General features: G+C 50.5%; 1 protein-coding gene across 1 annotated transcript; it reads right to left on the reverse strand.

Moving 5' to 3' along the window:
* Positions 1-38311: 38311 nt before the first annotated feature.
* On the reverse strand, positions 38312-50601 carry LOC146764623 (serine/threonine-protein kinase pim-1-like). The gene is given in 8 exon segments (XM_085564067.1): positions 38312-38319; positions 39841-39990; positions 40254-40433; positions 41108-41474; positions 41679-41729; positions 41955-42384; positions 43355-43454; positions 50334-50601. Coding segments are annotated over 8 exon segments (1554 nt in total).
* Positions 50602-71361: the final 20760 nt, after the last annotated feature.

The following is a 71361-nucleotide window of genomic DNA, read 5'->3' on the forward strand; positions in this document are numbered from 1 at the left end:
GCAGGGTGGCAAAGCCAGGTGCTGCTAACAGGCTGCATTAACAGGCCAGACAAGGCATCATGAGGAACCAGGTTTGAGTACCATCCAAGGAGTCCTGTCAAGAGCAAATAGTTTGAATATTCTCTCTAGGACAAAAAAAGAGCAAACCAAACCAGCTGATATGTGAGGAAAGTGAATTCAAGTTCATCTAAAGCGCTGCTCAATTCAGGGCTGGGTTTCTTTTGAGTGAACTGATGCTAATAAATATTTTCTTTCCTATGGTGGGGTTTCTCTGCAAACAGGCTTTGATGAGAAATTTCTGGCCCCATTTGGTTTTGCTCTTTTAAGATAAATCGAAAACCTGAGTAGCTTCGTTGAGGAATAAAGAATTGTTTGTAGCTCAGTTTTTTCTCAGGAAGAGCCTTACATTTTAGCACAGGAGGAAGGTAAGGCAAAGGTTTAAAAGCTTTCCCCTCCTGGAGTGCCACATTCTCAGAGGAGTCTGTGAGGAGAAGTTCCCTCAACCAAGGCTAGGGCTCTTTGCCTCCTCTGCAGGCTCATTATTCTGGGAGTTCCACAAGCCTCAGCTGCCACTCTATTTTCCTCTGAATATTTCTTGTTGTGCAGTACACAGGGAGAATATTTTGTGCTAGGTTCCCCTCGGCTTTGAGAGAAGTCTCAGTAATTGTGGTGATTTTTATGTCCAGATTAACTTTTTATGAATAGTAAGGAAAAAGGAAGAAGTATTATGGAAAATTAATTGCTCAAAATGTGAGTGGCCCAACCACACTAAAAACAAAATCTAAACTGAATAATATTTTTTTATTTTTTTCGCCTGATAGGTGGGGTAAAACATGCAATGCTAATAAAGCCTTTAAGAGATGCAGCCAGCAGCCAACTGTATGAAAATCTAAGTGGTAAAGGATGAAACAGAACAGGGAAGAATCTTCAGCCCTTCCTGTTGAAGGTAGAACAGTATGAAAAGTGACTGTGGCTGTTGTGCATAGGTAAGGGTGTTATTTGTAAAGGAGAGCAGGTGCCCAAAGCTGTTGGTGGCCCATGCCCTGCCGTGGCTGGCCCACATCCAGTCCTAGATGGACCAGGGCGGGGGGCTCGGGAGGGGAGGAGGTGGGGGGATCTCGGGAAGCTTCTGCATCACAACCGGTCTGGGGGGCCGTGGGGGAGGCACGGAGCGCTGGGGCTCTGCTTTCTTGGGCAGCTGCTGCTGCTGAGGCGATGTCTGAGAGCTGCCAGACCCGAGGCTCTCTGGGCTCCCTGGGGGCGAGGGGGAGTCACGCCTTCTCGGCCGGAATGCTGGAGCTGCGGCAGCGCAGCTGTGGAGAGAGCAGTGGCTGAGGCCCCAGCTGCCAGTGGCACACAGGGACCCTCCTGCACAGCAGGGCCCAGAGCTGGCAAGGCTCCCCAGCACGGCTGGAGCGGCTGGCACACCTTGGCCCAGCTGGACAGCTGCCCCTCGAGGCCCCAGCGAGCAGGGGACGGCTCTGGGCAGGCTCCCTGGCCAGGAGCGGGCCCCAGAGCGCCTCTGCCTTTCAGGGGCCATCTCGTCCCCGCTCTTTCTCCTCCCCACCTTGCTGTGCCTCTGCCCTGTGCCCCTGGGGCTGCTCCTGGCCAGGCAGCCTCAGGGGGAGCCAGCACTGGCTGCAGCCCCAGCGGCCCCCCAGGACAAGGCCCAGCAATGAAGAGGCCAAGGAAAGCACTGGGCAGCAGCAGAACCCTCAGAAGAGTTCTTTGGACAGCCATGGACTGCCACAACTCCACTGCAGCCTCACTGGGAATCTTCCCTGACTATCAGCAGCCTTTGAAGATGCTGGAGGGTAGAAATCCGCAACAACTTACTGTTTTTGTTCCTTCCACCACCGGAACCCGAAACAGAACAGGACCACAGAAAGTGGCACAGTGAACAGTGTCACCACCGTGCCTATCATGCAGGATCTGCGCACATGCTGGGGGCAGAAAACTCTTGGGGTGCTCGGTGGATTCAGGGCATCTGTACTGGACTTGCCAAGCATTTCTGTGGGAGCAATGGGGAGCGTGAGCCCGCGCTGTGCTGCACTGCTGAGCTGGCAGCACGGTGGATACGGCCAGGACGTTCTCTGTTTGCCCAGAGCTGGGGCCTGCAGGCACCTTGCCGCCCCTTGGCACAGGCTGTGCCACCCAACAAAGCCCAGCAGGCCGGCAGGAGAGCCCGGGGCCAGCGCAGCTGCTTGGGCCGTCGCTGCTTGGAGGGACAGGGGCCAAACCCATCCCTGAGCAGCCCCTGCCAGCCCTGGCCCTCCCTGCCCTGTGACAGCTCCCCCAGCCCCAGGGGACAGAGTCAGGCCCTGTCAGGACACACTGGAGCAATTACCTCCTGTGCCAGTGCCTGGAACTTCCTGCCCTCCTGCAGTAAAGGCTGGCACTAGGCCACTGCTTCTTTCTGGAACAGCCACCTTCTGTACAGACTTTTGGTTCATGGCTTGAGAAAGAAAAGGCACAGCTGGATGAGATGGGACTCTTCCCTATCGGGGAGGTGCCATCTTCATGACCCAATACTGGTCAAAGTCATGGAGAATGATCAGGAAATCAGATGAACTTTTGGAAGTAGAAAGAACCTTCCCTTCTCCAAAACACCACCTCTCCTGATCTGCCTGGAGACCAGGAAATTGCAGGGGATGTCAGGGTGTGCATGGGCCATGGTGCAGTATGGGCTCCCTGTCAGCTGGTGGCAAATGTCTTCCTGCAGAGGCTGGGGAGAAGCTGCAGCCAGCCCAGGCTGGGAAACAGCCCTGAAGGCCATGAGAGCAGCAGCAGGGCAGCAAGGCTGCCATGGATCCCTTCCCACTGTGCCAGGCACAGCCTGTCCAGATGTGCAGGGAACACCCCTGGCTGCTGAGTCCCAGGGGAAGGGGGAGGGAAATGCACCCACCACGCTGTCTCTCCAGATCACTCAGCATTTGGTCCAGATGTTTGGCAGCCTCCAGGGATTTCCTGTCTCCTCTGCCTTGGTTCTTCTCTCTAGGAGGACCTTAACAGAAAGGTGTGGCACGTCTCCCTCAGGTTGGAGTGGCAGTGAGTGCCCCTGGGAGATTGGTGCCCTCCAAGGCATTCCCTCAGCTCTGCCTTCCACTCAGGAGCAGGGGCAGGGGGACCACGAGCCTGCGGTGGGCCCACACTGGGAAGGAAGGAGCTCCTTGCGGGGCAGTCAGGGGAGAAAGGACTCCCTGGAGCTGCCAGCAGCTCTAAACCCAGCCCCAGTGGAGGCCAGGGCTTGGCAGCAGCAGCAGGAGCAGCTCAGGCTCCCTGGGGCCGGCAAAGGAGCTGTGAAAGGCTCAGCCCAGGGGCACAGCCCAGGGCCTGGCCCCTTCCCTCTCTGCTCTTCTCTGGGGCTGCACAGAGCACACAGAAGGATACACTGACATTGCACATGAGTGGAAGATGGGCAGCTAAATGCTCCTTCCTCCCACTGACAGTGATCCTGTGGAATCACTGTTGGGCTCTAGAAGGGAGCAGGGCAAGTTTTACAGAATCTTTCAGCCCTGAGATAATGTTAAGGTAAATGGATCATGAGTGAGCTCTTGTCAGAATGACATTGATTATTCTTTTAGGAAAGGCACACGGAGTACTTGCCTCCACCACGATCTAGATTCTCCAAACCATCATTCACCAGATTTTCCATATAAGCCATTTTATGATACCAATCTAGAAGGGAGCAAAGACCAGAACCAGTTCCTCATGTGCTGGGATCCCTCTCTGCCTGTGGGAACTGGGCACTGCAAGGGGTTCAGGTAAGGCCATTGGATCCAGATGTGAAAAGACACAGCCAAAGCTGCACAGGGGTCTGGGGAACTCAGGGCTGGCTCCTGGCCACTCTCCATTCTCTTTTCAGGCCCTGTGCAACATCCCTGGGAGGGGTGGCATGAGTACCCCAAGGGCCATGGGGCCCTCTCCCTCCCACAGAGGGAAACAACCCTAAAGTCCTGGGGATAAGTGCAGCATGTAGTGCCAGAACCATTCCTTCCCTCCTGCACTCCCTCTCTCCCTCCCTCTGTTGGAACTGCTCCCCCAGCCCAAGGGCTCATACCCAGGCCCTGTCGGGACACACTGGAGCCTTCATCTCCCCCTCTGCCCTTTCCCCACCATGGGCACCCCGAGCAGTCACTCCCGGGTTTTGGGATGTGTCTCCCATGGAGGGACCCCAGCAGGACTGCTCAGTACCCTGAGTGCCCTGAGCATAACAATTCCTCTGGGCTGTGCCAGCCTTGTCCAGGTTGTGCCGGCTCTGCCAAGTAGCAGAGAGGGCAGCTCAAGGCTCAGCAGGGCTCAGGCCCAGAGGCACAGCAATTACCTCCTGTGACTGTGCCTGGCAGCGCCTCCCTTCCTGCAGCAGAGGCTGCCAGTGAGCCACTGCTTCCTCTGGCAAACTCAGCCTTCAGCACAGCCTCTCCTTCTATTTCTAGAGGAAGGAAAAGGGACAGCTGGATCAGGTGGGGCTGTTCCCCAGTAGGAAGGTGGCATCTTCAGGAGGCAGTGAATGTCAAAGTAATGGTTAAGAATTAGGAAATCTCTAAAAACTATTTGGGTGGCCACAGCTCTCTGCTCTCCAAACAGGTGCCCTTTCTGATCAACCCAGAGAATGGGAAATTGCAGGGCATGTCAGACCCGTGCTGCAGTTTGGGGTCCCTGTCAGCTGGTGCCAAATGCCTTCCTGCAGAGGCTGGGGAGAAGCTGCAGCCAGCCCAGGCTGGGAAACAGCCCTGCAGGCCATGAGAGCAGCAGCAGGGCAGCGAGGCTGCCATGAATCTTTTCCAGCTGTGTCGGGCACAGCCTGTCCAGATGTGCAGGGAATGCCCCTGGCTGCTGAGTCCCAGGGGAAGCCTGAGAGAAATCACCCACCTTGTCCTGCCTGTTCCATTTCCTTCAGCATTTGCCTCATGTTTTCAGATGGCTCATGGTGCTTCTTGTATCCTGGAGCTTTTATGTTCCCTGTTGGAGGACCTTAGAGCAAAACATTTCCATTTCTCAGTGGATTTTACAAAACCAGTGCTCAGCCTGTGGAGTCAGCAGAGACACACTACTCACCCCTGCGATAGGAGCTGGGCTTGCGGGCAGTATCCATAAAAGGAGCTGGAGAAGTCCTCCCTGCAGCCACACCTGTAACTCAACAGCCACAGGAGCTTCTGTCATTGCTGCAGATCTGCACAGGCAGCACTGAGCCCCAGGAGCAGTGAGGGGATGGCCCAGGGTCAGGGCACACACGTGCATGGTTCTGCCCTGGCGCCTGCAGCGATGCCCCCCTGGCTGAGCTTTGGGCTCTGAGCTGGCAGCTCTCGCAGGGGGAAAGGCCTTGACCTACCCTCACCATCTCCCAGAGGCTCAGTGATGGGGATGGGTTGGGAAGCTGCACCACCTTCACCAACAGGTTCAGCTGCAAAGAAAGGCAGGACAGAACAGCTCCCGTGGTGCTGCAGGAAATCCTCAGGCTGCACCCAAGGCTCAGCCCCGGGGCACAGCCCTGGGCCCAGCCCCTTCCCTCTCTGCTCTTCTCTGGGGCTGCACAGAGCACACAGAAGGACACTCTGGCATTGCGCACAGGAGGAAGATGGACAGCTAAATGCTCCCTCCTACTGACAGCAATCCTGTGGGATAACTCAGGGCTTGAGAAAGGAGCAGGGCAAATTTTCCTGAATCCATCAACCTTCAGAGGAACTTAGGACAGAAGGGAGCTCTTGCCAGATTGACACTGATTATTCTGTCAGGAAAGGTACATTGAGAACTTGCCTTCAGCATCTGGAAAGGTCTTGAAGTCGTCATTTACCAGCATTTCCAAATCACCCAAGTCATGATACCAATCTAGAAGGGAGAACAGATCAGACCCATTTCCATGGTGTGCTGGGATCCCCTTCTGCCTCAGGGAACTGGGAACTGACAGGGGGTCAGTAAGGCTGTGGGAGCCAGGTGGCAATGGACACAGCCAAAGCTGGAAAGAGCCTTGGGAACTCTGGGCTGGCACCTGGTCACTGCCCACCCTCTTTGCAGACGCTGTGCAACATCCCTGGAGGGGTGGCTGGCACAGCCCAGGGCCCAGGGGGGCTCTCTCCCTCTATCAGAGGAAACCCTCCCTAAAGCCCAGGGGAAAACCATCCCCAGCGCTTCCCGGGGAGCAGGGAGCGCTGTCCTGGGAAAGGGCAGCCAGGCTGCCGGCTCACCTGCTCCCTGCGCTTGCAGCGGAGCAGCCTGGGCAGCCCTGGCAGGCAGGGCCACGGCCAGGAGGAGCAGGAGGAGGAGGCGCAGAGCAAGGGCCATGGTGCCTTGCCCTGTGCCAGTCCCGCCGCTCTCGCTGCCACCACTGTCCTGAGGCCGCTGTCCCAATGTCAGCACCACTGCTGCCACCGCCGCTGCTGCCGCAGCAGTTGTGCTCCAGGACTGCCTGCTGGGGCCTTGTGGTGCTCTGCAACCACGGGGCTCTGGGACCTCTGTGACCTCAGAGCCTGCTGTGAGCTCAGCCTGCTGTGACCCCAGAGCCTGCTGTGACCTCATGGCCAGGCTGGAGTTGCCTGGGGAGTGGGTTCTGCCTTCTCTGGGAGTGAGCTCATCCTGCCCAGCAGCTCTGCCCAAGGGCTGTGACACAGTCCCAGCCCAGCTGATCTCACAGCTTGGGGCATGAAGGGATGGAGAGCAACCCGGCCAAGAAGGACTTGGGGCTGCTGCTAGATGAGAGGCTGGACATGGGCCAGCCATGTGTATCCAAAGGAAAATGCCCAGCAGGTTGAAGGAGGTGATTGCACTGCTCTGCTCTGGTGAGACTCCACCTGGAGTACTGTAGAAGATGTTTTATATTGCTGGCCGGGGTCTATGCACAAATCAGGAACGGAACAGGGCTGCTGAGGAACACATCTCGAGCTGTTTCTTTTCTAGCATCAGTCTCATTACATGGTTGTGACAACGGGCAGATGCCAGCAGCTCACATCCCCGGCAGCAGACAAAGAACTTAATGTTACAACATACTTTAAAAGATTTTGACCAGTCATACAAAGCAAAAGCATACTGACAATAGATTTATCCAACCACTATAAGCACATGTACCTTTGTTTAAAAAAATCTTTGCTTCTTTCCAATACAATACAATACCTACTTTTATTTTAAGCCTTAAACCCAATGCCCAGAGCTCCATTAGTAAGCTTAGAACTGCCTAATATCTTGCTAGATATACTATTCTGTAGCTTCGGGAGTTCTTCTAGCCACGTGTTAATACACAGACCATTGTTCCATTTGTCCTAGCTTTTCTACTTCTTACATAATTTTTTTGCTGACAAATCTTAGTGCTTAGATTTAGTCGCAGTTTTGCTGTCTCTGAGGCCTGCCTTTTGCAGCTTTCCCAAAACCCTCTAATTTAAAAGATTCACGCAATTTACAGCAACTTTGGTGAGCCAGAGAGAAGTTTGATAAGAGGATCCATTTTTACCCCAAAAGAATTTTCTACCAAGGGCATTGACATACAAACGAAGAAAGAAGGATGAATAAGAGAAACCTGCAACTGCCTATTCCAATAAGTACTTTGCTTGTCTCTTGTGACCAATGAGTAAAGTGTAAACATACACACTTTGTAAGAATGTAGGAAAAGCATGCATGCTAGAATAAAAACAGGCTTTGAAGCCTTCTGGAAATGGAGAGTGTTGCTTTGCATTGTCTCCATCTCTACTATGACAAGAGTACTGCATCCAGCTCTGGTCCCCAATACATTAAGGACATGGTTCTGTTGGGTCTAGTCCAGAGAAGGGACAAAATGCTGTGAGGGCTGGAGCCCTTCTGCTTTGGAGATAGGCTGGGAGAGCTGGGGCTATTCTGACTGGAAGAGAGAAGACTCCAGGGAGACCTGGGGCTGTTCCGCCTGGAAGAGAGAAGACTCCAGGGAGACCTGATTGCTGCCTTTTAGTACCTTCAGGGTAAACCTGATGGGACAGAATTTTTACTAGGGCCCTTTTGTGACCAGAGCAAGGGGGATTAGTTTTAATCTAAAAGACGGTCGATTCAGACTAGACAAAAGAAACCCATTCTTTAAAATTGGAGGTTTTGAAACCCTAGCACAGGTTGCCCAGAGAGGTGGACATCAACCCTGCAGACATTCGGGCTCATGCTCTGAACAGCCTGACCTAGTTAAAGGTGTCCTTGCTCACTGCAGGGCATGGGACGACATGGCCTTTAAATGTCCTTTCCAACCCAAGCCATTCTGTGCTCCTGTGCAGCATCAAAGCAGTGCTGGATTAGTGCTGGGCTGATTATGCTGGCACCTGTATTTTGGTAGTTGTGCCATTTAGCAAATGGCCAAGAGAGGATTGATGGGCTGGGCAGTGAAGTCTGCAAATAACACACAGTGTGCTCAAGGAGAAACTGGAGAGGAACACGGCTTCCAGTTCAGACCAATGCCAGCATTTTGCTGCCCATTGCATGTTAAGAAATAAAGGAATGTACTGAAAATCCCTTTCTTGTGTGGGTGTATATTTGGATGTATTAGTACTTGTGTTCTGTAAAACAGGTAAGTTGCTACAGCTTCTTGCCCCATTTTATCACTGGATAAAACCCAAATACTGCATTGCTCCCTGTCACCTTTCTTCCAAGTCAAGGCAGATTTTGCTTATTATTGAGTGGGACATAATCATCTGTTCACAAGCAAATTCTTGTCGCCATTGACACCATGTTGATTTGCTCTAATCAGACTGCACCTAAGGCCTACCTCTCACTAGAATTAATGTTGATGCATTGTGAGGCAAAGTGTTGAGTAATTTGTCCTGGTGTCTGGCACTGTAGAGGGGTTTTCTGTAATTGAATGACATTTGGAGACAGGTGTAGTCTAGCATACTTCTTGCATCCTAAGATTGAAGAAACAGCCTTTGAAACAAGATTTTATCCTTCCTACCTCCTCCCAGGAATTTTGATCTCTGAGGTCTAAGCTCTTCAGCTACCTCACAAACATTGTTTTAATTCAGACAGGCATCCATGCAGTGAGCCACAAATCAGGACTGTGGTTGTGAATCTTGAAGCAGTACAGGTTTATATCACTAAAAATAATAATCCGTTACCCAGGTTAAGCCAAGCGCTTCCCAAATAACTCCACCTAACCTCAGGGAGGTTTCCACATGGATCACCATAAAAGTTGGCAGTGGAAGTTTCAGAAAGGATCACCCCCTTGTCAAAGCTTGGAGTGGGGAGTGAGAGTGTCTTCAAAATTAAATCTGCAGCTTTCGGAGATCTTTATATTCCTAGAAAAAGAGAATCAGAATTGTTCATATTTGGAACATTAACTAAGACGTGAATGACAGATTGTCAAAATAACTGCTTGGGAAACAAAAAAAAAAAACATAAATAAAAATAAGTTTACATGTAGATAATAAGTAAACCGTAATGCTAAGAGAAAAACCAGACCTGGCAAAACCAAAACCAAAAAGTCTGTTTCATGTGTCTCAATACAAAAAAACATGACTGAATAGAATCAGAGATCCTCAAGGCCATTACTAGATACAGGAACTTCCAGGTATTGAGAAAAAAATGAAGGAAACGGTAGTGTGCAATTCACAGAGGTAACCTGGAATTTATTGGTGGACTTGTTGGAAAAATTTCTGAGAGCACACTGGAAAACCATAGGGACTGATCAGACAATGTGTGGGCATTTCCAGCAGTGTGAGGGATGTTTCTGGGACCAACTGCAGGGAAGAAAAGCAGCACACAGTTACAGGGACGATTTCTTTTCTGGCTGTAGAATTGATGACGGTCTGTCCCCATTGGGCTGGGGGAGCTGTCACAGGGCAGGGAGGGCCAGGGCTGGCAGGGGCTGCTCAGGGATGGGTTTGGCCCCTGTCCCTCCAAGCAGCGACGGCCCAAGCAGCTGCGCTGGCCCCGGGCTCTCCTGCCGGCCTGCTGGGCTTTGTTGGGTGGCACAGCCTGTGCCAAGGGGCGGCAAGGTGCCTGCAGGCCCCAGCTCTGGGCAAACAGAGAACGTCCTGGCCGTATCCACCGTGCTGCCAGCTCAGCAGTGCAGCACAGCGCGGGCTCTCGCTGCCCATTGCTCCCACAGAAATGCTTGGCAAGTCCAGTACAAATGCCCTGAATCCACCGAGCACCCCAGGAATTGTCTGCCCACAGCATGTGCACAAGTCTTGCATGATAGGCACGGTGGTGACACTGTTCACTGTGCCACTTGTGCTGATGGGCTGCTATCTTGGCATTCGGAAGCTGTACGAGAGCAGATGGTCAGTAGCTGATTTTTCTCTCCACTTTTCTTGTAGCTCTGCTCATAGCACTGGTAGTCTGACTCGTAGTCATGCTGCAGTGGAGCTGTGGCCAGTCCATGGCTGTGCAAAGAACTCTGCTGGGGGTTCTGCTGCTGCCCAGTGCTTTCCTTGGCCTCTTCATTGCTGGGCCTTGTCCTGGGGGGCCGCTGGGGCTGCAGCCAGTGCTGGCTCCCCCTGAGGCTGCCTGGCCAGGAGCAGCCCCAGGGGCACAGGGCAGAGGCACAGCAAGTTCTCAACAGTATTTGGGCAACACACATCAGGACAGGACACTGCTTATTTAGTAGCTCATGTAAAGTTTCATGGTAACAGTGATGTTACCGCACCAGCAAATTTGTTCCAGTTCCGTGTTTAAAGAAATCCAACCTGATGAAGGTTTGGCTTTGGCCTTGAGGCTTTGCTCTTTGTGTGAGCCCTGTTCTGGATTGATTCCCACTCAGTCTTGGAGCCAATTTGGGGTGAAGGCTCATCCCAGCCCTGACCCTTGGCACTTCTGGGCTCAAAGGGACCGCCAAGGCTGCAGTGCACATGACGGGGGTTCAGGGCTCCATTATCCAAGGACTTTGAGAAGTTTAAATAACTCTATTTTTACCACATCGTTTTCTTCATGGAATTCCTTCCCTTTTTTAAAATGTAGTTTTAACAATCTTAGTTTTAAATAAACCTCCTTTTCCAGAGCTTATTCCTGTTATTTGATATAGTGAATGATGACCTAATTACTCCAATGAACTAGAAAACAGTAAGTACAGTACAATAGTGGAGCTGTTTTTGGATAAGAAAATAATCCTAGTGACTAGAAAGCTATTACAGCTTCAAAACAGCCTTGGGACTAGAAACACATGAAGGCCCCCACCCCGAGAGACATTACCACTTCAAGTAACATGGTTACTGACAGCTTTGCACCACTACAGAGTAAGCACAACCAAAATCCAATCATTACAGGTTTTTTCTTCTTTCTTGGGCCTCACATGGGGTGCCAAAAATGGCTGGTTTAGGGTAAACTTGGGAGACAACTTTTGCAGTGGTTTTTTTAGAAAGCAGATTTAATTGGCCCATCCCCCAACTGGTTTGGGAAAAAAAACTTCTTTGGAGAGAAGTGGCAATAAGAGAAGAAGTTAACATGAATGCAACTTCTTTATTGCTAAAGTTCAATACTAAATTCTGTAATCTTAGGCTAAGTAATCCTATGCTTTTAAGAAATAATCATCTACTCAATCCTAACTTGAAGAATCCTAAAACCTTAACCTTGTTTTAAAATAAAACAGCCCGGATTCATAGATGTTTCCTTGCTGAAGCAGACAACTGGTGCCAGGACTCCACTTGCTGCTTGCCAAATTCAGATACTCATTGCTGAATGTGGGACAGCTTTTTGTGGAGGTACTGGCATCTGCTCTTCATCTCAGAGTAGCTGGGGCTACCCTAGGAAGGAGAAATCAAAAGAAAATTAGGGCATGTCAACATTTCTGCAGAGTTTAGAATTTCATTACCTTTTCATTAAAATAGCCTTGAGGCAGACTCAGAGGCTACCAAGCCAGGCCAGTCTGTTTTTATTCATGTAAAAAATAAAATTACTCTCAGTTTGACTTTGGACGTATTTTTCTTTGTGAGCCACCATCCTTCTGGGAAATTTGCAAACTGAGGCTGTTGTGTATTACAGACCTAAAAACAAACTCTAGACAAGTCTGAAACCACAACAACAACAACAACCACCCAAAGCACAGCAGATCCTAAAGAGAGCAAAACTCATTAATGCTTAAAGCCACTGAAGGGAGTCAAAACTTCTTCAATCCCTTCTCCCTCAAATCAACAGGTGTGAGGTTTATCAAGCTCATGATACAAACCCAAGATGAGGTGGCAATGAGAATAATAGATGCCACATCCCAACACTGTCACACCAAAGCTTCTGCTCCTCTGGGCCTGAAGATCTGGTTCTCTTGGCAATGACAAAAACTCATTCCACATGGGAATAAACACTTCAAACCATCCTGAGATAAATATTTATAAGGAATAAATCTTTAACAAATTAAAATTCAGTACAAGGACAGACAACAACATATGCCAGGGATGCATCCCAGGCCACATGCACCTGACTGGTGTGCAGGATAAGTTTGAAAATAAAACTCCAGATGCCTTTCAACAATTTGAGAGGTTCCCAAGAAGCAGTAGCTTCGTCCACTGGCCTCTGCCCAGTGACATTTGCTAGCAAGAGCCCGAGCATAGGCCTCACTGCACTGCTGCCCTGCAGGGCCAGGCTTGCCCTCAGCCTTCCCCAGAGCATCCCTGGCTGTACCCAGCGGGGCCCAGGGCCCTGCCTGCTCCAAAGGCCACAGCTGCCCCAGAGCCCCAGAGCTGCAGGAGCCTGCCTGCCCTTGCCAACATCACTGCTCTGAGACAAGCTGGGAGCAATTCCCAGTGTTTTATACCACACACACCCACACACATTTCTCCCTCCCCTCCTGCACTGCAAATACGATGAGGGGATGCAGCAGCACTGCTGCAGCTGAGCCTGTGCAGCTGCACTGCAGGAAGGGAGGGCCCATCCGGGCCTAACCCACCTCAATGTTCATCTCAGCACTTCTCCCCACCTGGCCCATCTCCTCCTTTAGCTTTCTAACTCCTTAGCTGACATTTACTATTAATAATGTCTGTACTATTGACTCTGGAATATGGTCTTTCTTGCACCTTGATTCATGCAGAGGCTTCTCTAAATCATCAAATCTTTACTCCATCATTATCCACACTGGAGTTAGGAAAAGCTGCACATTGGTACCTTCATTGAGATCCAAGGGACACTACTGCTTCAGCCTCCTGAATTCTCTTCACATCCTTTTTGACATGGTAGTCTTCAACACACGAGTGCTGTCATTGTGGAACTCAGAAATTTGTGTCTTTCTTGAGCCTAAAGGTTGCAGGGGAAATGGAGCCGGCATTTGGAGACAGGTAGGAAGTAGAATGGGATGTCACAGCCAGCACCCAGGAAGAAGAGTGGCCACCAGGTGCTGGCTGGAGGTAACTGAGCTACTGCTCAATCCTCCGCTTATTGTTCATTGCAGGACTGGTCAAGCCAGGAGCCCAAGGCCGTCTCTACAACAATAACAAAACAGTTCATTCATCTCTGACCCGGATCAGGTTTCGCTCCCATTCTACAAAAGCAGGATTTGTGAACTGGCAAAGGTTGAAAACACATGTTTTTTAAATAAAAATAGCTGTCAAACATGGAGGACCTCCAGGTAAATATCTGCTCTATTGCATTCCGGGCTTCTCATCTTAGGACTTAGCAAGTCCTTCTCCAAGTCTACTGCTAAAAGGCTTTGGGAAGTAGACACTCCCTTCAGCAGCTCCAGCAAAGCCTCCCCAAAGGGGAGGTCCAGTAAGTTTTATCTAGGTCCCAATTTCTGCTTGCACACACCAGGAAAAGACTCAGCTTTTGCTGTCAAACATCCACATGATTTACTGAAGAGGCACCTGGCTAGAGTTTTATGTGTTAAAAATGAGATTAGTGCTTCACTCTTAGAATCCAGGAGTACAGGGGGTGATGGTTGGTTGTGAATTCTCATCAGGATGAACAAAGACAGCAGCCACATGTCAAGAAACTCTTGTGCTTTTAGGAGCAGCTGTCTTCAATCCAGCAGGCTACCTGCTGTGCAGCCTCAAAAGCTCTTGGCTAACAAGCCCTTGATTTTGTAGGAGAGTGTCACAAGTGGTTACCAACAAGCCCTCACTGTTGCTCAGTGCCCTTCAATCACCTCTCAGCTCCTCCCAAGGACCTTCTCACAGCTGCTGACTCACAAGCCACAACACAGAGCCACAAGCTCCCCACACCCACAGCAAACTTCCAAACTGAGGATGGAGCACAAGAGGACAGCTGTGTGTGCCCAGGCAGAGTGAGGGAGGAGAGAAATAGAGGCAGAGGAGGGACTGAGGAAATATCACCATTCTGTAGCTCCTGTGTTGGTGCAGCCACGTGGATAGTGCAGAGCTGGAGTCAGCAATGAGAGTGACAGACAGACAGAGGGACAAGAGAGTGAGAGGGCCCCATCTGCCCCACCCTGGTGCAGCCTCTTATGTACAGGAGATTTTTCCTGCAGAGCCAGCCCTTTGAGGCCTCCTCCAGGGAATGAGTTGAGGGTGGGGACTGAGCTCAAGTCTTCAGGCAGAGCAGAAATTTGGCTCAGGACAGTGCTGCTCTACCCCTGCAGGATCCTCTCTTCTCATCACAGCCTTCCTGTCACAGCACTTGGAATGTCTGAGGCAAACCATGCTTAGGCCTGGCCCTGCACATTCACATCACCAGCATTTTATACCACCAGCAAGTCTGCTGGAACTTAATACAGAGTACAGAATGTTAAAAATGCACAAAATACCCGAGCAGGTCTTGCGGAAGCATCTCTCTCAGAAGGCCCTGGAGATGTTGCTTGGCTGCTGCTGGTGGGGTTCTGAGATGGAGCTGTTTTTCTGTAAGGATGGTCCAATATTTGAAGTTACAAGGCCTAAATATCAACTGTCATAGTCCTTTGCTTGCAGACCTTCAGTGCCAGGACTCAAGGAAACAGCATGAAGCTGAGTTGAGGGAGCTTTAGGCAGGATATCAGGAAAACATTTGTGCCCCAGAGGGTGCTTGAGCACTGCAACAGGCTCTCCAGGCCAGTGGTCCCTGCAGCAAGGCTTCAGGAAGTGTTTGGACAGCACTCTTGGGCACCTGGTGTGATCATTGTGGTGTCCTGTGCAGGGCCAGGATCCTGGCAGGTCCCTGCTGCCTCAGCATATTCTAAGAACCTAGGCTTCATTTCCCAGGGCTTTCTTTTGAAGAGGCTCTTTTCACTCCCTAAAAGACTGAACTTACCTAGAAAGTATTAACTTCAATTTCACTCTCTCGGTTTTGCTGTAGCCAGGCCAATCAGTCTGAAGGGTTTGAAACAGATGTTCCTTCAGACTGAAGGAATTATCCTTTGCATTCAGGTCTGCAACCTACAGGCAGACATTTTGGAAAACAAATGTTCATTACACCTGTATATGCAAACTACAGAAACCTAAATGGGCTACTTCAGTTGGGATGGCAAAACGTGGCTCTCATTATATTGTGAATGTCTTCAGGGTGAAAAATCCCTGCCACTGCCCTGGGCAAACACAGCCACAGACCTCACAGGTTCAGGGAATCAGTTCCTTAAAGTCACTGTAGGATCAATTGAAAGTGTATCCATGTTGAATTTGAGTCCTTTGACTAGGTTCCAAAATGCTTTTTCCTAGCTAAAGAGGAAATGTTCCTATTTGATCTATTAATGCTTGCATTATTCAGCAAAAGCCTATGTAGATGGGGAATATTTAAAAAGGAAGGAAGGATCTACTGCATCTTTCAATGGGTGTGCATTTTAAGAAAGCTGATGAGAAAGACATCCCAGTAGAACTTGACTCGAAGGAGTATTGGAAAAGTCTCTAATTTAAACATGTGAGGAATTAGTAAAATTATGAGCAGCAGAATAGCATGGTGGAAGAAGTGCTGGCACAAGCTCCACGATCTCACCTCCTGAAGGATTTTTCCAAGGGAATCCTTGTCCTTTTGCCTGACTCCATCTCTCTGCAGCCGAGCAAGTAACTCTTGCTCCTTGTAATCCCTCAGAGCAAGTAAATGAATCACCCTGTCCCTGTAGGGTCGGCCGTAAACAGCAGCACAACCACTCCAGTCAATGTCTGCAAGTCTCACAGACATCATCCTCTTCTTCTCAGGCACAGGACCTGAACTGCTTTGTTGGGCTCCTCTGACCTCTGCTTTTTCTCCTAAAGAGAGGGAAAACCAGAAACAAATAGTTCAGACTGGAGGTTTGGAGAAGGCAAGGAAGTTGATTCAAAAGGATGTACCAAGACTTTTGAGCCTCTATTTGCCCATCATTTACAGATCTCCAATAATCCAAACAGTAAAGCATCATAAAGTAACAGTAATTAAAAGCTGGTAAAGGAGTGATACTGGATGGGAAGTTTTTATGGAAAACTATGTTTATGCATTTTGCTTTTATATGATTTCCCCAGTTGGTAAGCTCAAGCATTCAGCTATGTCTAGAATGACATTAAGTGCACCCTCAGCAAGTGCATCCTCTAGAATGGATTAGGTGCACCCTCAGCAAGTTTGCACAAACCAGAGGCATGGGATGCCGTCTGGAAGGACCAAGAAGTGGGGTCTTTGGAACCTCATCAGATTCAACAAGGCCAAGTGCAAAGGGCTGCATCTTTGGGTTTGGGACATTCCCTGACACCAAGACAGGCTTGGAGATGAAGGTGGGGAGGACTTGGAGGTGCCGATGGATGGGAGGCTCAATATGATTAAAAAAACCATACAGATATCCAGTAAAAAATGAAATGGAAGCATATCTAAAAGTGGTCCATCAGTTTAATACCCTTTGCACTTGGACTGTGTGACTCCTTTTCTGCTTGTGTCCTGCACTCTCTGCTCATCTCTTTGGCGTTGCTCATGGCAAGCATTTTATCGAAATCCAAAGGATGGGATTTTTTCCCCCTGTCTAACTCTGTTTTCTCACCTTTGGAACTGGGAGTCTTCCCCTGCACCCTGACAGGAGCAGGGATTCCAGATGGAATCCGAATTTTATCTTTCTCTTGTAGCTGACGGGTGGAGGTGGAAATGGAGCTGACACTTGGAGACAGGTTCAGAGTTGAGCAGGATGTGGAAGGCAGGTCCAAGGAAGAAGGAGAGCGGCCACCAGTTGCTGGCTGGATACCACTGGGCTCTTGGTCAGTCCTCTGCTTCTTGGTCATCACAGGATTGATAAAGGCAGAAGCCAGAGGCCGTTTCTGCAAAGATGATGCCAATTAGTTTTGCACTGAAAAAGCAGCATTTCTGGCCTGGCAATGGTTGAACACACACCTTTCTTACCTAAAACGGCCTGTCATACAATGAGGTGCTGCAGCTCAATATGTTCTCTATTTCATTCCTACTTTCTCACCTGAGTATTCAGCAAGTTCTCCTCCAACTCTGTAGCTAAATGGCTTTGGGAGAAAGACGTTCCCTTCAGCGCCTCTATCAAAGGCTCACCCAAAATGAGGAGCTCAGGCTGGTTTTATCTTGCTCCCTATTTCTGCTTAGACACACCAGGAACACACTCAACTCTTGCTGTCACACAGCCACAAGATTCACTAAAGCGGCCCCAAGAAGCCGCCGGTGCGGTGCTGATCGCAGCGTGTCCAGTGCAGAGATGATAACAACAGAGAGAAGCCCCAGCCTGGCTGCAGGTCTCATTCCTGCTGTTCTCCATAGGAAAGCCTGGATCACAGCCTCTTCCCTACCAAGCACACACTGCTCCCACCATCAGCAGCTCAGAGCAGGACTGCCAGACACAGCTCTGTGCCAGCCTGCTGACACAAGTGCTGTAGGCATGGAGGTAGGACATAAGAGGATGCTGGGCCCTGCAGCACTTCCTGCTCTGGCTGGGAAAAGAGCTAGGGAAAACCAGGGCTGTTTAAAAAAAATTCTTTAAGGTACAGAAAATATACCTTGCATGCAGTGTTTTCCAAGATTCTTTCAAAACTTTTTCCTTGCCCTCTTTTCTTGGCCATCTCTTGGTGTTTAGCCTGACAAGTCCAAGGTATTCCCTAATGATTCCGAGTCCCCTCCTCACACATGGGATAGCCTGAATCAAAATGGGAGCCTAAGCTGCTTAGGACAGAAAAACAAGTTCCCTACAAATGCCTCAGTACTGGAATTTGTCCTTATGCTAGACTTCCCTAAGATTTCTCTTCAAACAGTAGCACTGGCATTACCATGCATGATTTAGGTACTAGAGCTGCCATATCATCAAGAACACTGCACAGACATAGCTAGGTACCAAAACCATGTCCACATCTTGTCCTTAGCAGAGTTTCCTATGCACCATGAGAAACAAATCATGGGTGCAAGCTTGTTGCAGGCTTTGACATTGTAACCGTCTTGAAAACCATACAGGAATCCCGTTAGAAGTTACACACTTCAGGTTTATATGATGTACAGACGGCACTACTGCTTCATATCACAGCTTGGACACCAAGAGCAAGTGGGATAAAACATCATATATGGTAGAGAATGTTTAAAAATTCACAAAATACCTGAGCAGTTCTCAGTGGAGTATTTCTTTCAGAAGGTCCCAGAGACAGTGACTGGCTGCTGCTGGTGGCATGTGGAGATGAGGCTGTTTTTCTGTAAGGATGGTCCAGCATTTCAGGTTACAAGGCAAAAATATCAACAGTAATTGTTCTTTCCTCAGTGCAAAAACAGACCTTCATTTCCCAGAAGGTTTTTTGAAATGGTTGTTGTCCTGGCTGAACTTACTGAAAAAGGGTCACCTCCAATGTCTTTCTATCTCTTTCACTGAAGCCAGGCCAATCAACCTGAATGTCTTTGAAGAAATGTTCCTTCAGACTGAAAGAATTGTCATTTGCATCCAGGTTGGCTACCTATGGGCAGACATTTAAAACATCAATATTCATTACACCTAAGGGCAGACTACAGATGTAAAACTGGTAGTATAAAGCTAAAGCAAAGCTGAAAAGAAAATCATGCACCAGTTTTCCAGGCCTTTTGTTTGATGTGAAGAACAAAGCAGCTGTCATGTAAGAGGCAGCAATATGAAAGAGGTGTGGTCCATTTGGGCTGTAGAAATTTGGATGTAAGTAAATGCCAAACTGCTGCAAGCATGGAGGAAATGGACACTATGAAAACCTCTCCCTGCACCAGGGATTCAGGTTTTTGCTCCTTTAACGCAGCTTTGAGAATCAAGGTACACTATGCCAGAACTCTCAGTCTTCACCATTTGAAATACATGGAGAGACCAGGTTTTTCCTTTCTGTTTTCCTTTTCTTTTGAGGAGGACCTGAACAACATCATCTCCATGAGCAAGTCCATATTTTTCCACCCTCCGGAGGACACCTGCTGCCCTCTTGTTCACCCAGCTGCATTGCCATGGCAGAACACAGCCTGGACCTGTAACATGGCATGTTTTCATCATCCCATGAAGCACCACAGGATGTTGGCATTTGTCTCTGCAAACAGAACTGCTTTTCTTTCTCAGGTGTCTGCTCAGAGGAAACTACAGCTTCCTATGGAACACTTACACGAGATAACGTACCTAGAGCTACACTTCAACAGCTTAAAAGTAGCAAAGGTACCCAGAATCAGGAATTCACTTTTTAAAAGCAGAACTAAGGCTGTGTTGGAAGAGAAGGAAGGTTGTGAATAGAAGAGCTCAGCAAGTTCTCCCTACTGGTTTTTCATGTATAGCAAAAAACAACACCACCTCCCTATGAAGTTAAGAGAAATGTGAGTAACAGTTTTCAGGATGTAGTGCTGGTCACACAGCCCTTTCAGAATGCAAACCAGTATCACCAGGCAGTTCACACTGCAATCAAGAAAATACTCCTTCAAAATCTCCTTAAACATCAACAGGAATAAAAAGAAAGGAGACATTTTTTTCATCTCTTACCCTCTAAGGAGCTGAGCTTTGAAATCTTATCATCACCTTTTTCGTAGCTCAAAAGGAAATATTGCTACTTGATATGTTAATGCTTGCATAATTCAGCAACAGCCTACATTGATGGGGAATATTGAAAAAGGAAGCAAACAGCCACTGCATCCTTCAGTCCATGTGAATCATATGAATGGCTGTAATAAAGAAATACCAGTGGCACTAAAAGGACAACTGGAAAATTATGAGAAATAATAGGTGCCAAGGAAGTCAAAGACTCAATGCACACAACAGGAATGAAAATTTGTGTTCAAAGTTGGGCCACCATCTTTATCATGTAGGATTTGCCTGGAACATCCTTCCCTGGAAGGCAATCCCCACAGACCCCAGTAGAAGCAAATACCATTAAGAGGCCACCATGTCCCTTCAAATGAAATACTGCCCTATGCAGCTACCAAAATTCTCTCCTCTGAAACGTGTCCCAGGATATTTTAAGGACCTCAGTGAAGTGTTTCACCCAGTTGAGGGTTTCACCCTTTGAAGTTACTTCATGAAGCAGTTTACCAGTGCAAGGAAAAGAGGGAGGGTTAAAATAAGGCATGAGAAGCAACGAATTTACAAAGAATTTACATTGTAAGCTATTCTAGAAAAACAGCAACAAGGCCTCCAAAGTTTTGAAGATTTCTTTCTTTTTGTCACATGGACTTGCAGTTGGGTGGAAACTGGGTAAAGTTGATGGAAAAATGCAAACAAAGAACATTTCCTAAGCTTCACATTAGTTTCTAATTGAAACCCTGAAGTAAGACTGCTAAGAGTTAGCATTGCTGGCAGCAGCTCCAGGATCTCACCTCCTGAAGGATCTTTCCAAGGGAATCCTTGTCCTTTTCCACAACTCCCTCTCTCTCTAAGCAGGCGAGTAGCTCTGACTTCTTGTAATTCTTCAGAGCCAGTAAATGAATCACCCTGTCTCTGATAGGTCGTTGAGAAAGAGCACTGAAAAGTCTCCGGATGTATTTTGCAGGGTTCATGGGCATCGTTCTCTTCCTCTCGGGCGCAAGATCTGGAGAGCTGTGTGGGGCACTCCTGAGCTCTGGTATTTTCACTTCAGTAAAGAAAAAAACAGAAAACAAATTGTCAAATGGGGAGTGGGAGGAAGCAAGGTAGTCAATGCAAAAGGATGTACCGAGACTGTTGAAACTCTATTTGTTCAGAATTTATAGATCATTACGAATCCAGACAGTAAAGCACTAGGAAGAAACAGACATTAAAAATACCATGTGAAGGAGTGGTACTGGAGGTGAGGTATTGATGAAAAACTCTTTATATGCATGGTGGTTTTCATTTGATTTCTCCAGTTTGTAAGCTCAAGCACTAAGCTATGTCAAGAATGATATGGACAGTGGGATTAAATGCTTCTTTGGCAAGTTTGCCAACACCAGAGGCCTGGGATGCCATCCAGAGGGACATGGAGAACTTTGGCAAGTAGGGCCCTGGGTACCTCATCAGATTCAACAAGGCCAAGTGCAAAGTGCTGCATCTTTGGGGTTGGGACATGCCCTATCCCAGCTGGGCATGGGTGCTGGGATGGGATGAGGAGCCTGGGATGAAGGTGGGGAGGACTTGGGGGCGCTGGTGGATGAGAGGCTGGGCATGAGCTGGCAGCGTGTGCTGGCTGCCCAGAAAGGCAACCGTGTCCTGGGCTGCATCAGGTGAAACATGGCCAGCAGGTCAAGGGAGGGGATATGACACAGCAAGCACTGTTTTGAAACCAGGAACTCCTGCTTAGTGGCTGATGGAGACTTGATGCATATTGGTGAGAAATCTGGGAGCTCTGTCTCTTCCGTCACACACACAGAGACTGACCTTTCTTGACACGCTCCTTCAGTCTTTCAATGTAGCTCAAATTTTTAATGCCTTTCTCCACTTCCTGTTCCTTGGACCATGCCTCTCTGATATTTGTCTGCAAACCTAATTGCACAAACATCACATGCTTCAATTATTTAGAACACGGTGAACATGCCAGTTGTCGAGTGTAGACACTGCTAATGTTCTGAGAAGTTCAATCCAATGTGGATAGAGAAACTTCCCACAGCATTTAAACAAAAAACCTCCTAAAACCATACCCCTGAATGACTTCTAAAGAAAATTACCTGAAGCCATAAGCAAGCATTAAGATGGAAATTAGGTAAGAGTTCTTCGCCCAGAGGGTGATCAGGCATTGGGACAGGCTCCCCACAAGACTGCTCATGGTCCCAAGTCCACTAGAGCTCGGAAAACATTTGGACAAGTTCCACAGGCACCTGGTGGGATTCTTGGGGACAGAGCTGCACTTGCAAATCCTTGTGAATCCCTTCCAAGTCTGATTCTGATTCTCTGATTCTGTGACAAAGCCCAGTCCCTAACTGGTACAGCATGGAGCATGTTGCAAAGGCACCCTGTACCGTAGCAGCAACCAGACCTGTCTCACCTGAGTTTCTCTGTGCCAGCCTAAAGCCAAAGCGGCGCCAAGTTCCACAATTGTCTCACTACTGCCAGTCCTCACACCCCAGTTACCGAATGCTAAATATTCCCTTAGGATCTGTGCACACCACCACCAAGAATCACACAAATCATCATTCACATGTGAAACAGAATGTCCCCAATGAGAAATGTGAAGTTTAGTTTTGTCTCTGCAAAAAGCCACCATGGCGCTAGTTTAAAATGCTCTGCAGTAGGCTAAGGCAGAGGAAGAGCTGCACTTGCAGTGGCAGGGAAGTCCCTGCAGGCAGGTGACTGCAGCCACAGCCAGGTGAGAGCCTGCTTTTCTCAGGGCAGCTGGCTGTACCTGGCTCAGCTCACTGCTGCAGGCAGCACCACTGAGTGCCTGTAAGGGGAATGTGCACCTCGAGTCTGCCTGAAGCCAGGCTCCTTGGGGAAACAACATTGAGAACAGATTAATAACAAATGGCATCACCTAAGTGCATTGTGCTTTGGGGGAAATGATGGAATCCGTGGGGAAGATGACATCAATATCTTCCTTACAATTTCCTTGAAAAGAACCCAACACAGTGTTGTGGCAACACTCATGTATTAATGACCGAGAGAAAAAAATTAAATCAAGCAAAGTTTCCCACACTGACCTTATGAAATTCTCTATGCAACATTCTCAAGGTTGCATAGGTTTACCCATTTAAATTTAAAGGATAATGACAGTGCCTCGATACTCCAAAAGCAAAACCTTAGCTACCAAGGCTGTGAATTTAGGAGTAGTCTAAACCTTGACCTCAATGTTCCAAGTTGCATCCCATCAACCAATATGCCAACAAGGAAGGACTAGCAGGTTTTCACAGGGCAAAAACAAACCAGTGGCTAAGTGCAGTGACAAGAGACTGCAAGGTTGACCTGAGGGCATCCCAGCTCCAGCTGAGATCTCTGAACACAAGAGATCCCCTGTCCCAAGAATATGCTGCAAAAATGAATTACCAAGTTGAAAATCTTGCAGACATTGAGCAAAATGTGAAAGGCAATCATACCTCCAGCTGGGTTATACAAGTTGACATTCTGCGCACTTCCATTGTGCGATGCCTCCCTGGCATTTGGCTAAAAGGAAAAAGATATTTTCTGTAAAAACTTCAGCCTTCTCTCCATTACTGCTGATTAACTAGGCCCTTTGTTTTAAACAAGAGCTGTATTTGCAAAGGTTTGCTGTCACATCACTAGAAAGGGCTGCTTTGACACAGTTCTCTCTCTGCAAGCAGCCGGCTACAGAACTGCCCTGAGAGAGCAACCCTCACCTGGCCTCTAACGCAGCCAAGCGTTCAAGTAGCAAGTCACCCTCTCCCAATTGCTGGAATTTATAGGCACAGGCTTCCCTTGAAATCAAGTGCCTGAGTACAACTGAACTGACCAGTGTTCAGCTAACAATCCAGGTGAGAGTGGTTCACAAAAAGATAAGAATTTTGGACACAACCTGATGCTGGGACTTATTTGGTACTAAGGAAGCACATCTTGGAGTCAGCTCCAAGAAGAATTTCATCTACATAAGGTGAATTTTGACTCGCAATAGGCATGAAAACCCTTGCTCTTGTCCTCAGCTCTAGATGCAATTCTTTGCAGCTGTGAAATGGAAGCAGTTTATCCTAGGTTAATCAGATATAACAAAATTTGTGTTGTTTGGATGATCTCATAATTTAATACAGAATGTATCACATTCTGCGGGAGGTTAAAAATCACGAAAATGTTCATCAGCCTAAGTACATTTTTTAACGAAAACAACTACTGCCATCCAACTGCTTCATTCTGTAGGCAAAATTATCTGAGATAAAATCTAAAAAGCTATGATGAATGGACTGAAAAATGTGAATGAATTACCACCAGAAGGGAGACATCAATACCAAAGAGAAGATAGAATATTACTTAATTGAAGAAATTATGTAATTTGGAACCAATGAAGATTAATTTTTTTGTTTTCAAAAAAAGCTGAAATTTCTTTGTTTGGAATAGCTTTGTAAATGGTGTGCATGTGGCTGGAGTTCCCCACTATGCATCACAGCTGAGAATAAAGAAATGGCTAGTCCTAAGGCTAAAAAATACAGTTAGAGAGTTTCCGTTATCCTGACATGTTTGGTGAGTGCAGTGCAAACATGGAACAATGAGAAATCCATGCATTTTGACCAAGAGCCATGCCCAGAGCATGAATTTCCTGAGTGTCCCAGCATTGAGAACATCTGACTTTCACTGGCACCTCCTCAGTGTCATCCCTGAGAAACACATCCATCAGAGAACTTCCCCCTTCCGCTGGCACCTCTTCCGTGTCATCCCTGTGAGTGGCTTCCCCCGGGCAGCTGCCTCAAAGGGGCCCTTGGAGCACCAGTGGGGCCCCAGCCCTGCCCAACAGGTCCCGTGGGGTCAGCAGCACTGATGCCAACACCATGGCCAAGCCCCCACCCGCTGGCAGCCCGCAGAGCCCGACACCTGCCCCTCACCTCTTGGTCCTGGCACCTCTGGGTCACCCTGACGGGCACGGCAGTGCTGTCGGGGGCCCTGCGGGACGCAGTGCAGACCGGGGCCCTGGGGAACGCTCTGGATCGTGCCCAGGCCCACAGCTCCGCCATCCTGCTCTGCCTCGGCTGCTCCAGCTCCCACACAGCCACTGGTCCTGCTGGAGAATCTGCAAAATGCAAAATGTTTGTAAGGAAAATGTGCTCTTTGATGTTTGTCCTTTGTGGCTTTCAAGGCTCATCAACAAGAAGGGAGATTATTCCCAGGCAACAAGAAGTAGCCAAGGAGTGATAGCCAGGCGTTTGAAAGGCAGGTTACTTCTTGGCTGAATTGCCTGGTTGAGGTGTAGGGCTTGACAGGCTTCAGCTGCCTCAGAGACCGGGGAGGTTAGCAAGGCTTGGGAAGAAGGATGTACCACTGATGGTGGACACAAAGAATGCAGAATTTAGGGGCACAAGGACATTTGGCAGAGCCCCCAAGGAAAGGAACAAACTGATAAAGCCAATGCAGAAACTCTGCTGAATCACCTCCTGTGAGATAAAAGGCCATTCCAGCAGGGGCAGACCATGGCCATGTGCTCAAGAAACCATTGACATAAAAGAAGGGAGAGACTGAGCATGCAGACTAATGAACATGACAAGTGAGAGGATCATTACCCAACAGCAGACAAAATACTAATTATGAAGAGAACTTGGGAACTTGCAGTCAATGAACACTAATTCATTTCTTTGCTAAAATGTAGAAATACTAAAGACACTGTACTTCTTGTGGTGCTTGCTTTGTCAATTTGTCCCTGAGCCCCCCATTTCTGCACAGAACTGTAAATAATTACCTCCACTCAGTGTGTGGATCAGCCCCTTGACCAACGTGTGCTAGAACCAGCTAAGCTGGACCAACACTCGCTGTCGCTCTGACACCTCCGCTCTCACCGCAGCTGCCGAAGGGTCTGAGCGGTCCTGCTGTGTGCTGGTGACAATGGCCACGTGTCCTTGGAAATGGGGAGTTCCATGTTCCAGGCTGGGCGGGATGTCACTGAGGAGCGGGACGCGACACAGTCGGGGCACAGGGAGTTCAAATGTGCACACGTGGGGAATGCCCTGCCTTATCCCATCACTGACTCAGCTCATTTCCAAGTGCAGAAAGGGCTGCTCTGGCCACACCAGTTGCTGCAGTAGCTTTGCAAACCAGGGCTAATGAAGTGTTTCTGCACAAAAGTGCTGCACTTGGCTCTCTCTGAGGCAAAGGAGCAACTTAACACCCCTAACCAGGGCAGCAAGGTGCTGTCTCCCCAGCACTGGGCCATCCTGTCACGGGCCAGTCAGTCTGTGAGGCCTCCAGCACATGCACAGTCACTCAAATTTAATCTCTTTTAACAAAACCCCCCGACCTTTCCTCATCCCAGTCTCCTAAAAGGAAACAAGCCAGCAGCATGCCCAGGCCCCCATGTGCTGTGCAGGAGGAGCTGACAAGGAAAGGCCCACACTGGCCCTGAGCACAATTATAGGCTGATAATTGAGCTGAATGCAGCTGGCCATTGAAATTATAGACACATGTAGATAAACATTTTATACTCAGTTTATGATGGTTTTATTGTCATTCTCCCCCTACCCAAGATTATTCCTGATTTAAGTCAGCTGGCACCAAAAATCAGTGTTGTCCAGTCATTACAGGGAGAGAAAAGAAGAGCATGTAGTTGAGAATGTGTTGAATATTACCATCCAAAGCACATTTTCAATGACATCTTGTGTTTGTTTTCAAGACCATGTCGATATCTACCCATGTTTTATCTCCTGGCTGCCCCACTCACAAGGGAAAGAAAGTTTGGGGAAAGAAAGGGAGGAAGCAATTTGTCAAACACCAGAGCCCACATCTGTGTCCCTTTTTGGAAGTGACTGGATGGTGTTGATGATGGATCCCCAGTTATGAACTATTGGAAAAGCCTGTGTATGAATCATGAAAGAAATCCATGGAGGTGTTACACTGGACTCCAGAATGTCCAGCAGCCTTTCTATATATTTTTTAGGTTATTGATGACAACCCCTGCTCTGGAGTAACCAGGTTTGACTGACCCCTTTGCACTGTTCATATGTGAGTGCCTTTGCCTTGCACAATAACTCCATCTTTAGCTCCAAGAATGGGAGTAAGGGAAGTAACCCTGTGGTATTTTGAGCCTATTTCTCAAAAGACAATCAAACAATGTACTACAGAAATGGCCAATGCACCTCAGAGCAGGAGCCACCATGGTCCTGATTGATAGGATATACTTGAAAATAAATGGGGAAAAAAGTGACAGTTGATGTGCCACACATGGTTATGTCTCATGTAGAACAAAAAGAAGGTCACTGGTTATCCCTGAGCAGAATCTGAAAGTAACAGGTGGTACTCCTGGCACAAAAGACCTTGAGACCCAGGCCCCTCAAAAACTTTCTTTGTCCTTGCTGCACGTGTGCCTAGAGTGACATGTGGGTCACATTCCTGCCAGTTCAGAATGTGCAGAACTGCACCTAAGTGCTACTTCTGCTCAAAGTTTTCTGGAGGCAAAAAGGGAGCTGGGACAGGGGCAGAAGGGGGAATGTCCATAAGTCATGGGTTGTCCTGAAGTCCCTTTTGCCAGGCAGATGCCATGGGGGGCTCTCACCCAGAGGAAGAGCCAGGACCCGCAGGGCAGATCCTGTGTCCTGGATCTGGCCAGGACAGGGGTAATTTTTGCAGCAGCCAGGAGGAGCACGGCCAGGACCTTGGGGTAACTGGATATCACCTGCCACGTGGCAGGGGGAAATGGAAGGGGTTTGTTCTTCCTCCGCCGGTGTGCCGTAAATCGTGGGGTGTGCCCAGTTCTGTATGGTGAACTATCACTGTGACTCGTTCACCTCTTATACACTCTCCTTTTAGTGTTGTTATTACCATTGGTGGGGGTTTTTTCACTGCTGTTTCTAGTAAATTGTTCTTAGCTCAACCTGTGATCTTTACCTACTTGTGCTCTTCTCTCCTCCTGCCACAGGAAAAGTGGTGGGGAAGTCAGTGAGTGGCACATGGTCTGAGCTGTATCAGGGTGAGCACAAAACTGGGGAATACCATTCCTACACTGCAACAATGTGGAAAAATCAATTTCCTAAGTTACTTTCCTTGTCTAGTCCTACAGGAAAATTAGCCTGCTGAAAAGCGACTGCTGTAATTGAACTGAAAATCTGCTAGGTAATGCTTGTTTTAAAGTACAGATTTAATAAAGTTACACAGAAAGCAAAAATTAAATATTGATAAATAGTCTTTAAAATAGTGTTTTAAAATATTGTTTAATCTATGATGGGAGAAATTTCTGTGATCTTTTACCAGTCCCACAGTGACTAAGAATTCTATTAAGCAAATTACAACTGAATGCTTTCAGCCTCTAAAAATAAGTTAAGCAAAATAGTAGAAAGAGTTACATTTGAGTTGCATTTCCAAAGCAGATGGTTGACTTTAATGCTTAAGGCTAAAGAAGGGGAAATGAGAGAATCTGTGTGTTGAAAAAAATCCACCCATAATGGAACTGTGCAAATGCATTCTGTTCCTCCCTGAAATGGAAATTCTCATATTCAAAATATCATTGAAAGTTGAGGCCATAATTTCAAGTGATTTAATGGCAATCAGCTGTGTTAAATCATTAAAGAGAGCATTACTGATCTGGCTTCACAGGTGTCTGAATGAATGACAAACAGAAAATTGATACATTCCTAATCATGTTTTCCTGGATAAGTCAGATTTTCCAGAGGATTCAGTAAACAGGTTTGGGTTTGGTGTTTTCTCCCTCTAAAAAATGGCCAAGAGAGTTCATGCTTTCCCTTAGTTCTGAAGGGTCACTCAGCTAGTATCAAGGGCAAAGATAGCAGATTCCAAAAAAGATGTCCTTGATTTTCAGACTTTTCACATGCAAAATGCCATGAAAGAAAAAATTAAAATCAATTGAATGCAGACACCACTTTGCTCTCCATTGAACCATAAACCCACACTCCAACCTAACCCTAACCCTAATAAACCCACGCCCTATCCTAACCCTAAACCCACACTCTACCCTAACCCTAACCCTTCTCATTAATACAAACACAGAAACACTGACAGCCTTGGTTGGCAGAAAAAGGAAAACTGTAATTTCTCGACAACTCATTGAGAGCAGTCCATGTTAAAGCCCCTGCCCTGGGTTTCACTGCCACTCCCCACCTGTGCCCATCCCTGCAGGGCAGGACCAGTATCAGGAGGACCTGTGGCCAGAGGTGGTGACAGCAGCAGGTCCCTCTGCCCGGGGCAGAAGGCACAGCACCTCTGCTCCTGGCTGGAACAGGGGCCCCTTGCCCGGGGGGACATGGTATCCCAAAAACAGGAGAGGCCTCAGCAAGAGGCCAATTCCCCAGCAGCTCTAGCAGGGCTCTTGCAATTCTTTATTCAAGGAAAAGGAAATAAATTGTTATTTCCCTCACACAGTCCCTAGACGCTGGTTTCTCTCCCTTCTAATGCCCTTCACCTTCCCCCCGTGCCCCGCTGTGGGTGACACCCCTGTGCTGGAGGGCACAGCCACGGGCCCCTGGAGTCCCAGGGCTATGTCAGCAGTGGTACCTCTTGCCACAGGAAATCCTGCTGCAGCTGCCATACCCTCAGTAGAGCAGATGCCAAAGGCAGAGCAGGCAGCAGGAGCAGCTGGTCTGTCAGAGCACCAAGCCCCTAAACTTCCTATCCAAATATCTGGATACGCAGTGACTCCACAACCCGATGTAATCGAATTGGGGGCACTCCCCTCTGATGTTTCAGCCCAGAAAGTAGAACTAATTTCAGTCACTTGAGCTTTGGAATCGAGTAGAGCAAAATGAGTTACATTTGAAATTATTCAGAATACGCCTTCGGAGTGGTACATGCACATGGGATTTCTGGAAAGAAAAAGACCTTTTGACATATCAAAGCTCCGATCAAAAACAGAGAACAAATCTTGGGTTCACTTGAAAGTATCCAGAAACCAGAGGAAGTTGCCATCAGGCATTGCAGAGCACACCAAGTGGATAAGACCAAACTGGTATTGGGGAAACATTTAGCCAACGAGAGTGCAGAAGAAGACATGTTAGAAAACATACTAGAAAACATGTTAGAAAACAAAGTTTTCCTCTGCTGCAAAATGAAATATAGGTATTAAGAAACTAGTTCCCATATGGAAGTTTGTCTCAAGAAAAGGGGGGACTTAATAAGGACCATAGAACAGAGTGTTTGCATTCAGGAGCACACATAATCACAGGATATGATTGTATGCAGGTGCTTTTATTGAGAGCTCTGGGAATCAGGGGTACAGACCAAATCTGACTCCACATGGTTTTTGAGCTGAATGTATTTTATATTCTATCGTTATATAACTTACATATTAATTATTAAACTTATATTGTTCTATTGTATACATTGACTTTATTCAAGCATGAGTTTCTCGTGATCTTTCTGAGGTCCCTGACCACAGTTTCTCATTATTATTCTTATGATTAAACGGTAATTTTATTTAATTACTAAACAATCATCACATCTAACAAGTATATCATTTATCATGTACTAGCTACACAGTTGCAGTTCTAGCAAGGTATAAGGCCTACATGTACCTAGAGTATTTTTTTTCAGGGCTTACTAAGCTTAATTTTCCTTTTAACCCTAAATCCCCATGATTTTAAAACCCTTTTACTATGACAACCATCATCAGCACTTGGGGGTGGCACAATTCCAGTGGCACAAACAGTGCCTTGAGGCCACTTCACTCTGTTAGAAATGCCTAATGCAATGGTTGGCTCTCGCAATTCAGAGATTAATATTATATGTATGTTAAGGAAAGTTTATTGACTTATAGTTGTATTATTGTGATTTGTCATTCAGATGTCCTCTGTTCTCCCCATAGTCCATCTTCCCCAGCCCGTACAGTTGCCAAGAGAGGGCCTCAGTAGTCCAGGCATGAGGAAGGAGGGTGCGTACCTGTTGCTTTGCAGAAAACATCTGAGAAAAGGGCGAGCTTGTTACTAGGAAGTGCAGCATGACAACACCTCACCTCCCATCAAGTGGCAAGAAAGAAACCTCCACTGATGAACAGCAAAGAAGAGTCGACTGACAGACCTTGGCAGGGGCCAGGGCTGCCTGAGGCAACCCCCAGGGGTACAAAAATGGGAGCAGCCAATTTATAGATGAGCTCATGGCTGCCGGGGTTGCCAACTCCCAGCATTGCACCATCCTTTTTCCTTATTCATACCTTTGTTGTATTTTGTTAAAGTTTTTAGTAAACCTTTAAAATCCTTAAAAGTGAATGTCGCTTCTCACAACTCAGAGAGTAACATCCTCTGTGAAACCACCTAAATTCTTTCCTTCAGTGTGCTGAGGGCTGCATGGAGAGAAATATCCAGGGCAGGGAGGCTCCAGGGGAAATGCTCAGGACAGCCACGGACTGCACAGAGGGACATTAGAGTGGTGGGTCTGCAGGGAGAAGTCACAGCTGCCTCCCTTCTGAACCACCCTGAGGACCTGGACAGGGCTGTGCCATGCCCTGGGCACTGACCTGGAACTGAGGGATGTGGCAGAGGCCTTTGGTGTCAGGGATGTTGAGAAGGCTGGGCAGTGTCACTGTGGGATCTCTCTCAAAGCCCCTGGAAAGGCCAGAGCCATCCCAGAGGGTCCTGGGCACTTGGGAAGGGCAGACATAGAACCAGTCTGCAAACAGGGCAGGGAGGGATGGGGACAGTCACAGACTGGTCAGGCTCAGCAGGGAAGGGGATGTGGCAAATCCTCCTGCAGACATTCCACGCACTGGCAACACAAGGCAGGGACGGCAGAACCCACGTGGGAGGGAAAAGAAGGGGATGTTGTTTGCCTAGACCTTAGCAGGGTCTGTGACATGGTCTGCTGGATCTCCTCAAAGCCAGATTGGAGAGAGATGGGCTGAAGGAATGGAATGTGGGGTGAGTGGGAATTTGGCTGAACAATGAGGGTCGAATGCTGTCTATGGAACAGAGTCCTCCTGGCAGCCACACCCTGGTGACATCCCACAGTGACCAGCCCTTGACTACAATGGAATATTCATATATTCCCTGTGCCATGGGACAAAATGCACTTCCAAGTCCTTTGTGGATGATGCCAAATTGCTGGAAACCCTTGCGCAGCTGCATCTGGTTAATGCTGCCTGCTAGAGAAAAGCTGAGCAGAACAACACTGGCGGGTTAAATGTGTGCGGCCATCAGGGGCCCAGCGAGCCTCTTTCTCCCTCTCTCTCTGTGATCTCCCAAACTTAAGGCGAAGGAGACACCCAAGTTTTGTAGATGCTCGTGGCTGAAAGAAATTAAAAAGCTCAGAGAGTCCACAAAGACCTATAATTTATTAATTCATTATGCATTTGGCATAGAAACTGGGATGTCAGTCCCTGAGCTATAAAAGGGCATGTCAGTAGGTTTTTTATAAAGGCACAAGAGGAAAGGTGAAAGGGAAGAGAGACACAGACAGGAGAGACACAGAGATGTGAATCAGAGGGGCAGAGAGAAAGGAAATTAGAGAGAGAGGAGATCCCCAGTCCTGGTTCCAGCATTGATCCAGCCATTGGGATGTCCAGGGTGCTGGGGCACAAATGTGCCTGGGCTTGGTGGGAGGACCTCTTCACTGATCACTTTTCCCTGCCCTGGCAATAAGTGTCTCACTTTCTGTGCAAATGACTTATCACGTGCAGTTTGTTCTGCTGAACCTTTCTGGAAATGGCTCAGAGGCTTTGGGGGTCTTTGGTGGTGTTGATCCCCCCACAGTCCATGCCCACTTCTCATTCCTGCACTTGGGCCATGTCCTGCTTATGCCCAGGAGCCTGAGCAAGGATGTTTGTCCTGGAAAAGTTCTGCCTTTATCTGCATGGCCCCTTCTGCAGCCACAGCCTGTTCTTCCTCACAGTGTGTTATTTCCAAGACTTGGCTGTTCTTACCAATCCTTGGTTGGTCCCACAGCCATCCAGTTTTTGATGTCTGGGACAGGCAAACCAGGTCCTGATCTTATGGGCTTCTACACCCTCCTCAGCAAGGACTTCAAAAGGCAAAGGCCACAGGTGGAAGCAAAGAAACAACAAATGAAATCAATCCCCTATTGCTGATTCCCATCAGCAGACAATGTCCAGCCACCTCCTGGCAGGACAGGATCAAGAACGTGTACTTTGTGTTTTGTGTGAGAAATGTCTTGGTAGAAAACATCCACAGCTCTCCCTGCCAGCCCTATCCCCTTCCTTTCCCTCAGTTTATTGCTGACCGTGACATTGCACGGAATGGGAGATCCCTTGGGTCAGTCCAGCCCAGCTGTCCCCTCCCTGTGCCCTCAGGAACACTTGCCCACCCCCACCCATTGGCTGGGGGGACTGCAGACATGGCCTGGGCATGGCAGGGGCAGGGCAGGGCTGGATATGGCAGGGCAGGGCCTGGGGGCAGCGAGATGGGAGTGTGCAGCCTGCAGGGACACAGCAGAGCTGTGGGACAGCGCAGGACAAGCTGTGCTGGACATGGCCAAGGGCCCTGGCAAGGCTGGCAGTGGCCAGGAGAAGCCAAGCCTTGGTGCCCTGGGGCCCAGCAGCGTCTTGCCACCAAGGGCTGTGAGGAGGAGACACCTTGTCCTGAGGCACTGGGGCCTCCTGGCACAGCCCCAGCCAGGCTGGGCACTGCCATCCCTTGTCCTGCCCTCAGCACCCCTCCATGTGCCAGTGCTCCCGGCAGAGCCCTGAGCAAGCGGGCAGGGACAGGATCTGCCTTCCCTGGGCTGGGGCTCAGGCCTTGGCCTTTCTGCTGCCTCCAGCCAGCCCAGGCTCTGCTCAGCAGCTGAGCTGCCCACACAGAGCCTTTGCCTCCCTGCACTCCTGGCCTGGGCAGCCTTGGGCAGCAATGGCCCTGGGCCCTCCTTCATGCTCCCAGGGACTGCAGCTTCTTCCAAGGACTTGGGCTTTTGCCTTGGAGTCCCTGAGAGCTTTGTGCAACCATGGCCTCCAATTATCTGCTGGAATTGGTCCCTGGAGATTCTTTGACAGTAGCAACAATCAATGGGGGTCAATAATGCTTGAAGGTGCTGCAGTTCTTTTAAGGTACTTCCCATTTTCCTTCCCACACTGAGTCTCTGAGAGGTTTGTGCCATCCTGGCCTCCAATTCTCTTCTCCAACGAGTCCATGAGGGGTCTGTGTTGTGGATGGACCTCAGGGGACCCATTCATGCTTTGAGACACTTTGGGTTTTCCCTCGGACTTTGACTCCTGGTTAGGTTGGTGCAATCTCCTCTCAGGCCCTGAGCTTCCAGGGCTCAGCTCTAAATGCACCACGGGGCTCACTGGGATCAAGCAAGTCCTGACAAACCATGGCTCTGCCCAGATCTCCCTCTGCTCTAGTACAGTCCATTAGGAAGGTTTCCTACAATACTGATGGAAAACTATTTGCAAGAGCTTCCAATAAATCCACATTCCTCTTTGAAGAGTATATTTTATGATTGTTCTATTTAGAGCAGAGGTGGCTGCAGCATTCAGCAACTGATATTGGCCCAGGGACTCTCCTGAGGATGTCTGGCCTAGTCAGAGAAGCTGTGCCTTGAGGTCTGAGGCAGTGTGGACAACCTTGCTCCACATAGCCCAAGCCCGTCCTGTCTCTGCTCAGTCACCTGGGACCTGCTGTGCTTGGAGAAATGGCTGCACTCAGGCAAAGAGGGGTTTTCTTCTTTTATTTTTTGAGGCAATCTAAAACTCCTAAGCTTCCCTATTTAAAACAGACACACTCCTCAAGTGTGTGCCAAGTCCTAGGCACCTCAAGGAGGTTCCCCTTCCCCAAGGCAGAGCCCTGCAAGGAATGATGTAGACACACAGGAAGTTCTGCAATGAACACAAATCCAGAGTTGGCTCAGGGCAGAATGAGAGCAACTCCTGAAGGACAGACCAGCTTTGCACTCCTTGCAGCTCAAAGCTCCCAGTGGGTCCTTGGGAGGTGTGTGAGTGACTCAGGAGTGAGGGAAGGGAAATGCAGAGAGCCCTGGAAGTGCTTCTGTGCAGACAGGCTGTGGGGAAGGGCACCGCACACCTGCCCTGGGCCGGCTGTGAGGGTGGATCATCATCCCAACCTGCACTGGCCATTGCAAGGGACTGCTGCCATGGACACTGCACCGACCCCACTGCGCCAGCCCATTGCTCAGGGCTGCTGTCGCTGCCCAGAGCCAGAGGGGAGCCCTTGCTGTGGGTTTGTGCCGTGGCCGCCTGCCCTGTGCCGCGCGGGCCGGTCAGGCGCCGCGGAACCAGCAGCAAACACCAGGGCCAGGGCCAAGGCCGGGTCAGGCAGACAGAAAGGGGCAGTGCTGGGCACTGTTTGCATGGCAGCCCTCACTGGGACACCACACCTGGGTCACCTGGCCTGGCAGGTGCCATGGAAACCCCTGGCAGGGACTGATGGCACAGACCCTGGCACTGAGACGCTGCTGGGCCGGGTGCTGAGCACAGGGCTGGGCACACAGAGATGCTTTTGCTCTTGCTGAGCTCCCACTGAGCCAAAGCCTGGCCTGCCCCTCCTCTGGCCACGCTGGAGAGGGGCTGGGGCTGCGGGAGAGCTTGGGAGGGGACACAGCCAGGACAGGTGGCCCCCACTGACCCCGGGGATACCCCAGACCATAGGGCATCACGCTCAGGGTATAAAGTGGGGGGAACAAGGAGGAAGGGGGGACATTTGGAGTGATGGCTTTTCTCTTCCCAGGTAACACTTAGGCTGGAGGGGGCCCTGTTTCACCAGTGGGCAGGGTCAGCACCAAAGACACAGACACCAAGTGAAGGAATTGTATCATTTATATCATGCACAGCTGCAAAGAATTACAAAAGGATAAGCTCAGCAAAGCACATCATCATTAGCAAAGCATTACAAAAAAGCTCAGCAATGCATCCAGTCATTGTTACCAGAGATTGCCTGGAGTGATTAAGGAAAGATCCATCACCAGTTAGCCTCAGGCTTTACCATCATCCACAGCCACACATCAGCTGGGGAAAGCCAAGGACTGGAGAGCCACTCCCAGACACTGGGAATTCCTGCAGGTGCCTCCACCTCTGCAGCCAATGAAGCTCCAACCCCAAAGCTGGGAGAGGACCCAGCTTTTACACTGTTTAACAAACAAGCTGGCATCACTGCTAGTGTGAGAACATCTGCTTTCATTCTCCTGACTGCTTTCTCCCAAAGCCTGGCCAGGGCTGAAGGAGGAACCAAGGGAGTTGACTTTGATCCTTCACCCCCAAACAAGGCCACATGGGGCTTTGTCTGTTTCTAAATACAGAAAGATAAATCCATGTTTTATCAAGGAACACATACATTGATTATGTTGTTAATCATGCTTCGTTAATGAGTGGATACAAATACAACATTTGCTTGGAAGGTTCATCTAGAGGTGACCTTTGCCTCAGGACCTGTTCAGGCCTTGGTACTTTGACCGGTCCTGAGACCTACAATCAACTACAACCTTCGTAACAATTCTTTCAGTAACACAGCTTACATTTAAGTATTAAGCAAAAAGGCATCTCCTCTTGTTCTACAATTAAGTGCAGTTTAAGTTCATTACTCAGAGCTATTCACATTCCTTTTAAAACATGCCTAAATTGTTGCCATTCTCCCTTATTTACCAAATGCCTCTCTTTTCTTGACACTGTATCTTTTAAGGAAGATCTCAATACTCCACTTCCCAGCACAAAGCGTCCCAGCAACTCACCAAGTGCACACACTGCAATGATCACAGGCCCTGCCACGAATGCATTTCACAGCAGCCTCCAATTTGGCAGCCATGAAGCCAATCCCACCCAGAAGAATTTTCTTCTTTCTGCCACTCTTCTACTGCTCTTTCTGTCAAGGTGATTCCTGGCTGTTGGCCTTCAAACCCATCACTGCTAGCAGTGCAACATCCCTGTCCCCTGATAGCCCAGGTTCCTCCTTGGCCAGCAAGCAGATAATCCAAGGCCATGCGGTTCTCTGGAGTCCCCATTTGTGTTTGTTGGAGCTCATAGGATGTGCTATTGGACATTTTAACAGTACCATTTGCTACCTATTCTAATAATCCATTCAGCTCCTTCATGTCAACTCCACAGGACAGGGCAGCGCACATGGGGCGCAGGGTGAACCAGAATCTTTTGCTTTCTGAAACCCAAGGCACTCTTTGGGTGGAAAATGTTCTCTGGGCCCTAAGTCTTCCGTGTGCTTGTTGCTGAAGGAGCCTAAATGGTGGCCCTGCAGCTGGGAGTGGTGTGACACTGACACTGACCAGCTGCAGCACCCCAAGTTCTACTGGCATTGGCAGTGATGGTAAAGCACAGAAATCTTCTGACACTGTAGCCTCTAGAACTATAACAGGGTTTGGTTTCTCATGACGGGAAATCTGAGTGAATCCTGTCACACTGATCATTGTATTCCTGTGTCCCACAGCAGAGTTTTCTGTAACTGTCCCTTCACTGACTCCGTTACGAGGCAGAGCCCATTGACAGAGTTCTGGCCACCACACAGGGTGGGCCCTCCAAGGGAACCCCATTCCTCCCAGCTTCAGCTGAGAACATACCCAGCAATTAGTGACACTGAGTGCTTTGGCTACCTTGGTCTTTACATTTTCAAAACATTTTTGATGACTGATCCCTTGGTGAAACTCTGTAGTGTTTTGGCAAACAAAGGTTCTGGCTGACTATCAAGGTACAAATTACAGACATCTGTAGTACTTTAGTGACACAATTCTTCATTCTTTTTGCTCAATCTCATTCAAGTTAGGAACAATAATTCTGTTGTCCATGGAGCTGGCACCTTTTTAATTCCAGAATAATGCCCACAAGGTCCTTTAGTGTTCAGCTTTACCATGTTATCTGTGGGTAACAAGGCTTGGTGGGGCCCTTTCCCCTTTGGCTGGAAGAGGGCCAGGACCTCTATTTAGAGAAAAAAAAAGGAAAAAGAAAAAAAAAAAACAATTAGTTGAATTGTAAAAGATACAAATAAAATCCAAGTGTTAGTGAAACATCTTCTGTAACTTTGCATTAGGAGGTAAATGATCTTTTTAAAAAGAGAACTCAGTTATTTACATTGTAAATGTGTGATGGCATGGATCCATCTTACTGACCTCAGCAGCCTTTTTTAAAGTTTTTGGGGGTTGTTTCCAACATTGTTATTTTAAATTGTGGTCAAAGCAATAGGAAATTGATTGGGGCCCTTCCAGCTCCAGACAGGACTGGGAATCTAAACTCTGTCAAACCCCAAATCCTTTAGAAGATGACCTTCCTTCTCACTCTGGGAATGAGCTGCACATTCCCTCTGAAATTGTCAGGGGTTTCTTAGGGATGAAAAATCCCACTTACGGCCTTTTGCTCTGGTTTGGAAGTGGGAAGGGCAACTCTCCATCCATCAGCTCCAGACTGCACTGCCTCAGGAACACGGCTCACTTTCCAGCTTTGGCCACTCATGGCACTTCTAGAGGAGGAAGAAAGTGCAACTGCACAATTCCAGCCAAAAAGCAATGAAGAATGAATAGTGGAGATCCAGGCATTCCTGCAGAGATTCAGGGGCTCAGCTGGGACTGTGGAGAGTTTGGGTCCTTGCCAGTTGGATGTGTGTCCCCAGCTGCAATCTCCTGGCCTGCAGGAGAGTCTCACTCACCTGCCAAAGCAGAAAGCTCAGGCACTGTGCTCAAACGGGCTTGTCTGATGCAAAGCTGTCAGAGCAATGTGAGGGCAGAGCCAGCCCAGCTGTGCCCAGGGCAGTGCCCAGCAGAGCCCTGGCAGAGCCCAGAGCAGCCTCAGCACCCGCAGAGCCCGGCTGCAAGGAGAGAAACCAGAAACCACCCATCAGCTGAAGGCTCCTGTCCCCTTGTCCCAACTGCCCACAGAGCCCAGGCCATGCTGGCTGTGCCTAGAGCCATGCCCAGAGCTGCCCATCACTGCTGCCTTTGGGAGCAGAGCAGGAGGGCAGGACATTCCCAGCCTGCAGCCAGCCACAGCACATCCAGCCCTCAGCAGCTGCCCAGAGCAGGAGACTCCTTGTGCTTGTTGCCATCTCCCAAAAGCTCTGATCCCACCATGCCAAGCAGACGGGGACTCACCTCATGCCATCCTCTGCTGGGAGAAAAGCTGGTCCCAAATGATGTCCTCAGCCTTCTCCAAGGGCACGGCCCATCCACGCTGCAGCTGCTCCCAAGCGCTTCCCAATCCCGACTGGAACTTACATTGAACGCTTCCTCAAGAAAAACAAACAACAAACTGTTGAAAAGTGATTAGAGACATGGGGAAACAAGAAAACAACTCTTATCTCTGTCAGGGGTCTGAGGAAGGCCCAACCCCCACATGCTAGGGAAAATCCCACCCATGGGGGAGAGAAGCCCACACTTTCTCTCTTCCCTCCTGAACTACCCCCCAAAATAACAGTGATCACAAAGCAAACAAGGGCAGTGGAGCAGGCCAAGCCATTCCTTGCCTGCAAAGCAAAGCAGCCCCTGCACAGGTTCTGGAGTCCCACCTCTGCTCCCACCATGGGGGTTTGTTTGTGTTGGGCTGGCTGCCCCAGCCCCAGCCTCAGCCCAGGCCATGCTGGGTGGTGGGGGCTGTTAGCAGGGCCAGGAGCAAACTCCCATTTTGTATCCACCCCAACCCATGCCCCCAGCCCTGCCAAAAAGCAGCTGGGCAGCCGACTGAAGTTGCATCTGCCCCAGAACAAGGAGAACCTTTTGTTCCCAGCCAGTCTGAGCAATGCCCAAATCTGGGAGCATTTCCCCGGCTGTGGACTCATCTGCAAATTCGCTGTGGAGCCTGGCTTTGGAGAAGGTGCCAGAAGTCCATCATCTTCAGCTGCCAGTGTCCAAATTGAGGAAGAGGTTATCATCCTTGATGTCGTCCTCGCTGTCTCCAGCAGCCCCACCTGGTACAGCTTCTCCAGGGGCTCCTTCTCCTTCCCTGGGGGTCAGACCAGGCTGTCAGGGCTCTGCCCAGGGCCCCAGCTGTCAGGCAACTGGGACAAGCAAAACCACCTTGGATGGCAGCCACCAGTGCTGGGCAGAGCAGCTCAGCTCCAGCACAAGGGCTGCATGTTCCCACCAAACAACCCCAGTGCATTGATATAGGCAAGGAAAAAAGTCTGGGTTTCCTTGCTTCTGATTGCCAGGGCATGTGTGGAGCTGTAACTTACCAGGGCCCTGCAGCAAAGTGTGCATGAGGCTCTCTCCCTTCTTCTATGGCAGGTGAATATCCTGTATCCATGGTTCATAGAACAGGTCTTCTAAGGAAGGTCTGTCCAAGAAGTGCATGGATAAACACCACCTGATAAGTTCTTGGCACTCTGGGCAGAGAAACCAGAAACCAAAACCACCAGTCAGCTAGAGAAGGCTCCTGTCTGCTTTGCCCCACTCTTCCCATGCCCAGGCCATGCTGCTTTTGTGCTCCCAGCTGGGCCTAAACTTTCCCATCAATTCCCTGTTGTGGAGGAGAGCAGGAGAGCAGGACATGTGCCACCTCCTCAGCAGCTGCCAGAGCGAGATGCTCACGAGCCCGCTGCTGTCTCCCAGCACTGGTATTCCCCCGTGGCCAGAGATGAGGATCCACCTGGAGAGAGCCGCTGTGGCAGCGAGAGCTGATGGTCCCAGCTGATCTTCCGGCCCCTCCTGAAAGGGTGCTGCCCACAGACCATCTGGTGCAGCAGGATGCCCAGGGACCAGATTGTTGCTGCCTCGCCATGGTACCAGCCCAAGCGGGTCCATTCCGGGGGGCTGTATGACAGTGTTCCTGTGGAATACAGATGGAGTTCATCAGGGGGATGCTGCTGCTTCCAGAGCCTGGCCCCAGCATCCCTGGGCATGCAGGGGCTGCCCCAGTGACACACGGAGTGACTGCTGCACTCTCGCCAGCACCTGGGATTGTGTACAAACTCAGGGCTGGACAAGAAGCCACTGGTGTTGGAAGAGGGCAGCAGAAGCCCCAGCAAGGCCTGACCATGACATGTAAAGAAAAAACCCATTCAGGGCTGGGGGAAAAAACAGGTCCTTATCCTCCCTGCCTGCCGTGCCCCAAAAATATTATGAAGCCAATATTTTATGTTTTCATAAAATATTATGAAAACAAGGTGAGTGGAGCAGTCCAAGCCCTTCCTCTCGCCTGCACACCAAACTGGCTGGTGCACTGGTCCTGGCCCCCTCCTCTGCTACCCCCACCCACGGGTGCTTTTGTCAGGCTGCCTGCTGCTGCTCCAACCCCAGCCCCAGGCAGAGTGGTGGGCAAAGGCCGCCAGCAGGGCTGGAAGATGCCTCCCCACCCAGCCCCGCTCAAAAGCAGCTCAGGTAAAGACTCAGTACCCTGACTGGCAGCAAAAGGGAGAATCCTCGCTGCCACACCCAGCTTGGCCAGTGAGATGTTGGGCCATGAGATGGTGGGACCAGGAGCACACCCCTGCCCGGGCTCACCTGCAAAGTCAGTGTAGGCTGTGTCCTGCAGGTAGGTGCCACAGCCAAAGTCGATCAATTTTGCCTGGCCAGTGGCCAGGTCAACCAGGATGTTCTCTGGTTTTATGTCACGATGCAGGACCCCGCGGCTGGTGCAGTGCCGCACGGCCTCCAGCACCTGGCGGAACAGCTCCCGTGCCACCTCTTCACACAGGAACCTCCGTGCCCGAATGAAATGCAGGAGGTCCTGAGACCGCTCCGGCCGCTCCAGCACCATCACAATGCTGTTGGGGAGCTCAAACCACTCCAGCAGCTGGACCACACCAGGGAAGCCGGTGGACACCTTGTCCAGCAGGACGATCTCCAGGGGTGCGCTGGTGCCGTCGGGCTGCGGGAGGACCACGGTGCCACCAGTGGGACTGATGTCGTGCCAGGGCAGGGGAACCCCTCAGCCAGCCCGGGATGCTCTGCGCCCTGCGCTGGCCCCACGCCCGCTCCCCATCGAGGCGTCCTGGTGGCTTCCCCCATGCCGGGCCTCGCCTCATCCCCGCCCGGCACGGCCCGGCTGTTCCCGCTGGCCCCGCTCACTCACCAGCTCGCCCCAGCGCCGGACGCGGTTCCGTGGCACCCTTTTGATGGCCACCTGCAAGCCAAAGGCAGTAGCGGGCTGAGCTCGCCGCCCGCCCTGCCGAGCCCCATCCTCCTGCTTCCTTCTCCTCCGCCTCCTCCTTCCTCCTCCTCCTTGTCTTCCTCCTCCATCCTCCTCCTCCTTCTCTTCCTTCTCCATCCTCCTCCTCCTCTCCCTCCTTCCTCCTCCTCCTCCTCCTCCTCCTCCTCCTCCATGCCCGCCGCCGGCCCCGCCGCTCACCGGGGCGCCGTCCGAGAGCCGCGTGGCTGCGAACACTCTGCCGAAGCCGCCGCGCCCCAGCAGCGAACCCACTCGGTACCGCTCCTGCAGGGCCTCCTGCGCCTTCCCTGCGGGCGGGACGCGGCTGTCAGCGCTCGGCCCGGGGCCAGGAGCGGCCCCCGAGCGCCCCCCGAGCGCCTCGGGCCGGCCATCCCCAGGCCTTCGGTCTCGGCAACGGGACACGGGAGGCTCGGGGCCGGCGGCCGCGCTGCCGAGCGGCGGAGCTCGGGCCGGGGAAGCCGCAGCGGGGGCGGCGGGAGCGGCCGTGCCGCGTGTGTCCTCCGCGGGGCCCGGGAGGCGCCGGCGCCGGGGCCGGACCCTGCGGCGGGGCCGGGGCCGGGCTCGGGCCAGGCGGAGCCAAAGGGCGGCGATGCCGGCCCAGCCCCAGGCACTGATGCCCGCCCGGCAGCGCCACCGCCAGCACGGCCAGAGCCGGGCGGAGGCGAGACCGCGGCGGGGCGGGCGGGGCCGGGGACGGGGCAGCCCCGCCCGGGGCCGGGGGCGGGCCGGGGGCATGGCCCGGCCCGGCATGGGGAGAAGGAGGCGGGGAGAGGAGAGGGACACCGGGGAAGGACACCGAGGGGAAGGTGTCCGACAGCGGGGGAGGGAGGAGAGAACGAAAAACAAGAGAAAAACTGCTTTTGCTGCCGCTGCTGCCGCCGCTGCTGCCGCCGCCGCCGCTGCTGCCTCTGCAACTGAAGCACCGAGGCCGTTTGTCCGCGTGTCCGTTCCCCGCTCGCCCCACGAGCCCCACGGCCGAGCCCCGCGCGCCCCGGGGACAGCCCCTTCGTCTGTCCAGACACGGGAACTTTGCAGTGTGGAGCCCAGATCCAGAGTCCTGACTCCTGCACACTGGCAGAGGAATCCCCTCTGCTGTGTCGCTGCTGTGCATTGTCCTTGCTGAGGCTCAAACACCCTTGGGACACATTACTTGCTGTAGGATTCGTACGTGACCCAAGCACTGCACTTATGTCTCCAGCGTTGCTTTCCAGTAAAAACAGGGGAAGGAAAACTGCGTGTAGCTCATGGTATTTTACAGTGTTTATAACTTGCTAAGTGACCCATCTTAGAGGTGAGATCCATTTGGAATTCATGGCATGGAGAAGTCGTGCAACATGGAAAAGGGGAGCATAGAAATAAAGAGGAAAACATCTTAGATACTTTCTTTCATTTTCATTGCACTTCTGCAAAGCTGTTCCACTTCTCCAGGAATCTTCTGTCTGCTCTTGTCAGGAACCTCTCATGGAGAATAAGGTCCCAAGATTTGCCACCTGCTGCAGCTTCTCTTGGCTTTCCACACTGCACTGTGTATGCAGCACGACTTTTGCAGCAAAGCAGGCCAAATGTTTAGAGAACTTTACATGTCCTTTCTTTTCCTGGGGGGCTGGGGAGTTGTGCCACTGGTGAAGTGGCACAATTGTGACTGTTTGTCCTGGTTTAGGGCAAATTTTGTGAGGAAACCTTCAAAAGGAGTCCGTCTACAAATCAAGTTCAAGCAGCCCCTCGCCCTACTGTTTCAGGAGAAGACTTCCCTGGAGAAAAGTGGAAAAAATCAGTTTATTTAACAAGTAAAGTGTTCACAAGCATGAATAATATGAAATAAACCCCCTCAGAGTTCTGAAGAGATGGCAATTCAGAAAGTCCTTTTTGTGGGTTGTAGTTGGATCACTCGGTCTCTTCTCAGTCTCTCTGGCACTGGAATGCAGGGTCCCAGACCTCGGTGGGCCACAGGTCTGAGCTGCTGGTGTTTTTCTGGGTTTTCAGTCCAGAGCAGGTTTAAACAGTTCCAAGAAAAAGGAAAGTCTGTGATGGTGATTAAATTGTTCAAATGTTCAACTCCTGTTTGTTGGCAAGAAACCTTTCTGTGCCTCTGAGTGTCACCATCCCTGAGCCCAAAGGACACAAACCTGATGAGTTGTGGTTTCCACTGCAGGGGCACTTTGGACCTTGGCTCTGCACAGGAGAGCTCTTCATCCACTTTCTCTCTTTTCCTCCCTCTGGGCATGGAGGAAGCTCCTGACTTCAGCACGTGACTCGTGTGTGCAAAGAGCAAATTTGGGCAGAATCGGGGCAGGGAGGGTTTGGGGGGACCTTGGGATCTGTGCTGGGCACAGAAAGTGTTTTCCATTGCTCTGAGACTGGCTACTGTGCAAAGTGGATTTAATAGCCAGCAGAGGAACGACTTCTGGATTTGATGGAGCTTTGCCTTCCCTTGGCTTTGTTGGCTGACAAGAAATGAACATCCCTCTGTGTCTCAGGCAGCTCTTACTCCAAGGAAAGCAGGTGGGGGTTGGAGCCAAGGAGCTGAAACCTGCAGGTGCAGCCTGGGCTGGAGGGAGCTCAGATTTGCACAAGGCTGCTCTGAGGGTCAGGGCTTGGATGGGGGAAATGGTGGGGTGGGGGTAGGGACAGAGTCTGATGGATTGTCAGCCATCAAGGGTCTTGATTTTCATATCTATTCCAACTGCATGAGGAGCTACTTGGATTCAGTGTCAAGTGGAGATTGCACATATTCTTTTATGTGGAGTAAAAAAATGAAACAGGACCTAACAAATTTTTTCTGTGTCTTTGTAAAAATAAAGCATTCACTTTGAATACACTATTATAGCCTGCCTAATTAATCACAAAAGATTTGAAAACTTAAATTATTCCCAGAGACTTGGCTTGTTCAAGTATTCTGAATGTTAATGAGCTCTGGGGCACTATTTCTCCAGTGAATCTAACTCAGAGTACACAAATAATTGCAATTCCTTTTAAATGTCTCCTTGAGAGAGTTGCTTGGGGGATGAGGGTCAGGGCTTGTGTGTCCTGCTTGGCACAGCCCAGGCAGGGCTTTCACAGCCCCATCCCACACTCCATTTCCCAGCTGGAGCCGCTGGTGCCTCTGAGTTCTGCTGCCCCAGCCCCAGGGAGGACTTGGGGTCATTTGGTCACTCAGGAGCTGGGCTGGGAGCTCCAGAGGTGGCTGTGGAGCATTGCCTGTGCTGTGCCAGGGACTGGCAGACACTGCTGGGCTGGGATAGAGGCTCTGGGGGGATTGGGGTTCCAGGGCCGGGCAGGGCTGGACCTGCCCCTTCCTCCCCCACACACAGAATGTTTCCAGCCAACAATCTCCTCCAGTCTTTCACACCAGGCAATGTTGGAGTGTAATCCCAATTCTGGACATAGGCACCTGGATAAGAATTCTGTTCCATAGGAAGGAAAGCACAGAGCCCCAGTGTTTGGAAGGCGGATGAGAGCCTCACAAAGCCAAGGTCAGCCAGACTTGTCAGGAATGGCAGATTGTCTGCAGGCAGCCTCTGGATATAGGGAACTTTGGAGACAGAATCCCAATTTTGGCCATGGGCACCTGGAGAAGCAGGAGAAGGTTGTAATGCGGGCAGCCTCTCTTGCCGCGATACCCCGAGCAGTGGAGTGCTGGGGGGTGAGAGGGAAGAGAACGGGCGGCTGCTCCCCCTGTGAAGCTCTGCAGTCCCACTTGGTGTGGGGAGGCAACACGGGACTTGGGGGTGAACAGGATGGTTTCATTCAGTGAGCCCCTAGACCCTCTGGGGAGGGCGAACAAAGGTTTTATACCAGAACTCAAGAGGCGGGGTATAGGAACAGCAACCAGTGAGGGTACGCCTGGGGAAGAGTCTAAGGAGGAACTAACAGAGCACAAACCTATCAGGGGAAACAGGGGAGAGGAGTAACACAAAGTAACCAAAAGGGTGTTGAGCCTCATTAAATAGACAGGGAATGCTCTGGAAGCAGGGGAGGAGGCTATGAGGAGTGACAGGGAATGTTCTGGGGAAAGGGGCAGGGAAAGGGAGGATTGACAACTTGGAGAGGAGGGGGGTAGGGAAGAGCTTGGGAAGATTGAAAACTGGGCAAGGGAGGAGATTAGGGGTTGGGGGTTGAACATACACAGAACAAATATCAAACTAAAGAAAAACACACAACAGGACAATTCTTTCCCATAGGAAGGAAAGCATGGAGCCTTCCCCAGTGTTTTGGGCACAGATGAGAGGTGACCCTCATGAAACCACTTCCAACCAGACTTGTCCTGGCAATATTCCTATGGGAACAATCCCTGGATAAAAGGACACTTGGACGTAAAATCCCAGTTCTGGCCATGGGCACTTGGAGGAGAAGGAGAGTTCTTTTCCACTGAAAGGAAAGCAGGGAGCCCCAGTGTTTCCTGTCCCAGTGAGCCCCAGTAGCAGAGGAGAAGAGACCTTTAACATGCCAAGGTCAGCTGGACCAGTCAGGCAGTCCACGGAGGCCAAACCAGCCAGACCTGTTCTGTGTTCCTTTGGTTGCATGGGGTCCCACAGTGTTACAATAGCCCCTGGGTTCCATGAGACCTCCTAGTTTCACAATGGTTCCAAAGATTCCATGAGGCCATGGAGTGTCCCAATGGTCTCCATGGTTCCCCAGGCCCCACAATGACACGTGAGTCCTCTGATCCATGAGGCCCACAATGTCACAATGGACCTTTGGACCATGGGGGTTTGCAGTGTCACAATGGTCTCCTTTGGCTCCACAGTGTCACAATGGACCACTGATGACACGAGGCCCCACAGTGTCACAATGGTCCTCTTGGTTCTGTGGGGACCCCAGGGTCACAATGGTCTCACTGGTTCCATGAGGCCTCACAGTGTCACAATGCTTTGCTGATTCCATTGGGCATCATAGTATCCCAATGGTCTCCATGATCCAATCTGTCCCCCAAGTGTCACAATGGTGTCCGTGGTTCCATGGTGCCCCACAGTGTCACAATGGTGTCCATTGTTCCATGGTGCCCCACAGTGTCACAATGGCCCCTTGGTCTCACAGGCCCCACAGTGTCACAATGGCCCCTTGGTCTCACAGGCCCCACAGTGTCACAATGGCTCCTTGTTTCCATGATTCCTGTGCTGGTGCATTCACTCCTCCCCTTCTCAGGCTGCCCTGCCAGCTGAGAAATGCTCACTGGGCCTCGGTCTTGGCCAGCAGCCCCTGGGCTCAGCTCCTCTGGAGCTCATCACAAACACTGTCTGCTCCAGGCACTGCTGCTGCCCAGCCAGCTCCTGGTTACTTTAGGAGCAGCCCTGGGAATTGTTTGTGTCCCCTCAGTGGCACAACATCCCTGTTCTCACCCTGCCAAAGAAAGCTGCTGATGCCAAGTGCGGCCAGGATGAAACATGGCTGGGACTGCAGCCCCTCTCTTGGGGCCCTACAAACAGCGCTCCAAAAGGAGCCCTTGGAGCTCTCCTGGGCCAGCAACTCCCTCTGAGTGGGGCCTCTCCGAGCCGGGAACTCTCCCGTTTGCTGAATTCGGGGATCCCAAACAACAAGGGAGCCTGGGCCGATCCCCCCACTCCTCCAGGCTCAACCCTTCCCTGCAGGGGAGATGCCAAAGCATCCTCAAGGAGCATTTCCCCACCCTCAGGGGAATTTCTCACAGGTGCCTTGCACTGACTCTCTGTGTCTGTGTGCACACAGGAGTGCCTGTGCTGGGGAATGTGGCAGAAATGCTGCTCTCTGAGGGCTCTGAGTGCCCTGGATAGCTGAGCCTGTCAGGCCTGTAAGTGAGGTCAAGTGATGCAGCCTAAGCTAAGTTAAATGCTGCTAAGAGTTGTTTTTTGCTATAAGTTATAAGCTGAGCTAAATACTGTTAAACAATATTCCTCTGTTAAATTGAAAAGTCGTAGGTTATAAGTTATGTTAAATACTGTTAATATCTGTTCTTTTGCTAAATTTTGAAGTTGAAGGTAGAAGTTAAGGTTAAAGTATAAGTTAAGTCCTGTTAAATTTGAGCTCTGTTCAGCTTTTGGCCCATATTCCTTTTATCCTTGCCCTCACTGTTCTATGTGTCCCTGTGCCACATAAAGGGACAGTTCTCTGATCATTTCAGTTTGATTGCCTGGATTTTGTTTGGATTTGTGGTTGATTTGTTTCCTAGGGGTGCCTTAAGTGTGAAGTGTTCAGTCAGGAGCAGAGTGACTCTTGCCAAGGAACTCTGTGGTGCTGTCGCTTAATATTAAATCTGGTTTTTGCTGCTCCCTTGCCGTGGACTTTTCAGCGCTCTCAAGCCCTCGTTGGTAACAGGGTGAAGGAGCCCTGGCCCAGGCTCTGGCCCTGTGGGACACAGGGACACTGCCAGGGGGTCCCTGTCCCCCCGTCCCACCCCCCACAGCCCCAGCCCTCGTCCCTGTGTCGGGCTCTGGGGTCGATCTCGTGGAACATCCTCTGGGGGAGGCTGTGGCGAGGGGGGCGGGGGGACCCGGGGGTACAGGGGACCCCCCTGTGCATGAGCAGTGTTGGACTTCTCTGGGGGAAACTGGGGCAGAGTGACCTCCTCAGTGAAATCACACAGCCCCTGTGATGTCAGAGAGCCCCAGTGATGTCACACAGCCCCTGGGATGTCACAAAGCCCCTGCGATGTTACACAGCTCCTGTGATGTCACACAGCCCCTGTAATGTCACAGGACCCCTGGGATGTCACACAGGCCCTGCGATGTCACACAGCCCCAGTGATGTCACACAGCCCACTCTGAGATGTAACAGGCCACCTGGGATTTCATACAGCTGCTCTGTGATGTCACAGCCTGCTCTTTGAGGTCCCAGTCTGCTCTGTGATGTCACAAAATCTGCCCTGTGGCGTCACAGCCCAGCCTGTGATGTCACAGTCTCCCTTTAATGTCACAGCCTGCTCTGTGATTTCACAGTCAGCTCTGTGATGGCACAACCCACTCTCTATTGTCTCAGCCTTCTCTGTGACATCACACAGCTGCTCTGTGATGTCACAGAGCCCTTATCTATGATGGCAGAGTCTTCTATGTAGCCTCACAGCCCATTCTGTGATGACACACAGCCAGCCTGAAATGTCATAGACAGCTTTGTGACATCAGAACCTCTTCTGTGATGTCCAACCTCCTCTGTGATGTCACAGCCTGCTCTGTGATGGCAAAACCCACTTATCATGTCACACAGCACCTCTGTGGCCTCACAGACCCATCCTGTGATGTCACAACACCTTCAGTGATGTAACACAGCCACCCTATAATGTCACAGCACACTATGACCTCACAGCTTGCTCTGTGATGTCATACAGGCATCCTGTGATGTCACAGCCTGCTCTGTGATGTCACATAATCACAGAAACCAGAATTACTGGGTTGGAAGAGACCTTTAAGGTCATCAAGTCCAACCCATGCCCTAACACCACTTCAGCTGAACCATGGCACTGAGTGCCACATCCAGTCTTTTTTTAAACATATCCAAGGATGCTGACTCCACCACCTTCCTGGACAGACAATTCCAGTACTTTATCACCCTTTCCATAAAAAACATTTTTCCTAATATCCAATCTAAATTTCCCTTGGTGCAGCATAAGACTGTGTCCTCTGGTTCTGTCAGCTGCTGTGAGGAGAAAGAGACCAACCCCCACCTGACTGCAACCACCTTTCAGGGAGTGTAGAGAGTGGTAAGGTCACCTCTGAGCCTCCTCTTCTCTGGGCTAAACAACCCCAGCTCCCTCAGTTGTTCCTCACAGGACTTGTGTTCCAAGCACCTCACCAGCCTTGCTGCCCTTCTCTGGACATGCTCCAGGTCCTCCATGACCTTCCCAAACTGGGTGGCCCAGAACTGGACACAGCACTTGAGGTGCTGCCCAACCAGGGCAAGTACAGGGGAAGAATCACTGCTCTGCTCCTGCTGGCCACACCATTCCTGATCCAGGCCAGGAGCCATTGGCCTTCTGGGCCACCAGGGCACACTGCTGGCTCATGTTCAACCGGCTTTAGACCAGTGCCCCAGGTCCCTTTCTGCCTGGGCACTGACCAGCCACACCATCCCCAGCCTGTAATGTTGCAGGGGGTGTTTGTGGTCAAAATGCAGGGATGGGCACTTGGATTTAATAAGCTTCATCTTATTGGACTCTGCCCATCCCTCCAACCCTTCCAGGCCTCCCTGCAGAGCCCTCCCACCTTCCAACAGATGGACACACGCTCCCAGCTTAGTGTCATCTGCAGATTTACTAATGAAAGGCTCAATCCCCTCATCCATGTGGTCAATAAAAACATTGAACAGAGCTGGCCCAGCACAGAGCCCTGAGGGACACCACTGGTGACTGTCCCCAGCTGGATGCAGCACCGCTCACCACCACTCTCTGGGTCGGCCATGCAGCCAGTTCTGAGCCCAGCACAGAGTGCTCCTGTCCCAGCCGTGGGCTGCAGCTTTTCCAGGAGTGTGCTGTGGGAGACAGTGCCAAAGGCCTTGCTGGAGTCCAAATAGACACATCTACAGCCTGTCCCACATCCACCAGGAGGGTCACCTGGTCATGAAAGGAGACCAGGTTGGTCAAACACGACCTACCCCTCCTAAACCCCTGCTGCCTGGGTCTGACACCCTGGCCATCCTGTAAGTGCCGTGTGGTGACACTCAGTGTTAACTGCTCCATGACCTTACTGGATACTGAGGTCAGGCTGTCTGGCCTGTAATTACCAGGATCCTCCTTCCCACCCTTGCTGTGAATGGGCATCACATTGGGCAGCTTCCAGTCATCTGGAACCTCCCCAGTGAGCCAGAACTGCTGGAAAATGATGGAGAGCAGCTTGGCAAGCTCATCTGACAGCTCTCTCATCGCCCTGGAGTGGATCCCATCTGGTCCCATGGATTTATGAACATCCAAGCAGCTCAGCAGTTCTCTGATTGCCTCCCCCTGGATAACAGTGGCCCACTCTGCTCCCTGACACCATCTACCAGCCCAGGAGGACAATTGTCCTGAAGGCAAATCGTCTTCTCACTAAAGACTGAGGCAAAGATGGCATTAAGCACCTCTTCCTTCTCTCCATCTGCAGTTATTAAATTCCCTTCCACATCTAATAAAGAACAAAGGTTGACCTTACCCTTCCTTTTACCATTAATATATTAATAAAAACAATTTTTATTAGCCTTTACTGAAGTTGCCATTTTAAGTTCAAACTGAGCTTCAGCTTCCCTAATTTCTTTCCTACATTGTTGCATAGGATAGATAGATATGATTGTTTTCTTAGCTAGCTGAATGTCACTTCTGTCCTTGTCATCCTGGAGTGAAATGGACTGTTCCATCCCACCCCCCAAAAGATTGTGGCTCATCCTGCACCTCTGTACCTGCCCCTAAAACATCAGAGTCTGTAACCCCATTGGCCCATGCCTTGTCCCATCCCACCTAGGAGCCCCTGATAAGGAGGCTCCGAGGGGCCATGTGTTCTCTTGGACTTTCTCCTCCGCTCTTGGACTTCCTCCCTCTCTTGGACTTTCTCCCCTTTTCCCCTCCTGGGGCTTCCCCTTTCCTGAACCCTTCTCCTTTTGTCTCTCCCCTCCCCCGTCCTCCTAAGCCCGGCCACGTGCTACGCCACAGAGCACGAGGCTCGGGCATTCCTGGATCCCCAATAAACCTCTCTCCCCAAGAGCAAGCATCAGAGATCTCTGCCTCCCTACACCCCCACTGTGCAGGACATTACTCTTCTCACAACTGGCGTCCAACCTGGAAGGAAAAGGAATCCACGCATCTCGACACCTCCATGCATGGTAATTACCTGTGATAGCCTCCTCTTCGCTCTGAGCACATTCTGTCGTTGCTAAGCAACATAGAAGCCTTATCTCTTTAAAGATTTGCTGAGGCAATTTACCCTCGAGCACCATAGCCCATGAGTAGCCAGCTTTTGGAGCTCTTGGAACTGCCCGAGCAAGGAACTGCTGCGGAGCTGCAGCAAACCCGAGCTGTGAGCTGGTGGCACGTGGCCACGTTAAGAGAGCGCACAGAGCACTGCCTAGCACTGCCTGCGCTGGAAGCCCCGAGGGCGGAGGTCTGAATGTCCCAAGCATGGAAAAGCCGTCCGGAGAGATGTCCGGAGCTCTGAGGGGGCCTGTGCAGACCCCTGAGGAGAGGGTCTCTCTTTTGCGAACTCGAGGTGAGCTACACAGGTCTAAAATATGGGACAATCCCACTCTGCTCCAGATAGAGATCTCTATAAGCAATTTAACCATCTTTTACGTAGTCATGACAGTACTTTGCCTAAGAAAGAGTTAAAAAATCTCCTGGAATGGGTCCTGCCCCACTTCCCTCATGCTGAACGGTCAGCCGCCTTTACCAAAGAATTCTGGGACTCAGTAGGTGATAAGCTTTTTATTGACATTTACAGAAGAGACCCCAATGCTTGTGATTTGCTCCCAGCTTTTAGAGCGGTGGCCGAATTGTTCGTTCCATGAAAGCCAGTCCCAGCCATGTGGCCGGCCTGCGCGGCTGCTGACGACCCACCGCGATCCCCTTCCACCCCGTCCCTCCCCACCTGCCGTGACCCCATCCCTAACCGCCGCGGCCGCCCCCACCCCGGCCCCTGCGGCCGCCCCCACCCCTGCCGCTTCCGCCGCGACCCTCCCCCCAACCACCGCGGCCGGCCCCGGCCCCGTTCCATCCCCGTGCTGCACGCCCCCATCACCCGCCCCCGTGACCCCCCCCCCCCTCTGCACCCCCCCAATCCCCACCCCGCGCCGTTCTGTGCCGGCCCGCGTTGGCTCGGCGGCTGTGGGCCCGGCGGCCGGGGCTGCCCTGATCCCCCGGCACCCCGCGGGGCTCCTGCCTGCCCCGGCTCCCCCCGAAACCCCTCTAGTAGTGGTGGTTGCTACTTTTGCTGGCCTGTTACAAAGAGGCTTCGCCGCGTTTCTACAAACACTCGAACCGGCGCTTGCCGCGGCCGCCTTGCCGCCGCCGCCCGCGCCGGGAGAGCGCGTGGCCACGCCCTCAATCTTGGCCACGTGGGAAAATCCACCGGGAAGACCGGTGTCCCCACCCCAGCCTGAGCCCCGGCCGCGAGGGGACACCCCGGGGCCCCGCGCCGCCACCCCGCCACCCCCCGCCCCCTGGCAACCTCCCCGCGGCGCGGGCCTGACATCAGAGGGGTCTGGCCGCGCGGCAGACGCGGCCGCCATCTTGGCTTGGCCGGCGGAACACGTGGTGCGCCCCACGCATGCGCGGTTCGCGGTGCCCCCGGTCTGGCCAGTTCCTGCCGCCTCTGCCGCGCCGCCGATGGAGCCCGCCACTCCCCCCGCGGCCCGTGCCGTGGTCTGTGATCAACCAGAACCCTCGAGCTCAGAGGCAGCAACAGCGGGACCCCCAGAGGCACCAGAAGGAGTTCCACCCCCGCTGCCGCGGCCGGGGAATCCCGAGTCACTTCCGGGTTAGCCGCTAAAGCCCTCCTCACCAGATACCTGCCCGAAACTCCTTCCAGCTGCGCAACAAATAGTTCCCCTCACACCACCGCCCCCGACGCCCCTGGACGCCTCCGCTTCCTCTCCTATGCTGTATTCACATTCCACAGCTGCAGCCTCATCCTCGATACGTCCTTCCACATGCGCTGGTTCCTCTCTGATGGCTTCGCTTACAGACACCTCTCCTCCTGCCCCTCTACCCCAGCTATCAACAGCTGCTGCATCTGACTTACAGCTTAGCATGCAGCCAGGGAAAGAGGAACAGCACCTGGCAGTTGCTTTGATGAATACAGGATCCACAAAGAACTATACTACCCCTACCAATACCAGCCCTGCTACCCCAGTTTCCCAAAATGCCCAGAAAAGCACTGATAACCTCCAACTGATAGACAGGCATATATCCAAACCTCATAGTCCCAGAGAATGGACAGCTGTCCCATCTCTGGACGAGAGAAAATTCCTAAAAGCAGCAAAAGATAGTAGTTTCCCTTTTTCCTATGGTTACCAGCTGTTGGGAAGTACCATAGAAAAGACGTCTGAGGCCCTAGAATGCAGCTTATTAAAACAGAAGAGGGGAATGTATCAGGCCACACCCCAAAACAGGTTCAGCAAAGCCCCATACGCATACAGTTTTTCAAATTGCTGTATAGGACAGCCTGATATCCCCATTTACAGACACTTTCTGAGCAACAAAAAACCAAAAATAAAAGTCTTAATCAAAACCTCAGTCACAGGACAAATAGAAAGCCCATGCAACCTTGTAACATGGGAGAGAGGGTTTGCTTGTGTCTCTACAGGCGAAGGACTCAGATGGGTCCCAGCAAAGAATGTAAAGTCCTACCACGCACCAGAATCTGGCAGTACCCTCACAAATGGCAGTGACTTTGCAGGTGCAAACCAGGAGGCAGTTGCTCAGACCTAAACTGCAAAGCCAAGAAGAAAACTGCCCACCAGAAACAACCCCAGACTATGGACATATTTTTTTTTCACATGCATGTTACTTTTGTACCCTTGTTGTTACAGTGTTCTCTTGTTTCAAATTTTGTATTGAATTTTCACCTATAGGTTAAGCAAAGACAAATGCCTGGGTTGCTCTAGCCAAGACTGCAAGCTCTGGTACCATATCTCTAGCTGATACAAAGCCCTAATAGACCTTTTCAACCTAGTCAATTATAGAACCTTCCCCAGAAGGTTCCGATAAAGATACCTCAGTTAAATTCTTCCATTAGACTAAAGCAGTCAACAGGTTAAAATGCTCAATCAGTAAAGAAATAAACGCCACCTCGATTACAATTAATAATCTAGCTAAACAGTTTATCTGAAGGTTTGAGCTCTGCATCTTGGCTAAAGGAACTCTGTAAAATAAGCCTGATTGTTTTTAGAGTAGTAAGTGTAGTTTCAGTACCAATATGTTATATTGTGGGATGATTATTCTCCTGCATGGTGGGGGTGTAGGGAGGCAGAGATCTCTCAAGCTTGCTCTTGCGGGGAGAGGTTTATTGGAGGATTCAGGAATGCCCGAGCCTCGTGCTCTCAGGCGTAGCACGTGGCCGGGCTTAGGAGGACGGGGGAGGGGAGGGAGAAACGGAGGGTTTAGGAGAGGGGAAGCCCCAGGAGGGGAGGAAGTCCAAAAGCGGGGGAGAAAGTCCAAGAGACCGCATGGCCGCTCGGAGCCCCCTTATCAGGGGCTCCTAGGTGGGCTGGGACAAGGCATGGGCCAATGGGGTTACAGACTCCGATGCTTCAGGGGCAGGTACAGAGGTGCGGGATGAGCCACAATCTTTTGGGGGGTAGGATGGAACAGTCCATTTCACTCCAGGATTCATCCAAGGGCAGAAGTGACATTCGGCTAGCTAAGATAACAATCATATCTATCCTCTGCAACATTATATACCCCAAGTTGTGCAAAAATAGTAATTAAGTCAATATTTACCTTTTAAAAAGTTTAACGAAAAGGGCAATTGTTGCAGAGGATAGATAGATATGATTGTTATTGTTATCGCCGGTGGCCAGCACGGCGATCTCGTTCTCCACGCCGCGCTCCAGCCCGTAGTGGGAGGCGAGGGCGCTGACCAGCCACTGCGTGCGCCGGGCCGGCCGCCCGTAGGGGTCCCAGCCCTCCGGCGGCTCCATCGCGCCCGCCCGGCCCGCGGCGCTGCCCGAGCATCCCGAGCGCCCGCCCGGCCAAGCGCTCGGCCCCGGCCCGCGGCGGGGCGGGACGGGCGGGGCGGGGCCGCCGCCGCTCCAGCGCCGCTCGCCGAGCAGCGTCCGCCTTTGTCCGGCACCAAAAGGGATTCCGGCAAAGCGGCCCGGTGCCGCCCTGCTCCGTCTGGCTGCCGAGCCTGCGCCCCAGGTGCGTCTCTCATTTCTTAACTCCTTTCTCCCCTCGGCTTTCTCTTGAACGCAAGCAAGACAGCAGCATCGCACAATCCACTTGGGCAAGTAAGGCTCGTGAACGAGTGAATGCTTCTGCTAAATTAAAAGCCCAATGTGCTTGAAAGCCGACCTTCTGTTCGCTCAGACCTGCTCATCTCTGTCGATAAGCTGACTTTATGTGTTGCTGTGTGGCTTTTCAGGGGTCTGGCATAGAGATGAGTGAGCGTTAAACTCGCTCAAAGGAGCTGCCCAAAGCAGTGACTTTGCTCTCTCTTTGGCTGGCGAGTAGGACCGGCCTTGTTGAATACAGGCAGCAGCACAAGCAGGGATCCTCCACCAGCAAAGACATGCCACAAACCAGGACGGGCACCAGAGGGGACTGTGGCACCAGAGGGGACCGGGGCACCAGAGGGGACCATGGCACCTGAGGGGACCGTGGCACCAGCTGTGCCCCGCTACCATGAGCAGGGTGGCAAAGCCAGGTGCTGCTAACAGGCTGCATTAACAGCCCAGGAAAGGCATCATGAGGAGCCGGGTCTGGGGACCAGCCGAGGAGTCCTGTCAAGAGCAAATAGTTTGAATATTCTCTCTAGGGCAAAAAAAAGCAAACCAAACCAGCTGATATGTGAGGAAAGTGAATTCAAGTTCATTTAAAGCGCTGCTCAATCCTGGGTTTCTTTTGAATGAACTGATGCTAATAAATATTTTCTTTCATATGGTGGGGTTTCTCTTCAAACAGGCTTTGATGAGAAATTTCTGACCCCATTTGGTTTTGCTCTTTTAAGATAAATCCAGAACCTGAGTAGCTTTGTTGAAGAATGAAGAATTGTTTGTAGCTCAGTTTTTTCTCAGGAAGAGCCTTACATTTTAGCACAGGAGGAAGGTAAGGCAAAGGTTTAAAAGCTTTCCCCTCCTGGAGTGCCACATTCTCAGAGGAATCTGTGATGAGAAGTTCCCTCAACCAAGGCCAAAGCTGTTTGCCTCCTCTGCAGGCTCAGTATTCTGGGAGTTCCACAAGACTCAGCTGCCACTCTATTTTCCTCTGAATATTTCTTGTTGTGAAGTGCACAGGGAGAATATTTTATGCTAGATTTCCTTCTGGGCATTGAGGGAAATCTCAGTAATTCTGGTGCTTTTTAAGTCCAGATGAACTTTTTATGAATAGTAAGGAAAAGGGAACAAGTACTATGGAAAATTAATTGCTCAAAATGTGAGTGGCCCAACCACACTAAAAACAAAGTCTAAACTGAATAATTTTTTTTATTTTTTTTTCCCCTGATAGGTGGGGTAAAACGTGCAGTGCTAATAAAGCCTTTAAGAGATGCAGCCAGCAGCCAACTGTATGAAAATCTAAGTGGTAAAGATGAGACAGAACAGGGAAGAATCTTCAGCCCTTCCTGTTGAAGTTAGAACAGTATGAAAAGTGACTCTGGCTGTTGTCCATAGGTAAGGTGTGTTATTTGTAAAGGAGAGCAGGTGCCCCAAGCTGTTGGTGGCCCATGCCCTGCCATGGCTGGCCCACATCCAGTCCTAGATGGACCAGGGCGGGGGGCTCGGGAGGGGAGGAGGTGGGGGGATCTCGGGAAGCTTCTGCATCACAACCGGTCTGGGGGACCGTGGGGGAGGCACGGAGCGCTGGGGCTCTGCTTTCTTGGGCAGCTGCTGCTGCTGAGGCGATGTCTGAGAGCTGCCAGACCCGACGCTCTCTGGGCTCCCTGGGGGCGAGGGGGAGTCACGCCTTCTCGGCCGGGATGCTGGAGCTGCGGCAGCGCTGCTGTGGAGAGAGCAGTGGCTGAGGCCCCAGCTGCCAGTGGCACACAGGGACCCTCCTGCACAGCAGGGCCCAGAGCTGGCAAGGCTCCCCAGCACGGCTGGAGCGGCTGGCACACCTTGGCCCAGCTGGACAGCTGCCCCTCGAGGCCCCGGCGAGCAGGGGACGGCTCTGGGCAGGCTCCCTGGCCAGGAGCGGGCCCCAGAGCGCCTCTGCCTTTCAGGGGCCATCTCGTCCCCGCTCTTTCTCCTCCCCACCTTGCTGTGCCTCTGCCCTGTGCCCCTGGGGCTGCTCCTGGCCAGGCAGCCTCAGGGGGAGCCAGCACTGGCTGCAGCCCCAGCGGCCCCCCAGGACAAGGCCCAGCAATGAAGAGGCCAAAGAAAGCACTGGGCAGCAGCAGAACCCTCAACAGAGTTCTTTGCACAGCCATGGACTGGCCACAACTCCACTGCAGCCTCACTGGGAATCTTCCCTATCAGCAGCCTTTGAAGATGCTGGAGGGTAGAAATCTGCAACAACTTACGGTTTCTGTTCCTTCCACCAGCGGAACCCGACATAGCACAGGACCACAGAAAGTGGCACAGTGAACAGTGTCACCACCGTGCCTATCATGCAGGACCTGCGCACATCCGGGGGGCAGAAAACTCTTGGCGTGCTCGGTGGATTCAGAGCATCTGTACTGGACTTGCCAAGCATTTCTGTGGGAGCAATGGGGAGCGTGAGCCCGCGCTGTGCTGCACTGCTGAGCTGGCAGCACGGTGGATACGGCCAGGACGTTCTCTGTTTGCCCAGAGCTGGGGCCTGCAGGCACCTTGCCGCCCCTTGGCACAGGCTGTGCCACCCAACAAAGCCCAGCAGGCCGGCAGGAGAGCCCGGGGCCAGCGCAGCTGCTTGGGCCGTCGCTGCTTGGAGGGACAGGGGCCAAACCCATCCCTGAGCAGCCCCTGCCAGCCCTGGCCCTCCTTGCCCCGTGACAGCTCCCCCAGCCCGAGGGGACAGAGTCAGGCCCTGTCAGGACACACTGGAGCAATTACCTCCTGTGCCAGTGCCTGGAACTGCCTGCCCTCCTGCAGTAAAGGCTGGCACTAGGCCACTGCTTCTTTCTGGAACAGCCACCTTCTGTACAGACTTTTGGTTCATCGCTTGAGAAAGAAAAGGCACAGCTGGATGAGATGGGACTGTTCCCCATCGGGGAGGTTCCATCTTCATGACCCAATACTGGTCAAAGTCATGGAGAATGATCAGGAAATCAGATGAACTTTTGGGATTAGAAAGAACCTTCCCTTCTCCAAAACACCACCCCTCCTGATCTGCCTGGAGACCAGGAAATTGCAGGGGATGTCAGGGTGTGCATGGGCCATGGTGCAGTATGGGGTCCCTGTCATCTAGTGCCAAATGCCTTCATGCAGAGGCTGGGGAGAAGCTGCAGCAAGCCCAGGCTGGGAAACAGCCCTGCAGGCCATGAGAGCAGCAGCGGGGCAGCGAGGCTGCCATGGATCCCTTCCCACTGTGCCAGGCACAGCCTGTCCAGATGTGCAGGGAATGCCCCTGGCTGCTGAGTCCCAGGGGAAGGGAGAGGGAAATGCACCCACCACGCTGTCTCTCCAGATCACTCAGCATTTGGTCCAGATGTTTGGCAGCCTCCAGGGATTTCCTGTCTCCTCTGCCTTGGTTCTTCTCTCTAGGAGGACCTTAACAGAAAGGTGTGGCACGTCTCCCTCAGGTTGGAGTGGCAGTGAGTGCCCCTGGGTGATTGGTGCCCTCCAAGAAATTCCCTCAGCTCGGCCTTCCACTCAGGAGCAGGGGCAGGGGGACCACGAGCCTGCGGTGGGCCCACACTGGGAAGGAAGGAGCTCCTTGCGGGGCAGTCTGGGGAGAAAGGACTCCCTGGAGCTGCCAGCAGCTCTAAACCCAGCCCCGGCTGAGGCCAGGGCTTGGCAGCAGCAGCAGGAGCAGCTCAGGCTCCCTGGGGCCAGTAAAGGAGCTGTGAAAGGCTCAGCCCCGGGGCACAGCCCTGGGCCTGGCCCCTTCCCTCTCTGCTCTTCTCTGGGGCTGCACAGAGCACACAGAAGGACACTCTGGCATTGCACACAGGAGGAAGATGGACAGCTAAATGCTACTTCCTCCTACTGACAGTGATCCTGTGGGATAACTCAGGGCTTGAGAAAGGAGCAGGACAAATTTTCCTGAATCCATCAACCTTCAGAGGAACTTAGGACAGAAGGGAGCTCTTGCCAGATTGACACTGATTATTCTGTCAGGAAAGGTACATTGAGAACTTGCCTTCAGCATCTGGAAAGGTCTTGAAGTCGTCATTTACCAGCATTTCCAAATCACCCAAGTCATGATACCAATCTAGAAGGGAGCACAGATCAGACCCATTTCCATGGTGTGCTGGGATCCCCTTCTGCCTCAGGGAACTGGGAACTGACAGGGGATCAGTAAGGCTGTGGGAGCCAGGTGGCAATGGACACAGCCAAAGCTGGAAAGAGACTTGGGAACTCTGGGCTGGCACCTGGTCACTGCCCACCCTCTTTGCAGACGCTGTGCAACATCCCTGGAGGGGTGGCTGGCACAGCCCAGGGCCCAGGGGGGCTCTCTCCCTCCATCAGAGGAAACCCTCCCTAAAGGCCAGGGGAAAACCATCCCCAGCGCTTCCCGGGGAGCAGGGAGCGCTGTCCTGGGAAAGGGCAGCCAGGCTGCCAGCTCACCTGCTCCCCGCCCTTGCAGCGGAGCAGCCTGGGCAGCCCTGGCAGGCAGGGCCACGGCCAGGAGGAGCAGGAGGAGGAGGCGCAGAGCAAGGGCCATGGTGCCTTGCCCTGTGCCAGTCCCGCCGCTCTCGCTGCCACCACTGTCCTGAGGCCACTGTCCCAATGTCAGCACCACTGCTGCCACCGCCGCTGCTGCCGCAGCAGTTGTGCTCCAGGACTGCCTGCTGGGGCCTTGTGGTGCTCTGCAACCACGGGGCTCTGGGACCTCTGTGACCTCAGAGCCTGCTGTGCCCTCAGCCTGTTGTGACCCCAGAGCCTGCTGTGACCTCATGGCCAGGCTGGAGTTGCCTGGGGAGTGGGTTCTGCCTTCTCTGGGAGTGAGCTCATCCTGCCCAGCAGCTCTGCCCAAGGGCTGTGACACAGTCCCAGCCCTGCTGATCTCACAGCTTGAGGCATGAAGGGATGGAGAGCAGCCTGGCCAAGAAGGACTTGGGGCTGCTGCTAGATGAGAGGCTGGACATGTGTCAGCCATGTGTATCCAAAGGAAAATGCCCAGCAGGTTGAAGGAGGTGATTGCACTGCTCTGCTCTGGTGAGACTCCACCTGGAGTACTGTAGAAGATGTTTTATATTGCTGGCCGGGGTCTATGCACAAATCAGGAACGGAACAGGGCTGCTGAGGAACACATCTCGAGCTGTTTCTTTTCTAGCATCAGTCTCATTACATGGTTGTGACAATGGGCAGATGCCAGCAGCTCACATCCCCGGCAGCAGACAAAGAACTTAATGTTACAACATACTTTAAAAGATTTTGACCAATCATACAAATCAAAAGCATACTGACAATAGATTTATCCAACCACTATAAGCACATGTACCTTTGTTTAAAAAAATCTTTGCTTCTTTCCAATACAATACAATACCTACTTTTATTTTAAGCCTTAAACCCAATGCCCAGAGCTCCATTAGTAAGCTTAGAACTTCCTAATATCTTGCTAGATATACTTTTCTGTAGCTTAGCGAGTTATTCTAGCCACATGTTAATACACAGACCATTGTTCCATTTGTCCTAGCTTTTCTACTTCTTACATAATTTTTTTGCTGACAAATCTTAGTGCTTAGCTTTAGTCTCAGTTTTGCTGTCTCTGAGGCCTGCCTTTTGCAGCTTTCCCAAAACCCTCTAATTTAAAAGATTCACGCAATTTACAGCAACTTTGGTGAGCCAGAGAGAAGTTTGATAAGAGGATCCATGTTTACCCCAAAAGAATTTTCTACCAAGAGCGTTGACATACAAACCAAGAAAGAAGGATAAATAAGAGAAACCTGCAACTGCCTATTCCAATAAGTACTTTGCTTGTCTCTTGTGACCAATGAGTAAAGTGTAAACATACACACTTTGTAAGAATGTAGGAAAAGCATGCATGCTAGAATATAAACAGGCTTTGAAGCCTTCTGGAAATGGAGAGTGTTGCTTTGCATTGTCTCCATCTCTACTATGACAAGAGTACTGCATCCAGCTCTGGTCCCCAAGACATTAAGGACATGGTTCTGTTGGGTCTAGTCCAGAGAAGGGACAAAATGCTGTGAGGGCTGGAGCCCTTCTGCTTTGGAGATAGGCTGGGAGAGCTGGGGCTGTTCCTCCTGGAAGAGAGAAGACTCCAGGGAGACCTGATTGCTGCCTTTCAGTACCTTCAGGGTAAAACTGAGGGGACAGAATTTTTACTAGGGCCCTTTTGTGACCAGAGCAAGGGGGATTGGTTTTAATCTAAAAGACGGTCGATTCAGACTAGACAAAAGAAACCCATTCCTTAAAATTGGAGGTTTTGAAACCCTGGCACAGGTTGCCCAGAGAGGTGGACATCAACCCTGCAGACATTCGAGCTCGTGCTCTGAGCAGCCTGACCTAGTTAAAGGTGTCCCTGCTCACTGCAGGGCATGGGACGAGATGGCCTTTAAATGTCCCTTCCAACCCAAGCCATTCTGTGCTCCTGTGCATCATCAAAGCAGTGCTGGATTAGTGCTGGGCTGATTATGCTGGCACCTGTATTTTGGTAGTTGTGCCATTTAGCAAATGGCCAAGAGAGGATTGATGGGCTGGGCAGTGAAGTCTGCAAATAACACACAGTGTGCTCAAGGAGAAACAGGAGAGGAACACGGCTTCCAGTTCAGACCAATGCCAGCATTTTGCTGACCGTTCCATGTTAAGAAATAAAGGAATGTCCTGAAAATCCCTTTCTTGTGTGGGTGTATATTTGGATGTATTAGTACTTGTGTTCTGTAAAACAGGTAAGTTGCTACAGCTTCTTGCCCCATTTTATCACTGGATAAAACCCAAATACTGCATTGCTCCCTGTCACCTTTCTTCCAAGTCAAGGCAGATTTTGCTTATTATTGAGTGGGACATAATCATCTGTTCACAAGCAAATTCTTGTTGCCATTCACACCATGTTGATTTGCTCTAATCAGACTGCACCTAAGGTCTACCTGTCACTAGAATCTATGTTGATGCATTGTGAGGCAAAGTGTTGAGTAATTTGTCCTGGTGTCTGGCACTGCAGAGGGGTTTTCTGTAATTGAATGACATTTGGAGACAGGTGTAGTCTACCATACTTCTGGCATCCTAAGATTGAAGAAACAGCCTTTGAAACAAGATTTTATCCTTCCTTCCTCCTCCTCCTCCCAGGAATTTTGATCTCTGAGGTCTAAGCTCTTCAGCTACCTCACAAACATTGTTTTAATTCAGACAGGCATCCATGCAGTGAGCCATAAATCAGGACTGTGATTGTGAATCTTGAAGCAATACAGGTTTATATCACTAAAAATAATAATCCGTTACCCAGGTTAAGCCAAGCACTTCCCAAATAACTCCACCTAACCTCAGGGAGGTTTCCACATGGATCACCATAAAAGTTGGCAGTGGAAGTTTCAGAAAGGATCACCCCCTTGTCAAAGCTTGGAGTGGGGAGTGAGAGTGTCTTCAAAATTAAATCTGCAGCTTTCGGAGATCTTTATATTCCTAGAAAAAGAGAATCAGAATTGTTCATATTTGGAACATTAACTAAGACGTGAATGACAGATTGTCAAAATAACTGCTTGGGAAACAAAAAAAAAACCATAAATAAAAATAAGTTTACATGTAGATAATAAGTAAACCGTAATGCTAAGAGAAAAACCAGACCTGGCAAGACCAAAACCAAAAGGGCTGTTTCATCTGTCTCAATACAAAAAAACATGACTGAATAGAATCAGAGATCCTCAAGGCCATTACTAGATACAGGAACTTCCAGGTATTGAGAAAAAAAAGAAGGAAACGGTAGTGTGCAATTCACAGAGGTAACCTGGAATTTATTGGTGGACTTGTTGGAAAAATTTCTGAGAGCACACTGGAAAACCATAGGGACTGATCAGACAATGTGTGGGCATTTCCAGCAGTGTGAGGGATGTTTCTGGGACCAACTGCAGGGAAGAAAAGCAGCACACAGTTACAGGGATGATTTCTTTTCTGGCTGTAGAATTGATGACGGTCTATCCCCACTGGCTGGGGGAGCTGTCACAGGGCAGGGAGGGCCAGGGCTGGCAGGGGCTGCTCAGGGATGGGTTTGGCCCCTGTCCCTCCAAGCAGCGACGGCCCAAGCAGCTGCGCTGGCCCCGGGCTCTCCTGCCGGGGTGCTGGGCTTTGTTGGGTGGCACAGCCTGTGCCAAGGGGCGGCAAGGTGCCAGCAGGCCCCAGCTCTGGGCAAACAGAGAACGTCCTGGCCGTATCCACCATGCTGCCAGCTCAGCAGTGCAGCACAGCGCTGGCTCACGCTCCCCATTGCTCCCACAGAAATGCTTGGCAAGTCCAGTACAAATGCCCTGAATCCACCGAGCACCCCAGGAATTGTCTGCCCCCAGCATGTGCACAGGTCTTGCATGATAGGCACGGTGGTGACACTGTTCACTGTGCCACTTGTGCTGATGGGCTGCTATCTTGGCATTCGGAAGCTGTACGAGAGCAGATGGTCAGTAGCTGATTTTTCTCTCCACTTTTCTTGTATCTCTGCTCATAGCACTGGTAGTCTGACTCGTAGTCATGCTGCAGTGGAGCTGTGGCCAGTCCATGGTTGTCCAAAGAACTCTGCTGAGGGTTCTGCTGCTGCCCAGTGCTTTCCTTGGCCTCTTCATTGCTGGGCCTTGTCCTGGGGGGCCGCTGGGGCTGCAGCCAGTGCTGGCTCCCCCTGAGGCTGCCTGGCCAGGAGCAGCCCCAGGGGCACAGGGCAGAGGCACAGCAAGTTCTCAACAGTATTTGGGCAACACAGTTCAGGACAGGACAGTGCTTATTTAGTAGCTCATGTAAAGTTCCATGGTAACAGTGATGTTACCGCACAAGCAAATTTATTCCAGTTCCGTGTTTAAAGAAATCCAACCTGATGAAGGTCTGGCTTTGGCCTTGAGACTTTTCTCTTTGTGTGAGCCCTGTTCTGGATTGATTCCCACTCAGTCTTGGAGCCAGTTTGGGGTGAAGGCTCATCCCAGCCCTGACCCTTGGCAGTTCTGGGCTCAAAGGGACCGCCAAGGCTGCAGTGCACATGACGGGGGTTCAGGGCTCCATTATCCAAGGACTTTGAGAAGTTTAAATAACTCTATTTTTACCACATCGTTTTCTTCATGGAATTCCTTCCCTTTTTTAAAATGTAGTTTTAACAATCTTAGTTTTAAATAAACCTCCTTTTCCAGAGCTTATTCCAGTTATTTGATATAGTGAATGATGACCTAATTACTCCAATGAACTAGAAAACAGTAAGTACAGTACAATAGTGGAGCTGTTTTTGGATAAGAAAATAATCCTAGTGACTAGAAAGGTATTACAGCTTCAAAACAGCTTTGGGACTAGAAACACATGAAGGCCCCCACCCCGAGAGACATTACCACTTCAAGTAACATGGTTACTGACAGCTTTGCATCACTACAGAGTAAGCACAACCAAAATGCAATCATTACAGGTTTTTTTTTCTTTCTTGGGCCTCACATGGGGTGCCAAAAATGGCTGGTTTAGGGTAAACTTGGGAGACAACTTTTGCAGTGGTTTTTTTAGAAAGCAGATTTAATTGGCCCATCCCCCAACCGGTATGGGAAAAAATACTTCTTTTGAGAGATGTGGCAATAAGAGAAGGAGTTAACAAGAATGCAACTTCGTTATTGCTAATGTTCAATACTATATTCTGTAATCTTAGGCTAACTAATCCTATGCTTTTAAGAAATAATCATCTACTCAATCCTAACTTGAAGAATCCTAAAACCTTAACCTTCTTTTAAAATAAAACAACCCGAGTTCATAGATGCTTCTTTGCTGAAGCAGACAACTGGTGCCAGGACTCCACTTGCTGCTTGCCAAATTCAGATACTCATTGCTGAATGTGGGACAGCTTTTTGTGGAGGTACTGGCATCTGCTCTTCATCTCAGAGTAGATGGGGCTACCCTAGGAAGGAGAAATCAAAAGAAAATTAGGGCATGTCAACATTTCTGCAGAGTTTAGAATTTCATGACCTTTTCTTTAAATTAGCCTTGAGGCAGACTCAGAGGCTACCAAGCCAGGCCAGTCTGGTTTTATTAATGTAAAAAAAAAAAAAAAAATTACTCTCAGCTTGACTTTGGACGTATTTTTCTTTGTGAGCCACCATCCTTCTGGGCCGTTGTGTATTACAGACTGAAAAACAAACTCTAGACAAGTCTGAAACCACAACAACAACAACAATCACCCAAAGCACAGCAGCTCCTAAAGAGGGCAAAACTCATTAATGCTTAAAGCCACTGAAGGGAGTCAAAACTTCTTCAATCCCTTCCCCCTCAAATCAACAGGTGTGAGGTTTATCAAGCTCATGATACAAACCCAAGATGAGGTGGCAGTGAGAATAATAGATGCCACATCCCAACACTGTCACACCAAAGCTTCTGCTCCTCTGGGCCTGAAGATCTGGTTCTCTTTGCAATGACAAAAACTCATTCCACATGGGAATAAACACTTCAAACCATCCTGAGGTAAATACTTACAAGGAATAAATCTTTAACAAGTTAAAATTCAGTACAAGTACAGACAACAACATATGCCAGGGATGCATCCCAGGCCAGATGCACCTGACTGGTGTGCAGGATAAGTTTGAAAATAAAACTCCAGATGCCTTTCAACAATTTGAGAGGTTCCCGAGTAGCAGTAGCTTCGTCCACTGGCCTCTGCCCAGTGACATTTGCTAGCAAGAGCCCGAGCACAGGCCTCACTGCACTGCTGCCCTGCAGGGCCAGGCTTGCCCTCAGCCTTCCCCAGAGCATCCCTGGCTGTACCCAGCGGGGCCCAGGCCCTGCCTGCTCCAAAGGCCACAGCTGCCCCAGAGCCCCAGAGCTGCAGGAGCCTGCCTGCCCTTGCCAACATCACTGCTCTGAGACAAGCTGGGAGCAATTTCCAGTGTTTTATACCACACACACCCACACACATTTCTCCCTCCCCTCCTGCACTGCAAATACGATGAGGGGATGCAGCAGCACTGCTGCAGCTGAGCCTGTGCAGCTGCACTGCAGGAAGGGAGGGCCCAACCGGGCCTAACCCACCTCGGTGTTCATCTCAGCACTTCTCCCCACCTGGCCCATCTCCTCCTTTAGCTTTCTACCTCCTTAGCTGACATTTACTATTAATAATCTCTGTACTATTGACTCTGGAATATGGTCTTTCTTGCACCTTAATTCATGCAGAGGCTTCTCTTCATCATCAAATCTTTACTCCATCGTTATCCACACTGGAGTTAGGAAAAGCTGCACATTGGTACCTTCATTGAGATCCAAGGGACACTACTGCTTCAGCCTCCTGAATTCTCTTCACATCCTTTTTGACATGATAGTCTTCAACACACGAGTGCTGTCATTGTAGAACTCAGAAATTTGTGTCTTTCTTGAGCCTAAAGGTTGCAGGGGAAATGGAGCCAACATTTGGAGACAGGTAGGAAGTAGAATGGGATGTCACAGCCAGCACCCAGGAAGAAGAGTGGCCACCAGGTGCTGGCTGGAGGTAACTGAGCTACTGCTCAATCCTCCGCTTCTTGCTCATTGCAGGACTGGTCAAGCCAGCATCCCAAGGCCATCTCTACAACAATAACAAAACAGTTCATTAATCTCTGACCCGGATCAGGTTTTGCTCCCATTCTACAAAAGCAGGATTTGTGAACTGGCAAAGGTTGAAAACACATGTTTTTTAAATAAAAAGACCTGTCAAACATGGAGGACCTCCAGGTAAATATCTGCTCTATTGCATTCCGGGCTTCTCATCTTAGGACTTAGCAAGTCCTTCCCCAAGTCTACTGCTAAAAGGCTTTGGGAAGTAGACACTCCCTTCAGCAGCTCCAGCAAAGCCTCCCCAAAGGGGAGGTCCAGTAAGTTTTATCTAGGTCCCAATTTCTGCTTGCACGTACCAGGAAAAGACTCAGCTTTTGCTGTCAAACATCCACATGATTTACTGAAGAGGCCCCTGGCTGTTTTAGAGTTTTATGTGTTAAAAACCAGATTAGTGCTTCACTCTTAGAATCCAGGAGTACAGGGTGCAATGCTTGGTTGTGAATTCTCATCAGGATGAACAAAGACAGCAGCAACATGTCAAGAAACTCTTGTGCTTTTAGGAGGAGCTGTCTTCAATCCAGCAGGCTACCTGCTGTGCAGACTCAAAAGCTCTTGGCTAACAAGCCCTTGAATTTGTACAAGAGCGTCACAAGTGGTTACCAACAAGCCCTCACTGTTGCTCAGTGCCCTTCAATCATCTCTCAGCTCCTCCCAAGGACCTTCTCACAGCTGCTGACTCACAAGCCACAACACAGAGCCACAAGCTCCCCACACCCACAGCAAACTTCCAAACTGAGGATGGAGCAGAACAGGACAGCCGTGTGTGCCCAGGCAGAGTGAGGGAGGAGAGAAATAGAGGCAGAGGAGGGACTGAGGAAATATCACCATTCTGTAGCTCCTGTGGTGGTGCAGCCACGTGGATAGTGCAGAGCTGGAGTCAGCAATGAGAGTGACAGACAGACAGAGGGACAAGAGAGTGAGAGGGCCCCATCTGCCCCACCCTGGTGCGGCCTCTTATTTACAGGAGATTTTTCCTGCAGAGCCAGCCCTTTGAGGCCTCCTCCAGGGAATGAGTTGAGGGTGGGGACTGAGCTCAAGTCTTCAGGCAGAGCAGAACTTTGGCTCAGGACAGTGCTGCTCCACCCCTGCAGGATCCTCTCTTCTCATCACAGCCTTCCTGTCACAGCACTTGGAATGTCTGAGGCAAACCATGCTTAGGCCTGGCCCTGCACATTCACATCACCAGCATTTTATACCACCAGCAAGTCTGCTGGAACTTAATACAGAGTACAGAATGTTAAAAATGCACAAAATACCTGAGCAGGTCTTGCTGGAGCATCTCTCTCAGAAGGCCCTGGAGATGTTGCTTGGCTGCTGCTGGTGGGGTTCTGAGATGGAGCTGTTTTTCTGTAAGGATGGTCCAATATTTGAAGTTACAAGGCCTAAATATCAACTGTCATAGTCCTTTGCTTGCAGACCTTCAGTGCCAGGACTCAAGGAAACAGCATGAAGCTGAGTTGAGGGAGCTTTAGGCAGGATATCAGGAAAACATTCATGCCTCAGAGGGTGCTTGAGCACTGCAACAGGCTCCCCAGGCCATTGGTCCCTGCAGCAAGGCTTCAGGAAGTGTTTGGACAGCACTCTTGGGCACCTGGTGTGATTCTTGTGGTGTCCTGTGCAGGGCCAGGATCCTGGCAGGTCCCTGCTGCCTCAGCATATTCTAAGAACCTAGGCTTCATTTCCCAGGGCTTTCTTCTGAAGAGGCTCTTTTCCTTCCCTAAAAGACTGAACTTACCTAGAAAGTATTAACTTCAAATTCGCTCTCTCAGTTTTGCTGTAGCCAGGCCAATCAGTCTGAAGGGTTTGAAACAGATGTTCCTTCAGACTGAAGGAATTATCCTTTGCATTCAGGTCAGCAACCTACAGGCAGACATTTTGGAAAACAAATGTTCATTACACCTGTATGTGCAAACTACAGAAACCTAAATGGGTTACTTCAGTTGGGATGGCAATATGTAGCTCTCATTATATTGTGAATGTCTTCAGGGTGAAAAATCCCTGCCAGTGCCCTGGGCAAACACAGCAACAGACCTCACAGGTTCAGGGAATCAGTTCCTTAAAGTCAATGTAGGATCAATTGAAAGTGAATCCATGTTGAATTTGAGTCCTTTGACTAGGTTCTAAAATGCTTTTTCCTAGCTAAAGAGGAAATATTCCTATTTGATCTATTAATGCTTGCATTATTCAGCAAAAGCCTATATGGATGGGGAATATTTAAAAAGGAAGGAAGGATCTACTGCATCTTTCAGTGGGTGTGCATTTTATGAAAGCTGATGAGACAGACATCCCAGTGGAACTTAACTTAAAGGAGTATTGGAAAAGTCTCTAATTTAAACAGGTGAGGAAGTAGTAAAATTATGAGCAGCAGAATAGCATGGTGGAAGAAGTGCTGGCACAAGCTCCACGATCTCACCTCCTGAAGGATTTTTCCAAGGGAATCCTTGTCCTTCTGCCTGACTCCATCTCTCAGCAGCCGAGCAAGTAACTCTGGCTCCTTGTAATCCCTCAGAGCAAGTAAATGAATCACCCTGTCCCTGTAGGGTCGGCCGTAAACAGCAGCGCAACCGCTCCAGTCAATGTCTGCAAGTCTCACAGACATCATCCTCTTCTTCTCAGGCACAGGACCTGAACGGCTTTGTTGGGCTCCTCTGACCTCTGCTTTTTCTCCTAAAGAGAGGGAAAACCAGAAACAAATAGTTCAAGTTGGAGGTTTGGAGAAGGCAAGGAAGTTGATTCAAAAGGATGTACCAAGACTTTTGAGCCCCTATTTGCCCATCATTTACAGATCTCCAAGAATCCAAACAGTAAAGCATTAAAAAGAAACAGTAATTAAAAGCTGGTAAAGGAGTGATACTGGATGGGAAGTTTTTATGGAAAACTATGTTTATGCATTTTGCTTTTATATGATTTCCCCAGTTGATAAGCTCAAGCATTCAGCTATGTCTAGAATGACATTAAGTGCACCCTCAGCAAGTGCATCCTCTAGAATGGATTAGGTGCACCCTCAGCAAGTTTGCCCAAACCAGAGGCATGGGATGCCGTCTGGAAGGACCAAGAAGTGGGGTCTTTGGAACCTCATCAGATACAACAAGGCCAAGTGCAAATGCTGCATCTTTGGGTTTGGGACATTCCCTGACACCAAGACAGGCTTGGGGATGAAGGTGGGGAGGACTGGGAGGTGCCGGGGGATGGGAGGCTCGATATGACTAAAAAACCCATACAGATATACAGTAAAAAAGGAAATGGAAGCATATCTAAAAGTGGTCCATCAGTTTAATACCCTTTGCACTTGGACTGTGTGACTCCTTTTCTGCTTGGATCCTGCACTCTCTGCTATCTCTTTGGCGTTGCTCATGGCAAGCATTTTATCAAAATCCAAAGGATGGGATTTTTTCCCCCTGTCTAACTCTGTTTTCTCACCTTTGGAACTGGGAGTCTTCCCCTGCACCCTGACAGACGCAGGGATTCCAGATGGAATCCGAATTTTATCTTTCTCTTGTAGCTGACAGGTGGATGTGGAAATGGAGCTGACACTTGGAGATAGGTTCAGAGTTGAGCAGGATGTGGAAGGCAGGTCCAAGGAAGAAGGAGAGCGGCCACCAGTTGCTGGCTGGATACCACTGGGCTCTTGGTCAATCCTCTGCTTCTTGGTCATGACAGGATTGATAAAGGCAGAAGCCAGAGGCCGTTTCTGCAAAGATGATGCCAATTAGTTTTGCACTGAAAAAGGAGCATTTCTGACCTGGCAATGGTTGAACACACACCTTTCTTACTTAAAAAGGCCTGTCATACAAGAAGGTGCTGCAACTCAATATGTTCTCTATTTCATTCCTACTTTCTCACCTGAGTATTCCGTAAGTTCTCCTCCAAATCTGTAGCTAAATGGCTTTGGGAGAAAGACATTCCCTTCAGCACCTCTATCAAAGGCTTCCCCAAAATGAGGAGCTCAGGCTGGTTTTATCTTGCTCCCTATTTCTGCTTAGACACACCAGGAACACACTCAACTCTTGCTGTCACACAGCCACACGATTCACTAAAGCAGCCCCAAGAAGCCACCGGTGCGGTGCTGATCGCAGCGTGTCCAGTGCAGAGATGATAACAACAGAGAGAAGCCCCAGCCTGGCTGCAGGTCTCATTCCTGCTGTTCTCCAGA

This window comes from Lonchura striata, chromosome 32 (genome assembly GCF_050655825.1).
Source record: "Lonchura striata isolate lonStrDom1 chromosome 32, ASM5065582v1, whole genome shotgun sequence".
NCBI classification, from domain to species: domain Eukaryota; kingdom Metazoa; phylum Chordata; class Aves; order Passeriformes; family Estrildidae; genus Lonchura; species Lonchura striata.